The sequence below is a fragment of the Cyanistes caeruleus genome, chromosome 12 (assembly GCF_971803275.1).
Source record: "Cyanistes caeruleus chromosome 12, bCyaCae1.hap1.1, whole genome shotgun sequence".
Classification (NCBI taxonomy): domain Eukaryota; kingdom Metazoa; phylum Chordata; class Aves; order Passeriformes; family Paridae; genus Cyanistes; species Cyanistes caeruleus.
Genome location: NC_141712.1, coordinates 7,020,982 through 7,093,070, shown reverse-complemented (window position 1 = coordinate 7,093,070; position 72,089 = coordinate 7,020,982). Strand labels below are relative to the sequence as shown.

General features: G+C 40.7%; 2 long non-coding RNA genes across 9 annotated transcripts in view; both read left to right on the top strand.

Moving 5' to 3' along the window:
* The window catches only part of LOC111934354 (uncharacterized), a 9,054-nt gene extending 6,611 nt beyond the window's left edge, over positions 1 to 2,443 (top strand). For all 8 annotated transcript variants that reach the window (XR_015275341.1, XR_015275340.1, XR_015275342.1 and 5 more), the window contains 3 exons: positions 339 to 516; positions 1,262 to 1,395; positions 1,525 to 2,443. This is a non-coding gene — a long non-coding RNA (uncharacterized LOC111934354). The remainder of the gene's footprint in view (positions 1 to 338; positions 517 to 1,261; positions 1,396 to 1,524) is intronic.
* Positions 2,444 to 40,646: 38,203 nt separating this feature from the next.
* Positions 40,647 to 50,821, top strand: LOC111934355 (uncharacterized). Its single transcript, XR_015275345.1, has 6 exons — positions 40,647 to 40,943; positions 41,383 to 41,470; positions 41,815 to 41,906; positions 42,286 to 42,362; positions 49,356 to 49,448; positions 50,013 to 50,821. It is a non-coding gene; the product is annotated as an uncharacterized LOC111934355 (long non-coding RNA).
* Positions 50,822 to 72,089: the final 21,268 nt, after the last annotated feature.

The window sequence follows — 72,089 nt, the reverse complement described above, 5'->3', positions numbered from 1 at the left end:
AAAAAATAAGCTTTCAGCTGGCACCAAGTAGATTAATTTGACCTTTTTAAAGCTAATTTCCAAGAATTACCTCCTCTTTTAAGCTAAATTATTTTGTAAATAAAAAGGTGTGACACAAGAGCATAGGAAGCAATTGAGCTTTATTCATCAATGCCTGTCTCTTGAAATCAGTCAGCACGGCAGAGTTGATACTTGTGTTAGAGGACAGGTAGTGACATATTGCTGGCCACTTTTTCCTTTCTTGCTTCTTAGTTTTAGGGGTCTTTTTAAGTGCTTTTCTGCAGGTAGCTTTTAATTTAATGGGTAAGAAATAACACTTGTTCTTTCTCCATTCACAGTGAACACGAGCTGGTATGAAGGACTTGTTTTGGTATCCACTGCAGGATACTGGGAAAGTGGGATTTTCAGAGGTGCTGAATGACACATGAAAAGAGGGGGTTCAGGTTGCATCCAGCTGAAATTCAAGTCTTCAAACTGATGCAGCTGCAAACATCCCTTTAAACCTTCACCCGAGTTGTGAGTAATTGAACACTAATTGTTACCTGAGATGCACACAGAGTGGCACTGAGAATGTGAGTCGTTCCCCCTCTGATGGTTGGGTTTGAGCTGAGTTTTCGTGGGCTCTGCCCCCCTGGCTGCCAGCACTGGGGGCACCCAGGGCTTGAGCAGCAGCTATTTCTGAAACAGGGCCATGGTGGAGAACAAAGCCTGGATGTTGCAGAGGGGGAAAGTGCACGTCTCTTTTTCAATGTAATTTATTTTTATTTCCGTCTGTGATCACAGTTTTTTGCCCTCGGTGAAATCTTGGGACCGGGAACCTTATCCCTGGTGTAGGTGAAAGATGATGCAATGCTGACACACTTTGTGCCTCCTCGTGTTCCTGTGTCCCACCTTCAACTCTGGCAGAGGGGTTATTGTGCCAGCCATGTGCAGGAATATTCACTTCATTTAACCACTTAAGGGAGCAGTGATTTTGCAGCTGATATTTCAAATCTCATCTATTTGTCCACTCTCACTGAGGAGGGTTAAAAGAACTACTTACTTGTCACAGAATCCATGACAAATTCATTGATATTGAATATATTTCAATTAGCAAAATTAACTGGAAACATTTAACATTAATTGGTCGGTGTTTTTTTTTTGTTTTGTTTTTTGTTTTTTTTTTTTAAATGCCTATCTCTCCCTTCTGGAAAAGGATGTTTGCTTGCTTGCTTTCCCAACTAAAATCCCATGGAAAATGTTTGGAAATATCTTCTTTTAGGGCTAAAATCCTTGGAAGAAACCAGCTAGAATTACACCTTCTCTGCGAAATAGCAGCAATTAGGGCAGATGCCCTCCTCTAACTCTGAGCCAGGCAGCCTGGGTGACAAATATGTCAAATTAATACATCACCAGGTATGAAAGCGCAGTTAGAATTTGACTGAGGTACTTCCAGCCTGAAAAAGAGAACGATTTATCAATGCAAACTTAATAACATCTATTTGAATCTAACTAAAAATCAATATTTCATTACCAAATTGTTAGTGAGAATGAAGAAAAATTGCGGAAGTCGGGCAGTTTGGTGGAAGAGAAGCATCAGGAGTTCAATGTGAAGACGGGATGATTCATGAGGCCAAGCTGGTGGAAGGGTGAAGGAGGACGAATGCAGAAAACTTGGAGGGCCCTCTCTCTGGTGACCTTGGCAGCAAAAGGGAAAAAAAATACCAGAAAATGAAAGTGACTGTCAACTCCCAACAGGGATGGATCACACCATAAATCAAGCATAGCCCTGAGAGAGAGGAGAGGGGCTTCGGGTGGGGGGCAAGCGTGGCAGAGGAAACCGTTGGGTAATTTAACTCTTTGAACCTTGGATGCCTTTTATTCGTAGTTTAGCAGAGTTGGTAAAACACGTGTGAATCCCTTCCCTTTGCAGTGGTTTACATAAAAGTGTGTCAGGGGCAGATAGATGGCGAAACATTGCTTTCCATTGGCTGGGATTTAGAGTACAGTACCAATAAGTATTTCCTTCAGCCCAGGAAAGGAGAAAAATGAGAGATGGAGGCTCCTGTGACACATAACTAAATCAGTTGGTTGGGAGGCCTAATCCAGGAGAGACTTTTTGGTGATTTGCAGGGGGAAAAATATAGATTTAAGGACATTAGTATTTCTATTACTGAAATAATCTATTGATCCAAACAGCAAGCAAAAAAATCACTCCTTTAAGCCTGAAATACAAAGGAAACAGAAGGTCTCTTGGCTTTTTTTAACTTTTAATATTTGTTTAGTTCTTGAAATCTGTTGTCTGACAGAAGTGAAGGAGGTGACTACCACAGAGGGGGAGGTGATTGCCACAGAGGGGCTTGTAACTGTCATCTGGCAGGAGTGGAAGGGGATTTGCAGGAAATGTGAATATTACCTCTCTCAACTGGAATTAAAACAGTGTCTGAGCACTTTATTTGCTAAACAGGGGCACAGAGTATTCGTTCCTGCTTTTCACAGAGACTGTGGTTTTTACCCTTTGTCCTGATACATTTTCTTACATTTTAAGGCTTTTTTCCCCTTTTTTAATCCATCATAATAAGAGACCTGTGTTTTCTCTGAGACCCAAATGGACATGTATTCATACCATCCATGAACAGTGAGCACCTTTCATTTCCAGTTGTAAGAAATGACTGACAGCAGGGCATCTGTAATCCTGCTGTGCTGGGAGGCAAGCCCTGTGTTCATGCACAGGTTTCCATGAAGGCACAGTGCAGCATGTTCTGACCCATACTGCCAGGAAAGGTCACTATGGTTGTTGCATTTGACTTCTGAATATTGAGGGGTGGCAGAAATAACAGTGCTAAAGGCATTAAAAATACACTTTGGGAATTCCATGCTGGAATGCTCCAGTGCTGGGGCTCCTGCTGTGCTCCAGACTCCAGCCACATCTTTGGAAGCAGCATCAGGGAGTAGTGTTTCCACACCTCTTAGAGTGGCCTTCACCAGGGGTATGGCACAGTTTTCCATCCCCTGGGGAGAAGGCCAAGGAGGGAGCTGGCTCCCAAGCTCTTAAGGCTTGAAGGTAGTGGGAAGATGCAATGAAATGTGAGTGGTGGGTTGAGGGAGAGGCACTTGTGTGCTGTGCTGAATAGCTCCCATTTCCAAAGAGGAGGAGAGTCCAGGAACTGTGGCACTACAATACATTAGGCCAGTGAAAGTCAGATTTTCTCGTACCTGGGGCATCCTTTGGCTCACCTTTGTGTGGAGTGAGCCTGAAAATTAACATGTTTGTTCTTTCTTAGTTTTGAATCAACTTGCTGCTCTGTCTTGAGGCATTTGCCTGCCTGGTGCTGGCCAGAAGGGAGAGGATGGTGTCTGGCACTGTGCAGTTACGGGGCACAAGGCATGGGCTGTCACCTCCACCAGCGCTCCCAAGGTGACCTCTGCACAGGAGGACATCACCAACTGGGTTTTGGGAGTAGCCTGATGCATTAGCTCTGAATTAGTAGGTGAGAAACTGGTTGGTACAATTTCCCAGCGCAGAGGTCGTGCTGACAAGGTGTGTGGGTGGCACTCTGGGAGATGCTCCCAAGAACTTGGGTGCCAGAAACTGTCCAAAGAGCTCAGAGGGCTCCTGGGATTTTGTTAGCAGGTTGCTCCTGAGAGGTAAGTTGGCTACCAGGAGGAGAGCAGGTAAGGGGCAATGGTGGGGCTCACAAAACATGGCACAGTATGTAGAAATCCTTACATGCCTGGCAGTTCACTTCTGGTACTGTTTTTTTATCTAAATATAGGACTCATCTCAAAGCCTCACATGAGAAGTTGCAGATCTAATCAAGGTCAGAAGAACATTAAAAAAAATTGGAACAGGAAAAGGCCATCAGGACCAATGTTTCTGTTCCTTTTTTCCTCCTGTCTTAGCTCTGGATCTTGGCTCTAATTGCCATTTATTTTTTATTGCTCTCACTATACTTCTCATATAATGTTTATATTAATGGGCAGGGGGAGGGGGGAAGTGAAGAAACACCAGGAAATGGAGTGCAATTGGAGTATGTGAGATGTGGCTTTTGTCTTCTTTATCACTGTTTTCTTGTAGTACTTCCAGCTCAGATATTAATTTATCATTGAGAGTGCTGCAGAAGTGTGGTCCCTTGTATTTTATTGAAGGCTTGATCTAAATTCCAGATGGTCACCATGTGATCAAACCAGCCCTGGGCAAATAGGATATTTCTTTGTGTCTATATTTGATTTCTTTGCCAAATTCATACCTATCTAATCTTCTGCCCATGAGCCTGCATTCATTCATTCTTTAAAGAAGTGTGCAACAGCTCCACCTCCTCATGGGTTAGAGACAATGAGGGTGATTGCAAATATTCCCCCTCTAAATGTGGTAAAAATGTGATGCCGTTGCAGGCAAATAATAGCTTTTCACGTCACAAAAATGTCTAGCTGAAGTTTACAACAGACAAATAATTCCTCTCCTCAAAGAATGAAGGGTTCTCAGAAAATATGCAGTGGGGGACGTGGGTGTATTGACACGACTCTGCTGCAAGAAAGTGCTTTGATTTTGGGGATGTGAAATGCTCTGAAATATTACTCAGGAAAATCCACAGAGCCCTTCTGCTTGTGGAGTCCCTGCTTTACTGTAGGAGTTTAATAGATGTGAATGAGAGACTGTCTGTACCAAGCAGGTTCTTTCTTTAAAAAAAAGGCAAATTTCAGATTATAACAAAATATACTTCAGAACACAGAAGTAACAATATAAAAACCTTCTTAATCATGATATGATTAAAGGATTTTTAAAATCTGCCTTGTAGTCACATTTCCATTTCCTGATAAATTCCATACTTTCTTTCAAATCTCTTCTCATCATAATAATGCGAACTGTAAAAAATCCTTCCATTTCTGCAGCGTGCTAGGAAAAAAATGGGGGTGGAAAGGAGAGAATTAAGAAGGCTCCAAGTTTTATCATTCTGTTCATAAAGCAGCACAGCAACCATAACTGCAACACAGAAAAGAAACAGATACTGTAATGTCTGAGGTATTCTGTGCCATAAACTCCCATAATAGAAACAGATGGCAAAAACGCGTTGGAAGTAAGGGAAGTACTGTACATGCAGCTCTACCCTAACATATGAAGAGATTCAGGCCTGACACGTAAAGGAATACGTCTGGAGCTCTGCCAGCGCTACTGTGTGGTGCAGCAGTTGGTGCTGGAGATGAGAGAACCCGCGATTTTGGGGTTGGGGCTCCGTGGCAGCTCAGCAGCGGGACTTTTTCCCGAGCTTCAGCGGGTGTGGTGTTCTGGCTGGGACAGCAGAGAAGGATGGGAACCCCTGTGGGCTGTCACTGGGAGCTCCCCCAAAGGCCCCTGGCGCTGTGGCAGCTTGGGCATGCTTCAGAGAGCTGCGTGCCAGGTAGTGCTCTGACGCCTTTCTCTCTCTGCCTCATCTTTTCTCTCCCTGCCTCTGCCAAGCAGAGATCTTAATATCTAATGTGAGCCAAGCAAAGTTGTGTGGTGAGTATCATACATGCAGTGAAAATGGCAAAACTATTTTATTCATTCCTGGCATCTCGCTAAGGAAACATCACTTGTTTTACCTGGCGCTGTTTCACTGGTCCTGCTATGAGTGAAGGGAAATAAAATGTGTGCATTGCACTAGAGGGGGAGCTGAAGGTCAGGAGTGAAATATGGCTTTCTGCTGCACTTGGTCTCAGTCTGAATGTTACCTACATTATCATCAGAGCTCACTGTCATAATGGGGAGACCTTGTCGCAGGAGAGAGGTCACCTAGAAACGGGAAGAAAAATTGGGGGGAAAATACTAAATAAGATAAACTAAAAAGAAGACCAGTAGGCTACCCAAACTTCCTTTGTGTGTTTTTGAGAGCATTAAATTATCTGCAAAAGACATGCTTGTCCTCCAGCACCTGAAATCCCACTGTTGTCCTGGGCTTGAAGTGCCATTCTCCAGACTTCCTGGAGTTTTGTTATCAGCATCTTTCCACCAAGGGGTCCTGCTTTGGCCTCTGTGCTTTTGAGATGGGTTGGATTTAAAAACTCCAGTTACTTTTCAGGGCAGTCACCTTTAAAACACTCATGCAAGAGGGGCATAAATCAGGTTATTTCCACTAGAAAACAGATCATGATGAAGAAACTTCACTGTTTTGTGTGCCTGAAGACTGCACAACAGACCCCTGGGATGAGCTGAGAGCGTGGCTGGGTGTGAGCTCAGAGCTTCACCACTATGGGGGAATTTTGCTGCAAAGTTCTTGGAGCTGAGACCTGTCCTCCCACCGTGTGGCTGAAATGTGTGCCTAATTGCAGGGCAGGAGAGATTTTAAACATCAGTGCAAAGAGCTAAGTGTTGGTGGTCGGCCCTGTTTGCGTGCCCTCCGGCCACCCAATTAACAACCTAATCTATGTGCGTATCCGCTTTCATCTAAAGATGTCAAGGAGCTTTGCAAACATTAATTTATATTAACAGGTTGCTACAAACAAACGTTTCCTTGGTGCTTCCAGGTCTCTCTTCCCCCCAGAGTTGATTCCAGGAATCTCCAAGGTGGTGCTGGTCCCCTGTTTGACGAGGGGACCACCCAGTGCTGAGCTTTGTTGGCAGCAAAGGTTGGGTCTCCCAAGACCAGGACCAGCCACCTTGAGCTGCAGTTCAGCGAGGCACAGAGGTCACTTTGTGTGCCACGTGGAAGGCTGATGTGGTTTCTCCCTGGTGCTGCTGAAATAAGCTGGCCCAGCAGCTGCTGTTGCAGATTTTGCTGTGGCAAAGAGAGAAAGCTCCGGGGCTGTGGCAGCCGTGGAGGGTGTGAGCACAGCCAGCCCTTGGGGCTGCCACCTTTGGGGCTCAGCCTTGGCTCAGGGGGATGCTGGGCTCTGGCCACATCTGCCCCATGCTGCCTCAGCTGGAGAGGCAGCTGTCTGTCTGTCTGTCTGGAAGTGAGATTAGGTAGCACTGAAAAGCTATTGCAGTAAATATCCAAATTTAAATCACTAATCACGTGCTGACTCTGCTCTGGTTTGCAATCTATCCTTTGGGGACTCACTAGAATTTAAGGTTTAATAGCTAATGTTTAGATGAAAAGATTTTACTTTTCAGTCTACTGGAAGGAAGTCCAGGGAAATAAGCCTAATTTTATCTTTGCCTGAAAAAAAAAACAAACCCAGCCAGCAAACCCTCAACCAGGACAAACTGAGTCTTAATATTTAGAGTGATGGTTTGTACAACTCTAAACCATTCTGATGGGCTCCATTCTTATGTCAGATGTTGTGGTATCACAGATAGGTATTTGGAGATGGTGCAGCTGTGTTAGCACAGTCACTAGGAGCTGGCTGAAGGGGATCTTTGTGGATATTTCCTTTGGAAGGTATTCAGCCACTGAAATACAAAGCCAGGTACCAATATGAGCATTAGTTCACATAAAGTGCACTCTTTCATCTCAGTGTAGTTGTTGCTGTGGAAGTTTAAGCTTCTCAAATGCCTTATCTCTTTTTTAATGAAGAAATTGCACACTCATATACAGAAATCACCTATTTACAGCATAGAGCACCTACTGATACATTTTGGTGATTTTAACTGAATTTGGAAGTCTTCATGAAGTGAGAAATACAATGTTTCATTACACAATTACAGCTAATTATTTTAGAAATGCAGTTTAAATGCAAGTTATCTTAAATTTATTGCTTATCTGACTGGAAAGATCTAAGCAAAACCTGAGAATCATAAACTCTTCCAGAACATTATATTTTATGCAGTCCAAAATGTGACACATGGGGTCTTTAATAATTCACTGCTTGTTAACATTAAACAACTGTTAACATGCTCAAATAATTAGTTATGCTTGCTTGACATGTTTGCATCTTTAATAATTGATGCATTTATCTTAATTACTAACAGTATTATGGTCGTAATATGCATCTTTTTTCTATCTTAAAATTTTAACAAAAACTGACTTTTTGCCAAAAATGATTATCCTCTAAGTTTTAATTACTCATTGTAATTAAATTGCAAGCTGCAGTATTTTATTAAAAATATCTTTCACAAAAAATATTTAATGGAAAAGAGGTGATTTGTTGTTTATGCATCACACTTAGTAAATATTTCATAAGTTTCATATTACCCTTTCAGAGCAGATATAAAAAACATAACATTCTTAATATGAGAGTCAATTTAAAAGCTGCTATAGTAGTCTTAATTCCTCTTCCCAAAGGTTTGCAGAAGTCAGTGAATAAAGGAAGACAAAAAACAGACAAAAAATGTGGTGGTGATTGCAAATTGGGTGCCCACAGTGACAGGAACCAAGGTTGAAGATGTTGTGCTGGGGAGTGTATCACACGTTCTCCAGTGGAATTAGTCTGACTTGGAATAGAGCTGAGCATTAAAAGTTTTTTCATTCTTCAGTGCTCTTCTGATTCAACTTTCACTTGCAGGCTGCTAATAACAATAGTGGCAGTACTTTGACTGTAATCATTTATTTATTGCAATGCTGATAGAGATGGGGGTGAGCTTTGTGTCAGCCAATTTAAAAAGACTGTGTTTTCAAGGCCTTCCCATTGCTAAGACAGGCTGGTTTAGATTAAGATGGTTGTTTCTGGTCCCTAAATGTTGTGGAGGCAATTACCACTCCTGTGGAATGACAAAACTTGTTAATGATGTCAAAGAATTCAGTCACATCCGTGTTCTGGTGTGTGCTTGTGTTCCTTCCCAAATGACACATGAAGATGCTTGAAAAGGCGTCAGCATATTGGCAGGAAAAGGTCCATTTGTGAGACAAAAATGTTGTCCAAAGTTTTAGATTTAAACCCCAAAAAGCTGTGTGATGCTGTCTCTCAGGGCTACGTTTAGCAAGTGACTAATGAGAGCCCAGCTTGTCTCTGAGGTAGGTGGTTTCTGAGGAGCTAATACTTGAGCTGGGAGCCAAAGTCAGCCAAAACACTGCATTTTTAATGAGAGTGTGCCTGGAAATAGATCTACTGTAACATTCTTTCAAGACGAGTCAGTAGATCTAAGGGGCAGAAATGTCCCATGTGTCAAACAGTGTGGGCAGGGACATTGTGGCCACATCCAGAAGTGTCTTCTCCAAGCCATCAACTTAAAAGTGTTCTTTCAGCAGGATTTACTCCAGATATGACTCTTTGCCAGAAAAGCAGCGTGAGATCGGGAGGAGAAGAGTGCTGAACTGAGACATTGAGCTCTGTGCTCTCTCCTGTCTTTGGGGCTTTCCTGCCTGCACTGAATAAAACCCACATATGCATCCTCAGCTGCCAGCAGAGCCTCTGGTGCTTCAGCTTCTGCAACAGCCTCAGTCTGTGGTGAGATTTGAGCTGTGAGGCCTGGATATGGAGCAAGAGAAAGATGAAGTTTAGCCCCCAGGAATCACCCAAACCAAAGTGCTGGAGTGTCTCAGGCAGGGCTGTGCTCCCTCCTGCCATGGCCAGCACCAGCTGGCACATCCTCTGTGTGCAGGTGGGAATGGCAATGGCCAAGGCCACCCTCCCCACTGCTGCTTCCAGATTCACTGTGTGCTTTTAATCTATCCTGACTCTTCTGACAGATTTAGAAGATTCTCAGTATAGCAAAGTCCTCATGTCCTTGACATGGTGTTCTTCAAAAAGCAATTTCTAGTCTGATTTTAGAGTTAAATAAAAATTTACACTTCACAGATCTATTAATCATTTTTTTCCTTTCTGTGGGTGTATCTTCAGATTTCAGTGATTGATTTATGTGGCCAGATGGGTGCATTTGTTTCCTGCTGTCTTTCAGTCCAGCAGAATCCATGCATGCTGTGCAGTACAGTGGGCTTGAACTTTCACTTGAAATGCACTACTGTACATAAATCCTGAATACTGTTCCTTCTTTGGAACAAATGGGATTCAGATGTGACTCCTTTGGATGTGGCACAAGCTGAGGTTTTCCTCTCAGTTAGTAAAGAAGCCATTCCTTTCAGCTTTAAGAGGTAAACTTCAGTATTGCAGGAGGTCCTCTTCGTATCCTCCAGGTTTTTGCTCCAAAAGCCTTTCCTGTCACCCCACAATGTGTGGTGGCTCATTAGCTGCTGCCACAGGAGCTGATTGTGGGGAGAGCAATCTGTGCTGTACAAGAGCATTTCTGCTGACACCTTCTAACACTGTAAAAAGCATTTGCATACTGTCAGGTCTGCGTTCCCACACCCTGAACTGTGAGGACAGGGACCGTGGGGGCCTGAGAGGGGCTCTGTGGGAAGAGCCAGAACTGGAATGGAGTGGACACAATGGTTTGATTCTCAGCAATATTTAATGTGAGGGTACACATGGCTATATGAGGCTGTCCTGGGCTCTGGCAGCTGAATGCAAACCTTGATGCAGATGATGGCAGCGCTTGTGATGACAATTCCATTTCTGACAGGGGACGGGAGGTCTCAGGAGCGGCGAGCTCCCAAAGGCCACGTGAAAGCGGGTGGCAGGAGAGGGAAATCCAAATGAATGCTCCTGCTGAGGGACCAACTTCAGAGAATTCACATGTGAGAGAGGTCTCCCAACAGCACAGGCAGGAGCTCACACTTCATTAGGCCAGGAAGTTTCATTATGACATGCAAAGTCACAAGAAATTAGCTTCAGAAGTTTTCCCACTCGGGAAGTGAGTTATTTTGCATGTAAGGTGTGTGTATTTCTGTATGAAATGGAATTTTTTGCTTCTTTATGCAATTAAAAGATATCCTCTTCTGGTTTATAATTCATGGCCACTTTTCCAGCCCTGGTGGTGCACGAGGGAGAGGCCAACAGAGCCACACTGGTGAAAAGGCTCTGGCCAAGCAAGAGCAGCTGTTTGGCTGGGAGCGTCACTGTGGTGTGACAATGCTTTACATTGCCAATGAAAAAGGTTCAGTGCAAAATCAGTTTTTTGAGTGATTTCTGACATCCATATCTCTCAAACTTCTGTCTAATGGGATGGTTATTTCTAGTTTACTCAGTTTTTAAGTCTTGACATTGACTGAACCCCTAACCCAGATTTGCTAGAGCACAATTAAGGCTGTCCTGGGTGCTGCTGCCAAAGCGAGAGTTCCCTTTGCAGAGTCCCTCACTGCAGCACCAGCTCAGAGCAGGAGCCTTGGTCAGAAACCAAGTGTTACTGTGAGGTAACCTCTGCTGCTGGGACTGCTCAGCCCTGCTGAGCTGGCACCTTTGGCACTTCATTTCCTTTTTTTTAAAATCTGAATATTAGGAAGAGAGCTTGTCTACAGCTGAAACAAACCCAATTACATGTTTTATTCCTAACCATTGTGACTGGCTTCCCATGACCTGCAGGAGCTGGCAGGGGACACTGCATTCCCCAAAGCACGATCCCCTGGGACCAGCCACCCATGCTGCTCACTGCTGGAAAACCTTTGGCCAAAACTTGGGCTAATTCCTGTGTTCACTGGTGCTGCTGAAGGAGGGAATTGGCTCCTTAGGAGTTTTGTGTAGACATTAAAAGTGTGAGTGCAGAGAACAGAGGGTGGCCAGTGGCTGGGAAGGATGGCAAGCACTGATGTGCAGAGAGAGGAATTTCCAGGAGGGGGCTTTCAGAAAATGCTGCCCACAGAAATACAGATGCTTCCCCGTGATTTGCAAAATAGACATGAGTTTTACAGTATTTTCAATGTGAACATGTTCATGTTTATGACCCAGGATATTTCAGGTATGAGCTAAATTCTTTCTGGCTCACTCAGGGTTTTGACATTTGTAAGTCTTTGCTCACTCCAGGAGTATTTTTAACGGCTTGTATTAATTCAAGGTGTCCCTTTATGAACTTAAAATTAAAAAAAAATACCCACCACCTTTTAATGACATTTCCATTTATTCAGAATTATTACTTAAAATCCAAAATTAACATTCTGCTCTTCGATTCTGACAGAGCCATTATATTTTATACTACAAGAGTTTAGTTAATTTTAAATTATTAAACCCCATTGGCTGCATGAAGTGAGCATCTTTAAGCAAGTTTCTGTGGTTTGGGTGCATTCCAATCAACTATGACTGCAAACTTAATTCAGATTTTTTTTGCCTATGATTCTTTTAATCCTTATATGTGGCAGTTATTATTCTGAGCTTCATTTTCTGTCTTGAGAAGTTAAACAGCAGCTAAATACAGTAACAGCGTTATGGGCAACCTGTACTGGGCAACACAGCTCTTCAAAATGAAGGAAGAGAAAAATCACATAAATAACAGTAAGTCTTTTTTTCTGAAAGTGAAATTTAAAAGTTTATGATATAAACTTTTCCTGCATAGGAAACTAATTCCTTCCAGTAACAATATGTATTTACTTTGCATGTAAATTCATGTTATTTTGATTTTCAAAGATATTTGTTCCTTTCAGTTGTCACCTGGCATGACTTAGGTAACATTCTGATTTCTTCATGAATTAAGGATGATCATTTCTTCAGACATTTAAGTAGGGAAACAGTTTCAAAGCCACCTATCTTACAGGGTGACATCTAGTAGGTGGGAAGGGCTTTGTATAGGTGGGGTCTAACAGTCCTAATTGACTGCAGAGCAGCACGGTGGGGATTAAAATCATGTATGCAAAATGGGTCAGAACATAATGGGAAGTATGGACACTTTTAAAACTGAAATACACTTCAAGGGCAGTATGGATATCTAGCAATAAGCATCATTTTAAAGCCCTTCAGCTGCTGTGACTTCAGGTGAAATTTGCTGCAAGCTATATAGATCTGCTTTAATTATTTTTTGAATCTGCAAACTCTGATCATTTGCATGCATTGCTAATACACTTGTCTCCTGAAACCTGAGCTGCGCAGTTTGGGCTTTACAGATTTATCAAGTGAAACAATTCAGCTAATATCACATTAATTTAATTAACTTTAATTTTAAATGACTTGCTGGAGCACCTAACAAATGTAACATCTCCCAGACATTTCAGCAGATAGCTGTGGCTTTGTTGTACGCTCTTGTCTTCATAGTGAGAAAACATCTTGTTAGCATGAAAGGCCCCTCACTACTTTAGAAGAGAATATTTTGTTTAAACTCTAACGTTTGCCTTGATTGCCTGGCTGTCATTTCAGAGGTGAAAGAAAACAGCAGAAGTGCAGATTGGTGGAGGGGCTCATATAATTTAACATCTGCACTGTTCTGCAGCTATCTCTTTCAATTTCAAGTGGTATTGATAATTTATCATTTATTTGGGATATCCACAGGTCTGCAGCCTGGGAATGTGAGAGATCCTGGACCTGCATTCCTGCTGAAAAAAGCACCAGGCTGTATGCAAGGCTGGTTCCAGAAAAGAGGGCCAATGTGGTACTTATTCTTCCATCACTTTTATTTTTTTTTAAAGATAAAAATAGTCAAAGGAAAATTCAGACTATCTCAAATCAGTCATCAGGTCTTCAGCTGTCCCATTGTTGATTCAAAGTTTAATGTCAACTACTAAATATAGAGCAAAATATTTTTATATTTCTGTGAACATATATATCTAAAATAGATCACATTGCTAAGGAAGCATATTGTCCTGTCTGACAGCAAGGTAGGTATGCTAAATATTTTCAGAAATATAAATATAGTCCATTCCAAACATTCAGTTTACAGTTGCAAACTGGAAAAAAATACCAGAGATAAGGCCATAATCCATGTGTGGACACAGTCAGGAAGATAAAGGCAGGAAGCTTGTATAGGAACAGCAGTTTATTCACATTCACTTCTCATCATACATATACATTAAATATTAATAACTCTGTATGAATATTCATCTCTGTTTAATATTCATTTATACACAGAAGTTTACAGCCGATCCCTTTAACTTTTGGTGCCAAAAGCAGCGTTCAAAGGGCTGTGCTGCCATTGTTTCTGCAAAACGTTTACATTTATCTGCTGTAAAAGAGGCTGAATGGCACCGAGGAGTGTCGTGTTTAGTTTTAAAATGCCACAAATAACAGATTTATAGATTTTTCTAAATACATTATTTTTACCTTGACAGCATTAATCATTCATGCTTCCTTCTTTCATTTTTCTACCTGCAATGGATTATTGAAACAGAAAATAACAACGGGAAAGGCTACAAGCAGTATCAAAATGTCAAGTTTGTACTTACAGTTGTATGTGCGTAGACAGGGTCAAGAGCCTCAATTATTTGTATATGTACACAGTGGTACTACATGAAAGGTTATGTCACCTGCAGCTATTTTCTTGCAGATTTAAATAGGACTGATATTCAACTCCACAGTCAGCCACTGACATGGAACATAGAATTGTAAAATACTATGAACTCTTATGTCAGGACCTAAAATATGAACTGGGTGATTGCAAGGTGTAGCTGTGGGCAATCCTATGTATTGCAGTGTAAGTCCTTTAAATTACTTTGTGTTATCCCTGACCTGTTCTTTTCATTTAAGCATAAGCCAGACCAACATGGAAGTACTTTCCAGAGAGAAGAAAAACCCTTGATAGTGCCCATTTTTTCAGTAGAATTTGCTTGGGTTTTGAGGGGTTTTGTGTTTTTCTCTTTTTTTGTTTTCCTTTTTTTCTTTTTCTTTCTCGTTTTTTCTGTTCTTGGCTTGTTTTGGTTTTGTCCATTTTGATTCTTTTATGCTTTATATTTTCATTAATTCACATATGAGAATTTATGTTAAAAAGGTTATTTTGCACGTTATTTTAAAAGTTATTTTCTATAACCCAGGTATGGTAATTTTAAGAAATCCAAGATCATGGCTTGCATGTTAATGAAATGCAAGTCTTATATCAAAACTGGCAGCAGCATTATTTGGAGTGGGATGTGTGGTGGAGCTAATCAGTATATTTTCACGGTGGAGGGAGGAGGAGAGAAGCTAATCAGTAGATTTTTTTTTGCTGGTGATTTGCTTATTTAAGATATAGTTAAATAAAAAAAAAAAAAAAAAAAAAAAGAAAAGAAGAAAACAATAGTGTGGAGTTTTCTTGACCAAGCTCCCTGTGGGTAATACTCACTCTTTTGAAAGGTCAGCATGAGACCTCCAGCTCAGAAAGTCTTATTTTTTTGAAGAAGATTGATATAAAAGTACTTTATATCTTTAAAGCAATCTACTAAACCAGCAGTAATAATCATATAAATCAATAGACTTGTACATCACTGATGTATGACAGCATGAGGGACACAGTTAAAATTGTATATTCAGGTTTGGCATTGACATTTGTGAATTCTTGAGAGGAACTTACTACTTCCATATCTTTAGCCTTAGAAAAAATAAAACTTCACTGAAGGCCTAGCTGTACAACATTTATGTACTGTTAAGCTCGCTTTGATTGAAATTATTTATAGATATTGATATAATTAGCACTGGGAAGTAACTATCTTAACAGACAAAAACATTTCAAAGAATAAATAAATAAATTATTAGATATTAACATCAACCTCTCTATCTTTAGTCAGGTAACACAAACCAGATACATATGCTGAATTAATAGAATTGTTAGTGCAGATTTATTTTGAGATATACCATACACTCAGTAATTGTGCTAATTCATCTTGCCAGTTTTTACACTTCTGACACTAGAAAATTCTGTTCATTTTTCGTTTTTATCAGATCTTAGAATACAGAGTTCACTGTCTCAAAGTACATTAGAAGTAAATTAAGGCCTTAACTATTGCAGAATGAATATGAGTTTTAGAACTTGCTGCTAAATTCTGTTACACATCCAAAAGTTTGATCCCTTCTTTCTGGGAGGATGAAACTGATCATTAATTGCTCTGGAGCAAGGCATTGCCATTAAATAATACATTCTCCTGTGAGAAGTTTTTGTTTTCACCATTTCAGGCTTTTTTCTCCCCACTTATTTAATCTCTAAAGTTATCTCATTCAATTATAAGAGATAATTGATTTTAATAAGTGCTAATTGTTCTGCGAAAATTCTTCGTGTGCACACACGTCCTTATAGCCACACACGGAAACATTCATGCTACAGAATTTAATATCAGTTCCAGGGAAATGACTTTGAGCTGCTTAACTGAAATAGCAATGATATGAAAATCCTGAGGGTTCCTGCTTACAATATATAGCATGGGAATATATGTGTATATCTATGTGTATACATATATGTGTGTAATATATAATATATATATATATGCATAGCAGGGAAAATAACACGTATAAGTCGGGATCACTAATATACAGGAGGTACTTTTAAGTTTTAGGACCATAATTGGATATATCTGATGGGTGAAATGCTAAGGAAGGACAATAGATGCTCAGAGGGAGGACTGAAAGAGGGAGCAGTGGGTGCTTGGAGCTTGTCTTCCCAAGGGAGATGCCTTCAAAATGGGAGGTGCCTCTGGCAGAACTGACTTCCAGGGAAGGGTTTGTGCTTGGTGCCCCAGAGCAAGCCCTGGGACATGTTTTTCTTTTTCCCCATGCTTTCTTTCCTTTTCTTCCCTGTTTTCTGCAAGAGCAGGTTTCATGAGCCACGTTAAAAATATTTTAATACCAGGGCACTATTGATTGACCATGAAGAAACCTCCTCATGATAGTCAGTATACTCTAAGTAATAATGTAAGTGAATAATGTTTTACAGTCACTTTGCATCAGTCTCTTCTTCCAGGTCCAATCCATCTGTATCCAGTTAGAAAAGACTCCTCCAAGGCAAGTTATTCATGGGTTCTTCCCAATTCCCCTCTTTAGATCCTGTAAACAAATCCAATCACTGGCTGTTTAACATTTTTATTACATAAATTCTAACATGCAGCAGAACATTACTGTGTACTGCTAATAATGGTGTGCATTTTAGATGTATTCTCTTTTTGTCACAAAACCCCTTAAACCATATTCTAATAACTGTGTATAAGCCATAATTGGAAAGAAGCATCACATTCAACGACCGAAAGAAATATCTCTGTAGTGGTTTTTGTTGTTTCTGTTTTCATCTAAAGTAACCACCAGACATTTCAGTTCCTTCAAGGAAAAACAACCCATGTCTCCTGTGATAACCCAAATGTGCAGACATGCTGATAAATAAGATACATTTACAGTTCTTTTATTACTGTATTCTATGACAAGATCAAATAAACAGTATTTTGTGTAATATTACAACTTACAACAAAGCTAAACTACTGTCCAAAGATGCTGAAAAATTCCAGTATAAATACACTTGATTTTCAGCTGGCTCATGGGTGATTAGGGCATCCCAACACTTTGACAATTTTCATATAATACTATGAAGAATTTCGTGATTTTCCTGCATCTTACTGCTCCTGCCAGCTCAATACATCTTTTTCTAGCAAAAATTATACAAATCTGTGCTTTTTACTTTTCTCATATGCCATAAATCCTCGAGATAGTTTCATACATGTTGACTACAATCTTTCTTCCCCCACCTCCCCTCCCTGGGGTTCAACCAGCAAAACCTCAGATATATTGCACAGAAGAGGAGCAGAACATAAGGAAACATCACTTTGGTGAGATTTGAGGAATTTCTATTTATAAATACCTACCTGTATTTCTTTCACATAAACAATAGTGAAAGACCAGGAAAAGGTTGGGTCATCAACTGGCATCTGTTTCTCTGCATGAGATGTCCCAAGAGAATAATATTTACTGAGCAAACATGAGTTACATGATGGACCATAATGTGGAGTTTTCAAATTGTCTTGGCAGCTGTTCACCTGTTGAATAGCTCTGTGACTTTTTGAGGAATTATTTGCTTGATCCTGTCAAGGCAAAAGAAAGAATTTTGATATATACAAAAAGCCGTCTATGCTTTTCTCTTCAATAATTTCCCTTCACAATATACTCATTTATGAAGCCTGACTTTACTGATGAGAAGGGACAGGCAGATCTTTGGCCTTAAGTTTGTCTCTGCCTTTGTTTTAGAGGACTTTCTTTGGGTTAGATCTCTGATTTTTCCTGCTTTGCTTATCCTCAAGATATTCCCATTGCTCCCTGGGCCTCCTGGCAGCCCGGCTGCTGTGAGCTTGTTGATTCCTCTGTTGGAAGGAAGGTGTTTCTCACAGCACCCAGCCCCGTGTGCTCTCTCCATCCCTTCCCAGGGACCCCATGACCAGCTCTCCACCACCCATCAGGGGGCTCTGTCCAAGGGGGCCAAGCTTCCATCCAAATTGGTGCTGGTGGTGGGAGGGTATGCTGGGGTCCCTGCCTGGCCCCTTCAGATATTGGGAAAGAAAATCAAAATATGATTTAAATGCTTTAAAACTGGAAATCCCACCAAAACTCATTCCCTCATTTCTCTTCTGCTCTGCTCTTTTTTAATTTTACCACCTGTAGTGTAAATTTTTGTGAGAGGCAGCTAGCAAAAGGAGATAATACATTTTTTTAGTGTGCCGCTGCCTGCCATTTCCCCTGTTTTCCTAATATACATAGGGGTATATTCTTGAATTCTAAACATTCTATTTACCATCCACTTATGCTTCCTTTCTCTTTGAATTTAATTTTTAAGTGCTTTGATTATTTGAAAAATAATATCCTTTGTGTGGGTCAAGGAATATTTTTGGCATAAAGTTCCTTGTAGCCTGTCCCACAAAGAAGTTTTTGCATGCAAGGAGTAGTTACTATGTTTTGAAAACCAAACAAATACATGAAAAATACCCCCCAGTTAGGAGTGCAGTCTCTCAGTGAGATTGTTCTGGGGTTGAGGGCCAGCTGTATTATCAACCTGGCTACCACAGCTTCAAAAGGCATTCAGAATGCAGAATATATTTTACGCAAAAAAAAATTCTTTCAGATTAAATCTAGATTAAATGCCAAAGATAGAAGCAAATCTCTCACTGGAGAGAGATTTTCACTTTCAATACACAGCTTGAAGCTGGCCTATGTGAAGTCCTCAGAGATGATGGTGAGAGTCCCAAAAGCTTAAAGATGCCATTGTGCAGGACCATGACCCTGAGACTGAGATTCTGCAAAAAGAACTTTTTGAAATGAACCAAAAAGCTTTCCTTCTGTCCCTGAATTGTGTTGTGGGTCCAAACTGGCTCCCAAATTAGGTAGGCACATCTGTTGGCTTAAAACATGCAATCTGCACATGGAAGAGACTTAAAAAATTGTATTTCTAATTTTGACAAATACTTATGTTTTGTTCTCTCTGCCATGAGTTAGGGCACACTATCGTTCTTTGTTTCCAGCAAGTAACTGAAATATTATTAAGATTTTCTTTCCATTTCTTAGAACTCCCCAGGGTCTATAGTTTTCTTTGCAGAAACAGTTGCCATTAAATATGCTGTATGTCAATGCAGCAGTGAGGTGGTTAATTTTGACTGAATATTATGCTATATAACCACTTGGCATTTAACTTGAAAAATGACTTTCTGCTTCACCTGTCAGCAGCCCAGTTCTCATCAAATAAGTGAGTGAGAAAAATTTTTAAATTTCAATTTCCTGATGCTATTAGACACTACTTCTTCCATACTTAAACAGTTTAGCAGTGCATGTACATGTTTTGGTATTCATGCCATGCATCACACTACATGCTATTACAATAGCTTTTTTGTTTAAAGGGTAAAGAGATGCATGGATCTTTATCTTGGGGTTAGGAAAATGTATTGCAGGAACATGGCCAATCAGGTTTCTGAATAACTTTGTAACATAGTACCATAACCCTGGTGCAGTGCAAGGAATTTAAAATACGAGGTGCCTACGAGTCCACAGAAAGAAAGTGTTCTAGATGGAGACACCAGCACAGCAATCCTGTGCTGCACTTCCTCAGAAAACCAGTGCCTCGTGGAGTATTCATCTATTTCATTCTTTCAGCTGCCAGACACATAATTCTGATAAATCATGCAAAATCTTTTTTTTTTTTTTTTTTGCAATTTCAGTATATTTGAGAGATTTAAGCCATTGTAATTTAACATTACTGGTAGGTTACCTTTGTTTCTATTTCAAATACAAGATCAGTTTTCACTGATGGCTAATACATCCCCAAACAAAATACACTGCACTGAGAGAGGGGAGGCATTGAGAGGAGGAACAAAATTATATTTCCCCATTTCATTTTCATTTCTCATGCTTCTTCACACAGTTTTCACTTTACCACCACTAAGGCTGGAGATGTTTTACTCAGGTGGAAAAATGCATCATCTCTGCTGTATTTCCCTTTAATTTTTGCATTAGTTTTTATAAAATGCATAAATTTATAAAGTATCAAACATCAATCATCATTTGAAACAATAAATATGAACAGGTATCACTAAAACCATTATTTGTGTATTCATTTAGTTAATCTTGACAATTTAGTCTAATGGGTTGCAGAACAGGGTGGACAGTTTGGTTCAGCAGCATTTACTGTCTTAAAAATAGAAATATAACAGACAGGTGGTACTTAGGGATCCAGGGGTGAAAAATACATATTGGTATTTTAAGGCATTCTTACCATAAAAAACAAAAAGAAAAACAATAACAAAACAAAAAACCCAAACACCAAACAATAAAACAAAAATAAAGAGCGTCAGGGTTAATTTTAATACCTTTGAAGTAGTACCAAATTATGGATTGGAATGATCTGTCCAGTATTTTCATTTTATTGTGGTGTAACTTTGCTAAAATAAAGGAAGGTTCATCAGCATGAACATAAAGCCCAGCTATGAGTGAGACCCAACATTAAAAGAACTGCAGAACTGCCAGGTATTTTTTAAGTGCCTCTATTCCTGGTAACACTCTTCAGGGGCTGTAGTCTTTCCAAAAATGTGTGTTTTCCCAGCTTGCAGATGATCTCCTGAAGCTGTGGAGGAGAGCAGCCCCAGCACAGGACTCTGCTTGGAGCACTGCAGGGATCTTCTGCCTTGGTGCATGTTTGTAGGCACAAAACCACACCTATGAGGAGGGAGCACAGTCTCCTGAACTTTTGATATGGATTTGTGAAAAGATAATGTTGTGCGAGAATAATAAACATACCTTGTACCATGTGGAAATAAAGTATGGTGATTTAGTGACAGTGACAACAGGAATACCATGCCCTTAGGGTTGATTACTGTTATGCTTTCAAATTTACAGGAATTATTATTTAATGAAACAACAGCAGATACTTCTAACCTGTGGGTAAATTAGTATACTGCTTGCAACTGGATGTTGGCTTTATTCCTTGCCCTGGATTTACCCTGTGGTCACTGGGCAGGCTTTGCCCCTTTCTCCATCCCTGGCAGCAGAGGTGGAGTACAAGACGTCCCCTGGTCCAGGGGGCTGATTTTTCCCCACAGCAATGTCTCCTCTCCTTTCCTAGGCTGAGAAATGTGGAAACTCATCAGTAGGTGCAGCATTCTGTGTAAAGAAGAAATGAGTTTGGTGGTTTTTTTACATATAGATATACACACATTTAGGATTATGTTTTATAGGGTCTGCACATGGCCATAGTAGGGTTCTTGCAGGACTCCACATCCTATGGACAGTTATTTCTGCTGCTGTGATCAAGTATCATATCCTTGTGGTGGTTTGTGCTCCTAAATCCTCAAGGGAAGAATAAAAGCTCTACAAACAGCCCCTTCAGAAGATTATCTGCATTAAATCAGTGAGTGGGTTGAAAATTGCATCTGCCAGTGTGAGCTGGATGCTCCAAGGCTGCCAGAAGTACTGGGATTGTGAGGCCATGGATGGTGAGGTCCCTGTTCAGCCCCTGCACAGGTGATGGTCTGTGACAGCTGGACATTGCTCCTTTCCCAAGAGCTCATAGGAGTCCATTTGGAAATGACCTCACAGGGGAGATCAAAAGTAACAAGGACAGATGTGTTGGTTGTCTCCAGCTCAGTCCCAGGGACTGGTATAGCCAGAACAGCAAAATCTTAAGGCAGCAAGGTGCAAAAATCATTGATCTCTCCCAGGTGGAATCTCTGGCCACAGAAAATGTCAGTGTGGTGTTGCACCCATGCCAAGCAGCTCTTCTGGGAGGTGCCTTCATTAGCACTGGCTTTGCACTGCTCAGGGCACACACACGGACACTTCCCTTCCTTCCCAGGGACTGTGGAGCTCACCAAAATGAGGTTCCATGTGCCAACATGTCCTGCAGAGGCCTGTGGAGGGATGATAATGGCTGTAAGACTTGTCAAAGTCTAATTAGTTGCTCACAGAAGAGACATTTCAATTTTTTTGGCCGAATCTTTTTTGTTTGGAAAGATCCCAAACCCCTGTTTCCTGGGAGCTTGCCTTCGCTGTTAAATCCGCAAAGGGCTGCTCCATGGGATGACAGATTTCATTTTAAAATTTTTTTTCAATAATATTCTGCTTTACAATGGGATTTTTGTTTCAAGGTTAAATAAATGATAATTAGAGTTGAGTGTGTTCTAACCCAATGGGTTGTATGGGATGTTTCCTCACTGGCCTCCTTTCTGGCAGCACCAAGGGGAGTGAGTTCATGTATCACTGCAGAAAGCTTATGAGAACCCTCAAAGCATTATGAAAATTGCTGTGCACAGCTATTTCGTTTCTGAAAGACAAATTCTGTGCAAAAGGTAAGAGACAACAGGTGAACAGTGGTGCTGCTGTGGCAGGTCTGTGCACCAGCTCCTGTGCACTTGGTGGGAGCATCAGGCCAGTGTCAGCCCACCCTGTCTCCTCCTGCCCTCCAGCCATAGATAAAGAAATTCAGACAGAGAAATTCACAATTACCCCTAAGCAAAATCCCAAGCAGTTGAGGCTTGTACTCAGTCATTAGTCCCACCTGCTCAGATTCCTTACAACCACAAGAGCAATACCTTCCACCCCAACTCCTGTGGATGGCTGAAGCCCCAGAGGCTCACTGGGTGAATGAGACCCCCACACCTGCTGTGTGCTCCTCTGAGAACCTGGGGCAAGCCTGCCCTGAGGGTTCAGGGTCAAAATCTAGCTGGTCTGGCTTCTGAAGCTTTGAGCTGGAAGGAAAAATGGTTACAAGTGCTCTGATTCCCTCTCAGTGCAGTAACATAGGGAGAAAGACCATATCTTCTAATTCTGTTGTCATCCATTAACATCTCATCCTCCACAAACTTCTTTAATCATTGGAGGGCATTTGCAAATATTTAAAAATGCTTTCTCTTCCTTCAGGAATTTTTATTGGGTTTTATAGAAGGTTTATAATAGAGCAAATAACAGTTTGGATGAAATTCTGGGAATTCTTCTGTAGTGTGCTTCTGCATGATAATCATTATGAGATTGCTTCCCCACTGCTTGCTTAATGCAGCTGTCCAAGTTTTGTATTTACTGGGAATCCAATTTGTTTTAAGAAATTAACAAAACAAATACTTAAGTACTGTGCTGAACCTATCGTAAAGATTTTATTCATTTTGGTGAGAAGGAAAAAAAGCATTATAGTGCTTATGGAACAGCATTTGAGGCCACATTTATGAAATTGAATCCCTACCAAAATAATTTGCTCATGCTAATACAGATGTCATATGGCATTGAAACAATTATTCCGTTGGTTTTGTCTCCAAATTGTGTCAAACTTCGCTGTGGCAGTGGGCAAATATCTGCTCAGAGAGGCAGGCTGGCTGCTTAGCTAAAGCAGCAATGCCCTGATCTGCAGAGATGCTGGTGGGACTGTGTGGTCCTCAGATCCAGTGGCAATATTTATGGTCCTCAGAGGAAGGAGTGCCCTGGCACTCGCAGACAGGGCTGCCAAGTCCTCCTGTCCCTCCTGTAGCCCAGCACATGAGATAATTGCTGTGCTTTTCAGGGCAGGCACTGTTGCTCCCTGTGAGCTTGGACACTGTGGCATCACTTCTCTGAATGTCCTTTGCTTCAAAGCACTGAGGAAAAAATGGGTCTTTCTGGTGACAGGAACCCTGTGCATCTCACACTGGGCTTTCCAGCTCATTTCTCTCCCAGTGTGGCCTCTGGAAAACTTCCTCCAGCCCAGTGGTGACTATAACTCTGCAGCAGGTCCTGGTGACTTGCTGTGCTGGGAGTCATTTCAGTCCTCCCTGTCAGCCCCAGGACCTCCCTCCTCTCACAATTGTTCAGATTTGGGTCTCTTTGCTCATGTGCATTTGTAGAATCAGTTTCTCCCCAGAATAGTCTGTCTTTTGCTACCATCTTCTGAGCTATCTCAGCAGGATAACCAGAATGGTGAGCCACCCCTCTTTTTCCCAGATACCTGCTGGCATTTTTAAAAACAGCTTGTGTACTTGTGCTCCTAACGGTGTGGGTAAGGATTATCTGAGAAGATTATTGGTTATTATTGTTTCCTTTTCTAAGGAGAAAAAACTTGCTAATTGCAAAAAATGAGAGTTGAAAGGTAAAACCTTATAGCAACTCCTTTTAGAGTAGAAAGAAGGTCCTAGATCTTGCAGACCACCGAGATGAGCTTGGTGCCAGCTCATATCCAGTAGATTATTTGTCTGCACTTGGCAGCTCATGTTTTTTATTTCACTTTTAATTTTATTTTATTTTTTCTGAAAGAACCAACACCCTACCTTCTGGATCTCACCTAGTACACATTCTTAAAGCCTGTATATTTGCTCCCTATGGATATCTCTGTGCTTGATCCGGCAACCAGAGCAGCACACATACACTGGGCTTTGTTTTTAGGAGGGTAAAGAATGAGCTGTGATGCAGCAATGAGCTACAGGCCCTCCAGAAGAAGCCTTTAATTCTACCCAAATTGCCCTCAGCCAGTCTGTGGCTTCAGACTGTGACCCCTGTGCCAGGGAAATTATCAGGGCATGCCCTTATCACAGCCCACAGTCAGTGCAGGCACAGGGAGAGGCTGTGGAGGAAGAGAGTGCTGGGAACAGGTTGTTGGCATCTGTGCTGGCAACAGGTGACATTTTTTTATGGGAAAGAATAGGGCCAAAGCAAGGACGTGCAACTGTTTATTTGGCTTTGCCTTCTGGGGAGGAGGGGAGTTTGGAGGTTTTTCCTTACTAGGCAGGGCAGGGGGGCATGTCCTGGGCTGAGCCACTCCCTGAGCCTCTCCTGAAATGTAGCAGGGTTGCACTTCTGGCAGGAGGGGTTTTGTTTGGAAGTTTGTTTATTTTTCTTTCCTTTTCCCCCCTCAGTGATGCAAATGGCATTAGGCTTTCCAGCTGCTCTTCTTTCACATCTAGAAAAACTTCACTGGGCAGTGAAGGGGAGAAAAAAGATGTTTTGGCAATGAGATGTCTCACTGGTGTCTGAAACCAGGACCTTAAAACCTTTCTTAATCTGGTGGCTGAGTGCCTGCATCAGAACAGGCAAATTTCAGATAATTTTCCTGCCTGTCCATTAGTGACTCAAACTGAAACAGAAAACACACTTTTTAAAACTAATCCACAGTGCAACTAGCTCTGAACTGATTTGGGTCATGTGTGTGTCACATTGCTAGGTCTACAAATACCTGTGACTTCAGGATCTAATCTGTTTGTAGGTTAATTTACCCCAGATTGCTTACCCAGCTACGTCAGAGCTGACAGTTTGCTCTCTCTCCTTGGAAGAACGTGCAGTACAAAAGTTTCCTCCCTGTGATGCTGACAGGGATGTGATCCCACCCTCCGCAGGGCTGCTTAATAAATCTCTTGCCACGTTGTGTGTTGGATACTAACAGCAGGAAGCATTATTTTAGAGGATTTAAATTAGCAAATTTTATTTACCACACCAGTATTCTCACGAGGCATCTCACTTCTATCTAAAAGGGTTTTAAATTATCAGCTTTTATTTATCACAATGGTATGTTCCTGATTTATCACACTTTCCTGTGTCTTATTTACTCAGACCAATATGGCATAAAAATAGCTGTGTAATATAGAGAATTCAGAAACACCATGTGAGTTTTCTGAAAGCAGGGAGGAATTGCAAACAGTTGAAAATATCACAGAAACATTAAGTGATACAACTTTTGAGTCTGCATTTGACTGTATATGCTATTGAAAGCAATGAGGGCAAGAGGACTTAATTTAAAAGCTTTGCCAGTGCTTACAAAAGCAGGTTTAGAATGAAAGTCTAAAATTCAAGGCTACTGCAACTGTGTTTAAAACTCTAAGTTAAAGCTATACCAGTTGCAAGACAAACTGATAGGAGCTTTTGGGTTTTGTGTCATTCAGGAGACTGATGTCTAGTTTCAGATGTCATTTCAGTTAGATCCCTGCATTAAAAAAAAAACATTTAAGAGCATCTCATTTTACTTTTTTCATCTCTGGAGCTGCTTCTCTTTTTTTCTACTTACAGAAACATCAAAAGGAATTCAGGCTCACTTGGTCATAGTCTGGACATCAGGTTTTTGTAGGAACAAAGAAAGATGTGGTATGCCCTTCACACATGCTCATATTAAAAATTTATTGGGGAAGTTTCAACATCTTTCAATTATTAGGCAGATTTTAAGGCTCTTGTAAGTGGTACAATAGTAGCAAATGCCAGCTGATATTTTACAGAAATATTCCAAATAAAAATACCATTTGATTGCAAGGGGGAACAGAACCTCCAGGAACATATCTTCATTTTGGTAGTTTAGTCCACAGTAACAAAAACCACATTGTACCAATCAGATATTTAATGAGCCTCTAACTCCATTTCTACCTTATCCCAAAGGTATAGCAAATAGTGCTGCTTTTTTAAAATATCAAGAAAACATCATTTGCTCTAAAATGTCCCTAAAAGCAGGTCTAAATTGCCAATAAAGGCTAGGTAATTGTATCAGCATGGATCAGAAAGCATTTCTCAGAACTGATGAAATAGTTTGCGGTATTGCAGAACCTGAATGATGCTCTCTGTACATTACACTGGAAATATCAAAGACTGGTCTCAGTTTAATTTGCTCACTGCTGTGTATTTTGGATTTTCAGGAAATATTTCTTGCTAATGTCATTCTGTTTTGCTTCAAATGTAATTTGTTTGGGGAAAGTCAGGCGATTTCTGCAATCAAAGGTTCACTTGGAAGAACTTTCTGTTTAGTTGTCGATTATAGAATATTCTTTTTTCAAGAAAATTGCACATTTTAAAATTCTCAAATCTTGTATTCTTTATTTTATTCAAGATTTTAGACATTTCAAATTTGAAAAATAATAATTTGAAGGATTGTTGCCCATCTTATCAGCTCTTTCTCAGTAGTTATACAATCATTTGACAACCAAACACACATACAGTATAAATATTTAAGAAAAAGTAAATTCCATTAAGCTGCAGTGTGATAGATGCAGTAGTAGGTACTTATCTTTGAAATATTAAACTCTAGACATTTATATCTGTACAAAAAAGAGTTTCCTGCCATTTCATGAGAATTATGTGCCTGGCACTAATAAAATATTAAACTCCAATTTAAAAGATAAGTATCTTACCCACTTTTTTCATAATAAAACATTTTACAGTGCATATGAGAGCTAATATGCATCAGAATTTCCATACAATACTGTATTTACAAACTTTTATGAAAGTTTTGTGTCTGCATTTATTAGTTGCTGTCTCTATTTAAGCACTTATTATTTCATATAATGACATTGTGTGCTTCAATAATGCATGATAGAAGGTATACAAACAGGTTTTATTTTTTGCAGTGGGGTTTTCTTTTGTTACAGGCAACTGCTGCTAGTTAATTAAATGTAGATAGCCCCTGAAAATTGCATTATCCTTTTCTGTCCCTATTATATAAATTAATGTCAGATTGATGCAATGTTTCATGTTTAAAATAATAGATACATGTGTTAAAAATTATAGCCTTCAGTTTTCTTGTTTGACAATGCATTATTTTCAGCTGGAATTATTAGTTTCTAACCTTCTGTCCAGAATGTTTTGCAAAGGGCAGTAAGCATTAAGTGTTAGTTACCAAATACAGTGTCTTTTGAAACTTCAACAATATTATTTGTAGAGGAAAAGATATAGTATAGGGACTTTCTGTTTTGAAAATAATCTAATAAAATTAAATATTCAACAGATGGTTATCAATAAAAGGAGAAGTTCCTTTGAATGAAGAAAAGTCACCTTTTCTGGCAGAGGGATTTCAGTGTCACCTGCCTCATTTTCAGCAAGTGGCTCATTTGCCTTTTCTTTCCCAACTCTTTATATAAAAAGGTGAGAATTAAATTCTAATTTTTTTTTTTAAATCTCAGGTGTCATCCCATGAAGTCACCTGAAAGCTGAAAAAGCATAAATATCTTTGTCATTTTCCTGTCAAACATCACAATCTCCCAGCTTTGCTTCACTGCCTTACCTGAGCGATGTCATATCTATGTCATTAAAAGAAGCTGCACACTTAGGGTGCTTTTTCCTGTTCTCATAATTATCCTTTTTTACAATTTACAAAAATATTTCATTAGACTCTTTGTACTACAGCTTTTTGTATTGTGATCAATGTCAGTCGACAGCTCTGCCTTTTTTTAATTACTGAACTGGGTGATTAGAGTTAATAAGCTATGAGATGTAAATACTGCCATTTCAAATAAACAAGAAAGCACTTAGAAACCAAAACAAAGCCTTTCATTGAACTCAGGCACAGCATCCTCTGAGAGATATGTGGCACAAGTGATTCAGTATATTACTTGCTGTAAAGAAATATGCACCTTGTTTCTTTAAACAGCAAAATCCAGCAGCAGGTTTTCTGGGTCTGAGATATTCTTTTAAAAGGTGCAGCTTAAAAACTCCCGCATTTTCAGATCAAAAAGGTCTTTTATTTACATTTTCTACTTCCAAAATGAAGAGAAAGTCGTTCTCTCATAAAAATATTTTATAAAAACACCTTTGGTTTTCACTTTTCTTCTGTAAAGGACACGCTCCCCACTCTCAGAGGCAGCAGGTTTCCACAGAGCCATCCACTGCTGCTTTTCCAAAGCAGAAACCCTTTCTATGTGTATGTAGTCTGTAACATTTAAGAGATGGTGTATATAAACCTGGGGTTTGGGTTGAAAGCTAATACTGGGTTTTAGAACAGCAGGTACGTGTTGGTATAAAAGGAAATTTCCTTCCACATTATGGATCCTTGTAATTCTTCCTGCACATTCTGCAAATATTGATGGTAAAGTCCATACATGTATGTCCTTGGCATCACTAATAATTTTACTGGCTTGTTTTTAAATCACTTATATATATTAAGAGTTAGTTACTTGTAAGATGGACGCATTTTTGTAGTTTCTGATTTCCATTAATGTCCTTAATGCCTATTTTTACTCTTTTCAGCAGGTATCTATTAACACTGCAGTGTTTTGTAAACTCCTTAATAATAAAAAAACCTGCTATGAACATAAAGCGGGGGAAATGCTGCCTAATTGTGGCCAGGATATACTGCACTTAATATCTGTTGTCAACAAAGCAATTTGCCAGATGATATCTTTAAATCCTTTCCTTAAATTGTTTCTAGCACAAATTATTGTAGATGGTTGCATTCAAGAGCCAGTTACAAAGAGTTGCTTTTATCAAAAATAATAATAATAAAAAAAAAGCAAAAAAAAAAGCCCCCCAACAATTATCTCAGTCTGTGTTGGCAGGATGAGGATTTATTTATGTTTTTTCACAGGGATGTCTGTGCTGACTTTGAGGAGTCTGTAGCAGCACAATATCCAGCAGTATCCAGCGTGCGCTGCTGCCGCATGATTCCATTAGCGCGGCTGCCCAGCGCTCTACAAGGTTACGTGGCTGCTGCCCCGGGCATTCCTGGCACACTGGGACAGGGACCTGCTCCTTCTCCATGGCCTCTGGATGGGCTGCAGGGCCCAGGAGCTGGGATCACCCCCAGTGCTCCCCACTGGGCACCCTGGCTTTCCTCGGCGCCTCTGCAGGCTCGGCTCCCCATCTCAGGGGCTGCGGCTTCGCTCTTGAACTTGGGAGTTTTTCATCTCTACCCTTAAATCTTTTTGCAGTGAGACTTCAAGTCAAATGTGTTTCAGCACACTTTTCCTGAGCAGGCAGATTTACATATGCATTAGGTTCATTTTATCAGAGTACACACACAGCAATGACACATCTCATTGACAATGTGCTGTCTGATGGATAACTCCATACAAAACACATATTTGAAAGGAAAATTGGAGGAGGAATAGGATTAAGAGTCTGTACATAAGTGACATCATGTTTTGTGAAGATGAACTGCAGGAATGTCTTGCCCTTCTTCACAGTTTTGGATTATTCAGAGATCCAACAAGTGTTTTGCAAGTGTAAAAAATCTTGCTGCACACCATCATCAGGCAGAAACTGCTGGGACAAATTCTGTCCATACCTGAAATCACTACATCCTCCATTTAATAATGAAGACACTAAAAAAGCTCCTAGAAACTTTGATTTTCAGTGCCTCATTGCCACATGGGACTAATTCCTTATCCAGGCAATGCAGCATTGTGGCTTTTTCTCTCAAGGGTGAGCAGCAGTGCTTAAATATTGTGTTTTTATCGTGTCCTGAGTCATGGGTAACAACAGCCCTGCATTTCCAGCTGTGTGGCTGCTGTGGTCCTCTCCTGCCAGGATGGTGTTGAGCACTTTACTTGGCAGGAGGAAAGTGGGATGGGAGCTTTGGTGGCAGCTGCCACTTGTCAGCTTTATAGGGTGTCAGTGACATGGAGCTGTGGAAGATTTTAGACACCCAAGTGTGTGTTCTAACATTTCTTTAAGCAGAATGCCCATATACTGCCAGCCATCCTTCTTGCTGCACTGCACAGGCTTCTTCCTACTTTCCTTCTTTTCTTCCTTTCTGTTTCTTGTTTGTAAAGATTTTTAATAATTTAAAATATATGCAGCTCTGACTCAAGGTAGACAGTTTCTTCTCTATGTCCAGGGAACGAATAGAATATTTAATTACAAAGGAAAAATATAAATAAAATGCAGTGGTGTTTCTAGGGGAAGATGCACTGCTTCCTGGATTTATCACCATCACCAAGGATGAATGGGACAGCAACATCTCCAAAGCCCAGAGCTGTAACTCTGAAAATTCATGGCATTGAGCTCAGCAACCTTTGCAGGCTTTTCTTGGGCTGGTCACCCAGGATGTTCTCATGTTTATTTTTCTGCTGAAGGAAGATCTTACCCATCATGTGCCAAACCTAGAAAATAAAAATATCTGGATAATTTCATGCAGACCCTGATCTCTGCTTTGTGGTGGTGTTTCCTCTGGAGATGGCGTTGGTCACACTCAGGTCTGTGGCTGCACATGACCTGAGCTCCACCTCTGCTGCTGGTCCCTGCTGGTCATAAGTGAGAGCTTGCACAGAAGTGCACTCCAGTACAATTTTACCTTGGGAGTGAAAAATGCTTCGATTCCATCTTGCCTTGTTCATTTAATGTCTCAGTGAGCTAGTACATACCTTTGAATTCCTACCTCAGGTTTACCCTCTATAAAATGGCACAATAATACTGTCTCGGTGCCTTTCAAGGGGAGACTTCTAAGGATCTGTTAATAAATGTCAGTGATGCACTTTAGAGATCCTCTAAGGAGTATCCTGTGGAAATATCTATGAATTATTGACTCTCTTTCTGACCCACTCACTAGCACAGTCCTGAAATCCCTTAGAAATAAGGTGCTGGCACCATAGCTTTAAATTACACTGGTTTATGCAAAAGTAAGCATTTAGGCACCCAACTACCTATATATATATATATATATATATATATATATATATATATATCCTAACCCTAACCTTGTCTTTGATGGGAAAGTTGGCTAGTTGTGTACCAGGTAGGCAGACTTTTTTTCAATTATAAACCAAACTTTTACAGAAAAAGAAACCTCCACCCATCTCAAAAGAAAGAAAAAAAAATAAAAAATCAGTGTCTAAAATGAGGTTGATGAATTGGTTGTGTTTTAAAATCTGTCTAATTCTTGGATGCTGTACAGAACCCCATCAACCCACCAGGGATCTGGGGGACTTCCAGGACTAGGAAGGACCATAGGAGAAAATTGCTCCGAGTTCTTCATCCCCTGGGGAGGTGGGGGAGAGGAAACAGAGAAGGCAGGTATTGTTCATGTGATCCTGCTCATCCTAGTGAGCATTACAGTCCATTGGCAGGAGCACCTAAAAAACTACATGGCTCAGGGTTTCCAGCTTGGGGGGCTGTGCAATAGCATTGCAGATACCTCAGTCTGGCTTCAGGATGGGGCTCAGCATTATCCACAACCCATCTCCAAAGATGAGCTCTAATTTCAGATTTGTAATTAATGATTGGTTGAGGGTGTTTAGCACCTCTCCAGATCAGCTAAGTATTGGTTTATATGAATAACAGAGCAAAAAATTTTCATTTGAATTCTTTCTATATGCTTGTGTGTGAAAAAAAAAAGGCAATCAGCAGTACAAAAATATTGTTAAAGCCTTCTTGGCTGTGCTAGATTGTTCACATAAAGAAAGGTTACAAAAACATCCAGAAAATTTCTTACTGTTTCACCCCTGTGTTTTCCAGCTATGTCATTTCACTGTCTTCATTTAGTGTTTCATCCAGACATTTTCAAAACAGATAATGTTGTTTTATTTCACTCGACTTTGTTCTGACTTTTCCTTCTATTTTCTTTTAATTTATTTTTTTTAATTTGCTTTTAATCTAAATGAAAAAATGGTTTGAAATAAATACAGCACCTTTATCCTCTAAGGATTACTTTTCTTCTCTTCCAGTTTACAGCAAGTTGAGGGAAAAAAAAAATTATCCTTATTCAACTGAAGTTTATTTTACTATTCTAGGCCTGTTGTGGAGTAAGAAACCTCATCTACAAGCACAGTTGTGTCCCAGTGACCTTGCCTGGGTCAAACCTCCCGTGGAAGGGAGGGGATAGGGAAGAGATGAAGAAGGGATTGAGTGGTAGGAGAGATCCCTGAAGAGGTCAGCCAGCAGCGAGGACTGTCCCCCAGCTGGGGCAGGGGATGGGAAGGGAAAGGCTGAGATGGTGAGACCACAAAACCTGAGCTGCTGTAAGCAGCACTAGCATTCACTGACATCTGTACTTTGTGCTAAATTTTGGAGGAGGAGACAAGGAAATGACCTCTGTGCCTCTCAGCCTTGATTTAAAGACGGTGTTGTTATCTTCATTCGGTGTACATTTTTAAGAGCCTGCACAGGGCTCCACCCAGGTCTCTGTGCAGCTTGGGGCACTGCTCCAGGGAGAGCTCCCTCCTCTGTTGTGAGAGCTGATTCTGGAAAACAGAGATGGTTCCTAGGAGGAATCACAATCTCATCAGCTGAAGGGTGGATATTGTGTTTTTGCTTGTTTGAGATATTTGCACGTGACAGGTTGGCCTTGCTGGCCTGGCTCGTGTGGGAAATCAGTTCGGCATTTATGGGTGCTCCTGCCTTGGAGAAGATGATTGTAGACCATTAAAGACAGTCTAATATACCTTGAGGTTAACTCACACACTGGTGATGAGTATCAGGATTTCCATAATTTTTTGGCAAGCATCCTTTCTATTTATGTAGCCAACTATTGATATTCATAGCTTAAAAACTGGTTATTCAGCTAAAACCCCTGTGCAATCAATCAGTGATACAGTCTATCAAGTGTCTCAGTCAGCCTGTAGTCATTACTATGTTGGGATTATTTTTTTTTCATTTGGAGACATTTGGGATGACTCAATTTCTCTGATCTTGTAGCATTCCCTGTGTCTTTAGAGGGGAATTTGTAATTGTTGAATTATTCTTGGCCATCCTTCATTCGGAATTTATGTTGTAATTTCAGCAAAAGCCAGACCTTGTACGGCAGTTTTCATCTTTTTCAAGGCTGCTTCTATTTCTTGAAATGCTGGAGGGTTTCCAATTATTCCTTCTGGTCGCTTTGGATGTGAATTGTAACAGATCATCCTAGAGTCGTGGTTCAACATTGTTAAGCTTATCAATATAAATATAATGTTAAACCCTTTTTAGATAATTGGGGGCTAGGTGTGAAAATGTGACCAATTTATGCATAAATTGGTCCTACACTTCTCTTTTTTCCCTTATCAGAAAGAATCTCATCATGAACAGGTTTCAGACTGTTCCTTGTCAGGGCTTCTCCTATACCTGTTAACGGTTGATTAGGTTGTTATATCACATTTCAATACCTGCTTAACCTGATGCCAGTCAACTATGCAAACAAAATTCATTAAGGCAAACAGAAGCCTCTGAGCTGGAATTGTAAGAAAAAAAAAAATAAAAAAAAAGGGGTTGATATATCAGCTTTACTGTATGAAACAATGAAGCATTGTAAATCCATACATTGGAGCAGCACTGGATCATAAGTAAAACTGAAAATGAGGAATGAGATAACACAGAAGTCTTTATATCCCCCCTATGATGCCTTCTGGTGTGAGTCACACCAGTCTGGCACATGGACATGCTGGAGGCCACTTTTAGGGGGCAGGTGAATACATATTCAGCCTTACTGGTTTAGGTCCTGGTTCCAGTTGGTGTTTGCCACAGTGCATCTTTCAGTAGTTTGTCTTTTTCACCATGCTTATTATGCTCACAGGAGGCCCGTTTGTAGCCTATCACCATGATGAAGTGAAGTTTAAAATGACATTGGGAGCCTGCTTAAGAGCCATCACTTCAATGCAAGGAGAGGCTTTACCCAGCCTGCTCACACCCACAGGAGCACAGGAGCTCCAGGATTCGTGCTGACCAAAGCAGCTCCTCAGGACAACTGGCAGGGGCAGCACAGCTTGGTCAGGGACACAGAATGCACCAGAGGGATGTTCAGAGAGGGATTTACCTGGTAAATTATTCTTTCAGGAGTGTTATGGATAAGAGAGTTAAAGCCAGAGAAGTCTGGCATTCAAATGTGTTGTTTCTGAATTTCTTTAGTGAGTGTACACTTAGAACAAGCCAAGTGCATTGGTAAACTTTCCATGCTCATCCAGTGCGTGCTTGAGATGTGTGAATGCCTGTAAAAGAAAAAAGTGTGGTTTATTTTGGTAATGTCTAGTCATTTGATTTAATATATAAAAAGAATGCCATGTTAGTATTAACTATAACAAATAGAAAATGAATTGTGAAAGAGAGGATGTCCCTACTTACTAAATATGCATGAAAAGACTAGAATTGCTACCTCTTACAACAGAATCATGACAGTAATTTGTCCCTTGTTGGAATACATCAATTTTACCTCCTCCCTTTCTACCTTTGGAGAAGAGAGAACTGGGATTAAATGTGTCTTGATTCTAAAACATCTATTGAAAAATATAAAATAAGCCATATTCTCAAACAGTTCCTGTTCTTTCAAAATTTTTCTTTTAAGAGCTTAGTATGTTTTAATGAATTGTGCTGAAGGGCATCATTACCCGCTCCCTAATACTAGTCCTTTTGGGTCAAGAAACAGGACTGTTTGGAAATATGATTTCTACCAAGTATGCTTTGGTGGTTACAGTAAAATTCAAGAGCACTAAGTTTGTTTGCATAGCTTTATTTGTATAAATGATCCCGTGGCTAAGCAATTTCAGCATCACCATTGTGCATGTTGCATCCATGCCTGAGCCCAGGGGCACAGTTTCAAAGTCAGGATTTCATACTGGGCTGGATATTTGGCCCACAGAGTTTAAGAAAACAGAAAATCTGGTGATATGCATTTAATAGCAATATAAAAATAAAACCCAATAAAAATAATGAGAATTATATTTCTATTGGGAGAACATTAAAGTCATAATGGTACAAATGGGCTTTTGATAATTGATAATACTGATGCAGAAAATTATTTTCAGTTCCCCCTCCTTTGCAGTAAAATACAGCTGCATTTAAAGAGAAGAAAAAATAAGTTTCTTTTCTTTTCTATTGGCAAACAATAGCAGTGCTTTGACCAGCATTGCTCAGTAAACCTCAGAGCCACATTGAAAATGAACGTGTGAGTTTGCTGCGCTGGCATCCAGAGCAGCAGCAAGTCCCACCTTGGGAGCCATGGGGTGGTGGAAGGATGTGGCCCCTTGGCTACAACCTTGCTGATCACTGCAAACCCCAGTAAAGGTTAATCACTCTTAATCTGTGGCTTTACTCAACCAGTGTCTTCCTGCTGCTGCTGCTGCTGCACTCCAGCTGTGGGCAGGGAGGCGGCTCCCTCGGCTGATTTGCATCCAGCCTTACTGCAGTTTTCCTTTGGAAATATAGCCTGGACCCTGGCAAAAGAGGGAGAGGAAGAGGAGGTTGTCTCATTTCTCTGCAAGAGAAGGTAATGGAGCTTTGCCTGGCTGGAGCTGGGCAGCAACCTGTAGGTGCTCTGCAGGAGAATGAAGGATGTTCTTGTCCTCTGTGCTGTCTGAAGCCACTGATGTTGCTCCATCGCTTGCTGAGCTTATCAGCCTCTCCACATTCAGTCACTGCCCCAAATTCAAGAGGATCTGCCATTCATCCCATCCTGAAGCATCTTTAGTGACAAGGCATAAAACTTTTACTTGGGCTCATAGATGGTGGGGTAGATGTCCCTGATTCTGTCCCAGTTAGGCCCATGTGAGACCCTTCCCCTTACACAGCTTCCCCATGGTCAGTCTGGCTTCATATTCAGAAAAATGTAAATTAGAAAATTTGACTGAAATTGGGAAAGAAGGTTTTGAAGTCTCTTTTATGAAAAGGGAATATTTTTGTGCTTTGTCAGGGTAAGTGTAGACTGAAGTGGGCAAGCGCTTACACAGCCATGGAGTAATGGAAAACAAGAGCAGGTGGCAGAAGTGCCAAAGTAAAATATATTCTATAAACAAAATGATCAAGAAAGAGATTTCATCCAGGCCAGCTGGACCGGCCAGCCAGTCAGTCTGTAAGGGACAATGCTCTTCTGTTCAAGAGCCTGCCAGACCATATTTAATGCAGTGGATTTTCACAAGAAGGCTTTAAATATTCTGTTTTCTCCAGCAAAACAAAGAGAAGAAATAAGTCAGAATAGCTGAAAGTTAAAACAGACTTGGACAAAAAAAATAATAAAAATCTGTGTTTGTTTGTAGTACTGGGACAGAAATCTTGTAGTTTCTTTGAACACTTGTTAAGTATTTCTGTGCTTCAAAATACTCAGCTTATAAAAGAGTTGCCTGGATTGTTGCATGAATGATGGCTGCACTGAAACTTAGATAATGTAATATTTATAAAGTATTTTCAGATCATTGAGTAGTAGACAATTTGGAAACCTTTTCTATTGTACTGAATCTTAACTAAAACTCCAGTTTTTGTTAAAAAAATGTCTCCTCTTATTTTAAACAAGGAAGCATTTGTGGGTTTGTTTTTATAAATCAGTCTATATGAGGTTGATTTTATAATTCAACAAGTTAAAGAAAAGACTGGAAATGTTACTGATCCACAGTCACTAAGTTTTAAAATAGGATAACCAGTGGTGTCCCTGGAAATGTCACTGTCATAGAGGCCAGAGACATTTTGCTGGCGTTTAGTTGTTGCTGCTGACAATGCAGATTGGTGTAGGTTAAATGGTATTTATTTATTAAAAATTATTTATTTATTTATTTATTTATTTTAGCTATAATATCTTGTGTTAATCATTTTAGCCATTCTCTTTATTTTTCTTTAATTTCTCTTTAATTTCTCTTTAATTTTTTTTTAACTGCCAATTGACATGGCGAATTACTTGAAAGCTTCTCAGTGCTAGGGCCCATTCCCAACTAAATTAAGGGTTTAGCTGGTATTTGTAAAGGAGTACCAGTAGACAGGGTTAAGTGCCTGTGGTTTTTGGATGCACATCCTTTTAGAGAAAGCTTCCCACTGGTCAAACTGCAGGAAGGTGGGGGCTTCTTTGCAATGTCCTGCTGTCACCTCTGTTACTGCTGCCAATATGTCACCCTGAGAATCAGGCCTTTCAATATTGTTTTCATGATTTCTAGCCACTTTCCCAGAAAAGTAACTAAACATAGGTGTTTATCCATTCCATTAAAGATATGCCTTTTGATGGATGTCTCTCACAGCCAGTGTGGTTGGGAAGGTGGTAACCTGACTATCCAATCCCTGGTTGTTGTCGAAAACCTATAAATACTGAAAGAACAAATAAACTTCTCTTCTTTCATCACATTTCAAGCTGCATCTGTGTGAATCATTTCATGTCCGACAGTGACACCAATATTCTTTGTGTGGCTGGAAGTGAAGATCATGCAGTCTGAAACTCGCTGTACATACTTGGTGGCTCTTCATCCCACACTGCATGTAGGGTGATGGTTCAAGCCAAGTAACAAGGATAAAACTCAGAGAGAAAAAAGAGAGACCAGGTAGCTTGTGCAAACATCCTGCTGTTGGCTGGCCATGGAAGGTCTGGTTTCCCCTTACAGCTCCTGGTGAAGCTGAGGTCAGGCAGCGCTGCTGGAACTGCCGTGAGTGCCTTGCCAGGAGCTGTGGCCCGAGCTGTACGGGGCACTGGGGCTCTGCAAGGTGACTCCTGTCACCCCCAGCAGGTCTCTGCTGCTGCAGGCTCTGGGGCCAAGTTAGGGACTCACAACTGATGGCAAGGGTGGGCTGACAGATAAAGCGTGGAATTTAGCACAAGGAGAAATCTATGCTTGAATCTTATTGCAGTGTGTTATCTGACTCCTCTGACTGCAGCATGTGACTGAATTAAAGTGAATGATGAAATTATGTACAGTCATTTTCATAAGCAGAAGTCAGTTACAAAGTGCTTCCAGATGTATGTTTAATGCATTTCTGTTTTATTATGGTGTCTATTTGATGTACGTGGTACTGACTAAATGGTTAAAAACACTGCAATGTGTACAGAAGTATATTGTACTCAATTTTTTCCCAAAGTGTCAGTGTTGATAACTAAAAACTGAAATACTGCAATCTAATCAACAGCGCTTTTATGGGCCTATGAGCATAGGCTTTTAACATTTGGGTAACTCTACTGTTGGTAGACATAAAAATAAATGGCCCTAAAATTATTTTAGGATTGTAGGTTTAATATAGGGAACTAGATAAAGCTACAAAAAATAAATCAGAGTAGAATTATTTCTGGCATCACATCTGCCAGGCCCATCAAGGAACAGATATTTTACATGCCTGTTTCCTGGGGTTCAGGAAAGCAGCACACTGCTTAGCTGGATTGATCAGGTAGACTCGCAGAATTTATCTCCTTGGCTCTCTATTTTCTGGTAACTTATTTTATGTCCTACAGCCATACTGTTCTGGTTTCAGATCCTATCAGGTGTCACACACCACCCCATATCCAGAGTGGTCAACATTACACCAATCAAGTCCAAGTGCAGCAAATATTGTTAGTGAATGAGTTGGTATCACTTCTCCTAGGGTTTGTAATGGGCAGAAGCTCCATCACCCTGGTATCAGACACTGTATGTTGAAGGCTAATACGTAAAACTGGCATTTGGACTCCTAAAGATACATGGCCAGTTTTATAAAGGAAGATAGTTAATCTAAAACCTTAGCTTCATCTGAATGTCAGGTTTGAGTTTGGTTTTGTTTTTGTTTTTTTCCCCCCTACCTAATGTTTCTCATGTAGCAGTTACTGTGCTAAAGTTAGCTGTATAGTCATAGGGTGAATATTCCCTGTTCAGTGCTGTGATCATGCTGGAAGTTCCTTGGCTGGATGTCAAAGCCCTCTGGAGGTGACAGCAGAGGATTCTGTGATTGTCAGAGCAGCCACACTGCTCATGTGCAGAGTCAGAGCCACTGGCTGCCCACAGCCCAGGCAATGCACTCTCCCCACAGCACAACTGCCCAGGCAGACAGGACTAAACTGGGCATCAGCATGACTTGTTATGTGCTCATATGGGGCATGTGATCATCACATTTCTTATCATTCTGTGGGACATAGCGCATATCGTTCAACTTTTGTTTTCTTCTCTAGCCATCTCTTGTTTTCTGGTTCCTTTTTTATCTTTTTCCCTTCTACATTTCCCTTGGGGAGCAAATTTTGATTTCTCTCAGGAGAACCAACTTTTCACTTCTCCTTCTTATCTGCTAAGATGATTAGCAATTAAGTAGGTAGTGTTAACACGTACAGAGTGATAATTGACCCAAATTAGATGAAAGAGGCTACAGCAAGGGTTACAAGTTCAGTTTCTCACAGGTGGTGTTCTAAATATTTGGTTTTGCAGGCAAAAAAGCCCTGTAAATAACCATTTATAGCAAAACACTATATAGATGTTTCTGTGCCACATGGGTGAGGACCTAGACCTCTTAAAATAAAAATTCAATTTCTATAGAGTGTGAAATGTATAGATATTGGATGGGCTTCATTTGGCCCAATGGCAATATGCTTTAGATAATTGCCATGTATACATATTATTGCATATTTAAAATGCATCTGGTTTAAATTGCACATGTAAATAATAATTTCTGAGTTCAGGTGTGGTCTCCATGAAAAGGACAGTTGGGATATTTACTTTGATGTAACAACACCTGGAGTGATTGGGGCTTAATTAGTCAATTTGTTAAAAGACCCCAATGCTGCAATGCTGTGTGAAGCCATAGGCAGCAGAATGTTTGAGGAGCACACACAGTGGTGGGCACAATAATCCTGTTTCTCACAGGAATAAGAAGTCACCTGATTCTCGTAATTAATTTTATTTTTTTTTTTTTTTTCCCAGAGGAGATCACAAGTTCCCTGTCTGTTAATTTGCTTGGGAAATTTAATTCATTGTTGCCAGGACATTATCCTTGGTACATTTGCTTCTCCTCTGCTGTACAAATTACCAGATATATTCCACGGTGTTTTTCTGTCCCTGACTTTTGAGGAAGGGAAGGAGGAAAGCTAGAGGTGGTAATTCCCTTTGATAACTCACAGCTGGAGGTGGGACACCAGAGCCATGGACCAAACCTCTGAGCTGAGAAGGAGAACCTGCTTTCTGTGAGCCCTTCTCGGTCCCTAAAACCTCCAAAGCTGATGGCTTGAGAGGGAGGTGGGAAACTCCCTCTGTCCCAGGGGAGACCAGCTGGCTCTGGTTTGTTGTCCCTCTGTGGTGTGGAAAGGCTGCAGGAGTTTCTGGGTGAGTTGATCAGAACAACTGATGATCTCAGCCTGGGAGATTTGTGCTCCTAAACCTATCTGCCTTGGTAGAGGCTTTTCTTCCTTGCCTGAGAGGGTCAAAACCTTCCTGCCCTGAATGCAGTGGACTACCAGGATGAGCAAAGGGAATCAATACACAGTGCAGTATGAATTTAATGTATGTAAGCCACACTGCATTTTTAATCAGCTATATATTTATTGTAGAGAAGAGTAACAAATTACAGTACCACTAGCACACAAAAGCTTATGGCATTCCATTATTCTTAATTAATAGGTAAGTGCAAGCCTTTTTTATTTATACTGGAGGAGATCTTGTTGCTAATTTGGTTGCAAATGTATCTGTAAAAAGGAAAAAATGTATATCTATTTATTTTGCTATTTTAATAATAGAGCACTCATTCTTTCCTTTTAGTTTTTTTGATTGTTCCTTGGTTTGCAATCAAATATTAGCATGTTGATTTTGCATATATTTCAAAGACGTCCACTCTTGTTTTTATAAGGAAAACAAACTTGTTTGTAACAAACTAATAAAATGCTTCTGGAATCTAAAATGAACACTGGAAATGACACAGGTTCTCTGGGTTCTTTTACTTGGAATTTGGTCAAGCAAACTGGCACTGAATTATCAATCAGCAGATCTTTATCAGAAAAGTCTAAGAGCAGGTAACATATTTTGCTGATCCATTCATTGGTCTCCTTTTCTTCCCACATAGGTAAGAATACAGAGATCTCAACAAAACCTAAGAGCCTTCATGTGGAGCTTCATTGTTAATTCTAGGGAGGTGAAACCAACTGTGTCAAGTAATTTTTATCCTTTAACAGAATTTAACTATTCCATAATTAGTAATTAGAGTCTTTGCATAGTTTCCATATTAAGATCAAAAAGCTCTTGGGAAAATTTAAAGTGAGTCTTAAAAAATAGAAATTTATATTTAAATCTTCAAGCTTTCTAAACAGAAAGAGCCATTCCTATGTGGTATCAGTTGGATCTGGGAAGCTGAATTCTGAATATTAGATGTGATATCATTTGGAAGATTATCTTTAAGATGCTATTAGAAAAAGGAATAAATATGAGGTGTTTAAGATATTAAATAAGAAATAAATAGAAATCTCTTAATATTGAATTTTAGTTTGATTTGCCACAGGTAGTGTGACAGATTTTGATGGATACCAGGAGAACCTGCTGTTAGTCATGCTGGAGATCTGATCAGAAGGGCAGGAGGTACATGACCTGAAGGTAAGCAGTGGAATCATTTCAGTTCTCAGAGCAACAAAGTAAGAAGTTTTCTTCAGAGGAAGTTTTGTGTACAGTTTTTTTGAATCTCTTTTAAAATGGGTGCACAAGTGGAAGGTGAGTGACTAAGGTTTATTCAGGGGCCAGAATTTCTGCTCATTATATGTCTTGGAAATCGTTTTTCAATACAAATGACCACAATTTAGATTTAGATCTTGAAATTCTTGGAGTCCCCGACTTTGAAACATTTGAATTTTTATGCACTGATCTATAATGATTTTCTGTAGGATGCTGTTGCTGGAGTCCTGTGTTGTGATAGATACCTGAAACTGCCCATTTTCTTCTGATCATTCTCAAAATCTGATGTGTTGGTTTTTTTCAGGCTTTCTAGGCTGCGGTTTTTGTACAGAAGTTCATTTTTTGAGAGGAAGAATGTCATGTCAGAGATGCTCAGAAAAGGTAATTTTTTTAATGGATAAATGGGGGACACTCACTAATTTCAGAAGTAACCTTACATATGCTAATTCCTCCTCTGTGAGGAATAGATGGATTGCAGTCCCATCAGGTAGAGCATCACTGTTTGGTTAAGGGAGGCCTGTCAAGCCATTTTCAACTGCGTGGTGATGGTGAAACTTTCCTTAAAGCAACATCACAAACAGCAAAAAATATAAGCAGCCCTCTCCTGCTGAGCTTTCCAGGACTTTCTGCTTGCAGCAAATGTTCAAAAATGCTGCAGAACTTGATCGAAAACTGATAATTGAAAAGATGACACGACCTAAATTGAGAAGGGTTACATCTTCACGTGCCCCACACTTGTGTAGTTCAAAATAGTACACATCTTGTCCCTTTAACTTCAGGTGTATGTGTCTTGTCTGGTTCTTGGAAGTGACTGTGTACAGGCAGAGCATAATTGGCAGCCTGTGACATCCCTGTCTGCAAGTGTCTCTCTAAATGCAGCGTATTTCAGCCTTTATCTAGTGATGGCTGTTACCTGAGAGGAGCCCAGGGCCATCTCAAAGGGCTTGTAGCGGCTAATTGTGCCTGTTAGGACTAGCAATTAGCTGGGGATCTCTCCACCAGGCAGCTCGACACCCACTGGCTTTCAGCTCCTCTCACGTCCTTTCAGTTAACTAGCTGTGCCAGGCTCAGGAGACAGGGACAGGGAGGCAGGCACGCCGTGGTGCTGGGAGAGGGACAGCGGGGATGCGCGCGGGACCGCCGGGAGGAAACGGGCGCGGGTTATAGCGATACACTGAAACGGTTATGGCAGAAACGCCACGGCCCTCGCTTGCAGGGCTGGGAGCCAGGCCACTTGCACAGGCAGCACTTCAGCTTTAAGAAAATAATATCATCTAATTACGTATAGGTCATAAAAGGGATCACGTACACATGGTGGTTACTGGTTACCATGGTGCAAACAATGGTTTCAATGGAAACATGGAGTAGAACGTCGGAGAATTAAGATAATAAATCAGTTTCATTGAATAATAAAGCTTTGCAGTTACCCATTAATTAAGGATAATCGTATGCCATAAGCTTTTGTGTGCTAGAAGTAATGTGTTACTCTTTACCATAAATATATAGATGATTAAAAATTCAATACACCTTACAGGTAGCAAATTCATACCATGCTCCGTATATATTATGAATGAAAGATGAAAGCGTTCTCTTTACGCTTATTATTTTTTGGATTGGGATAGAGTGTTTCAATTACCCAGCAGAATTTGAGGTTTTGATAGTGATTGGAAGACTTGAGAAAACCTACTTCTTGAAATCTTTGTGGAAATCTTTAAACACTGATGACATAATTCAAAGTTATCTACAAATGTTCAAAAAATAGGCTGGGCTTGTCTGCCACATCTGGTTTCCAACAGCGAATTGAGACGTACCACATAATGCAACACGCTGTAACACAATACAGCCTGATCTTGTATTGACCCTTCCACTTGATACATCTTTAGGTGCTTTATAATCCCTAACAAATGTACCCTAAAATCCTATTGAACTGTGTAGGCAATTGAGAACAAATGTCTTCAGACCAGAAATAGCATCTGATTCTCAGACCAAATGAGAGAGACCATGCCAGACCCACAGGGTGTGCAGACTAAAGGACATGAAGGCTTCTGCCTACTCCTGTGAATCAAGGGCAGAGAAAATCTTGGGAGCCAGCACAGACCACCAAACAACTGAGGTTTATTCCCTTCCTCAAATGAGCGGAAATCAAACATACAAAACACTTTCAAATTACATCATTAAATCCTTACCCATCTCAGGTTATTTTTTTCCCTTTAACTCTAATGTGGCATTTGCCAGAAAAATTTTCAGACAGAAAAGATAGTCTCAGGCTGAAGGTGTGGTAGACACAGGCGGTGTGAACCCCAAATCCTGTTCTCTGGCTCTTGCCCAGTGCTCTGCAGAGTAGCCCAGTTCCTTGGCACAGAAATAAACATCCAGTAATGTGCATGGACTATTTTTCTTAATTTTAGAAATGAAACTATGGAGATCTTGGCCTTTATTTTTTCTTTCTGTCAATGTAGAAAGTTAGGTATTAGCCTTTGATTCCCTGCCTGTCTCTCTAAAATTATACCTCAAAATCTCTCAGGGAGTCTGTTAGGTCAGTAAATATACACTTTTAAAAATTATATTTTAGGGAAATACTGAATAAACAGAGGCCTACAATACATCAATAATCAAACCAGCTCGGCCTCCCTCCTGTAAAATGCAGAAAGCCAGTTTTCTCACTGGCATTTCAGCTCTGAGATCCCAGTTTGTGTTCAACTTGAACGAATAAGAAAAAGTAATTAGGTGATCTGCGTTCACCTCGTCTTGCAGAAAGCCATCGTCCATAACTGAGCAGAATTTTGGCTGTTCATTGTAAGAACCTCTGCTTAGAAATGTGTCTTTGTTTACATACAGCTTGAATTCTTTGCAGACCTGGCAGAGGGAATTCCTCTATAGTGCAGACTGATCACAGAGTGAGGGCTGTGTGAGAGGAGCTTGTGCTGCTAACAACACGCTGAACCCTGGCAGAAGGCAGGGAAAGAGCAATCCTTTAATGCTCGTCAATACGTGAGTGGATATTTCGCAGAGTATTAACCCGAATTGCAGAGATGTATGCTGGAGTCTGTAAAACAGGCAATGCAAAGACGGGGTGAAAGCCTTTTGTCTACTCACAAAAGAAAACTGGGGGGAAAAAAATTATGAGAAACAAATCCAAATCCTTCCAAACTGAACTTAAGTGTTAAAACGTGACCTTTGGATTTAAGAACCACAAATTTTCGCAGGAAGTTGAAAACAGGCTGGATGGGGGAACTAAAGAACAGCAGGAACAGATGCCATTATTTGGCACACAGTGGGGAGAACAGCACAGAAAAGGCAGTCTCTGCAGAAGACATTTGCCTTTAACTCTCTTTGTTTTCTCTTGGGGAGATAAGGGTAGGCACTGTGTGAGATTTTCTCCTTACATCAAAAAGCTTGGGGCAGGGGGGGAGGACAAGTTTAAAAATATTTTAAGAACCTGGCCATAAAAAATTTCTGTTATCTGTTTTACAGCACAAGAGGGTTTGTGAGCAAAGAGAACCTAGGAGGGATCTCCTTAGATTAACTGCAACAGCCATTTGCTAGCAGGGAAGAAAAGACCCGAGAAAGGGAACAAATAGTGTGCAGTCTTTGTTATATAGAGTTATATCCATAACTCTATGTATGTGCATATGAAATCCACTGCATTGCCAGCTTGTGGGCAGAGCCTGGCTCCTGCAGGGTGAGCTCACCTTGTCCGTGCTGCTGGGGCTGGGGGGAGCCTCTGCAGTGGGGACACAGAGGCAAATGACTTTTTCTCACCCACCCAGGGGAAAGTCTGAAACATGCACAGAAGAATCACCCACTGCAGTTTTGCTTGGTTTTTGCATTGTTAGGAGCATGAGACAAAGCCAAAAACCACCTCTCACACTTTCCTGTGGCTGTTGCATCCTTTAAATCCATCTGGGACCAAGGGAGGGGAGCCAGCACATTGCACCACCAGTGAAGAAACCTAAAGAAGGTTTATGGGTTGATGTTTGTTTCTGACCCAGAGCTAGGAGAGAATTGTGGAACTGACACCAAATGCAATAAATGGTAGAGGCTGGGTACCCAAGATGGGTACAGCAACTATTCAAATAAATTATTCAGAGAAATGACACGATATTTTATGAAACCTGGTCCACTTACATGTAAGAGGTTGAATACTTGTGCCAGGGGCCTGATGACCTTTCCTGTAGCAGTCTCTGCTCAGAGACAGTGGGATCAAAGAATTCCTAATTAGTGGTATCTCTTTGGGAGGGAGAGAAGGATTATTACTCTGCTTTCACTTCTGAAGATAACACTTATGTAGTGGTAGCCTATCTTTGGCAACAGTTTCAATATTCAAATTATAGTTTTAATGACGCTATAAGCATTCCTAGTTCAAAACAAAGAACTAAGGAGCAAAGACAAGTTGCAAGGGATGGGTACAAGAAAAATATTTTTAAAATAGGATTATTGTGAAAATCAACAAAGTCTCAATCAGGGTGTGTCACTATTAAAACTCCTTACTTTGTAAATTCCTGCAGTTTCAGAGATGAGGCCAGTTTACTGACAAGGGCTCAAATGTCTAATATTGGAATTCCTGAGAGGCTTCTGTGCCCAAATGTTACCTATTGACACAAGATGTTCTGAACATCATGGTGAAATTAAGTAATAGGACAAATCTTTACCATAGTGAAGTATCAAATAAACCCTTCATTTGACAGGAACAAGCAAAGAGACACATCAGTTTTGGAATGCATTTCCTTTAACTTCATCATATTTAATTGAGGTCATAATCTTTACAAAAAAATAAAAATTTTAATTTGCTAAATGTTGCTCTGAATGAAGCTGTCTTCCAAGGGTGTAGGAGTAAATGTGTAAATCTCAGATGGGCCCACCTAAGGCATGAGCACAAAACAACTCTAAGCACTTAAATTAGGCAAATACCTTTCCCTCTCCCTCTGTGGAGCTGATTGGCAAATGCAATGTATGGTTTGTGCTTTGAAGCTGTGCAACCTTTAAGTGCTTGTATTTCAGCATGCAGAGCCCTGTTGAAATTTATGGTGTTACTTACTTGCTTTGAGTTTTTAAATGTCACTGAAGGGACTGGGATAATCTGGAATGCCAAGAAACTGTCTGTAGTCTTTGGGTGGCATGCCCCACAGTGGTTATTTCCCTCCTCATAAAGTGTTAAATCCTGTAAATATTTATTCGTACATACCTATTTTTAACCTGGTGTTTAAAATGCACCTCTGATTTTGGTGGGGCTTGAGGATGTTAATTTAGGAATGGGTCAGAATTAGGCAGCAGCCGAAGTGGTTTGCATGTCTAGGGAGCAATGCATAATACAGACATAAGAGATTGGGTAAAATAGGTATAAACCATGTTAAAAGCTTTTAATTTTTACATGTCCTTTTACTGTAAGTATCTGTGTAGTCCATTGGGTGTGATTTGCATGACAATCTTTTCACGTCTTTGGCAGTGAAAGTGAAGAAGTGCTAATATGTGCTTCAGTGTCACAGACCAAGCAGCTTAAAGTCGCTTTCAGTGTAAATAAGAATTATTCCTATAGATTCATTGGTATAGTGATACATTGATACAGTGATGCATAACCTCGAGATATGCAAAAATGTAGTGATATGCCTAACAATTTGCAGAAGTGGACCTAAAGTGAGTAGATTTCTCTTTTACAGGCAAAACTTAATTCCACAAGTGAAAATGTAAGTGAAAGGAGTTAAGCCATTCTTCTTATATAAAAATATTGTTTTGTCAATTCTAATTTTAATTTCCTAAGTTTTTTCCAAGTCAGAAGTGTTTAAGGATCAGAAACATTGGAGACCTCTTGTGTTTAATAAGGGCTGGTGTCTTTGTCATTTGAGGAAAAAAAAAAAAAGAAAAGAAATGGCAATGAAAGCTATTTTGCTAATGTTTTTATCTATTCTGTGACTGACATCAATAATACATAACAGTTCCATTGACATTGCATCCTGTCCAATGGACCCACTGACCTGATTCAATGTCAGCTGAAATGCCTCGTACATCATAAACATACATGAATTCTCATAGATCCATTATCCTCCAGTCCAGGAGTGCCAGGGATCCAATGCTAAGCCTACAGGAGTTTGAATTCTTTTTCTTTCAGTTTATATTTATGAATGATAATGATGTCAATAGTCGTTCAGATACTTGGCTGATAAGCCTGTGGTGTACAAACCCAGATAAATACCTCATACCTTGTCAGGAGAGCCTGCAAACCTGATATGTCATTCTGCTTTATTGTGCAAGAATATATGAATCATAATATTCCTATTAACATTGTACAAAGTCTGCAGTAGTTGGAGACTTCACCCAATGACAGTACAACTTTCACAAAAATATGGATGGTTAGCATGTGCCCCTGCTGTGATTTCATTGCCACTAAAAGCAAAGGGAACACAAATGAAAAATATTCCAAAGTTTTCTATTGGTCCCCCTGAACAGTGCACTGCAGCAGTATATATTTGTTTTACCATTGAGCCTGTTTAGCAGTCAAACTGTAGGAAATTGAATACACACTTACTGTATAAAAATGATATGCTTGGTTAGTGATACTTTAGAAGAAATAAGTGCATCAATCATAGAATAGCAGGTTGTCAAGGCTTTATATGTAGGAAAAACACAGAACAAAGAATGTAATGCATGTTGGGCACCTTTTTACAAAAGTTTCATGCCAAAGTTGATTTACAATGAATGTTTCCCTCCCTTTCTCCTCCCAAATTCTCCTAAAGAAACGTTCAAAGAAATCTGAGCAAACTATCATACTCTGTTCTGACGTGTGTGTAATTACAAGATCATCCTCATTGTGAATTTTCTGTTTGGTTGATTTAAGAAAAAAAAAAAAAAAAAGAAAGGTGCATACTCTTAATGCTGTTCTGTCATTCAAACTCAGAAGGGTAATTTTCCTCACAAGTTAATGGGAAGGAGATGACTTAATAATTAGCCTGGTTTAGACAGGGCCGCATCCTTGACAAGGAGCAGTGCCTGCACCCAGGACTTGCCTCGGAGGCTGAGCAGTTCTCAGGGCAAACCCCTCTGCAGAGTTTCATTATAAGCACTCTGCCCCAGAAAGAGGGTTCTGAGGTGTGCACTGAGGCTGTCCTGAGCACCATTTTTGTCCAGTGGTTCTCCTGGGCGTGTTGGTCATGCTCAATTTCCCATCAGAGCCCTCTGAGATGTGCAGACCTGACTCAGAATCTGTGCAAGGCACAAGCTCTCCTGACAGCATGTGAAAGCCTACAGATTAAAACTGCCACAGAGTAAGCAGTCTATTGCCATGGACTGGTGCATCACTCTGCAGGATCCAGACCCCAAAGCATGACACCAAGCTTGATTCTGCCTAAATGCAAACTCAAATGCTGTGTTATCAAACAGTGCAAGACTGCAGCTGGTAAAGAGGTTCCTGGATTTCCAGCTCAGCAGCTATTCTCACTCTCTGTTCTTTGGGGCATCCATCCACCCTCCCAGGTACGTGGCTCCCTCCATTACATGGATTTATGCTGCAGACATATGGCTCTAGTTAATCTGACAATAGCTCTTGCTCCCTTCTAAGAGATCTGTTCTGGACAGGTAATCATACATTGTAATGAAATATAACACAAAGACAGGAAGGACCTTTTTATTTCAGCAATTGACAAAGACATCTTTTGAAGTTCATCTTAAATATTGTTGGTACTAATATGACCACCCCAAATATCAAAATAATTGCAGTTCATTTCTGTTGTTGGCCAATATAAAGTCACAAATTCTTTGCCTAAATCCATTATTTGATTGTTTCAATGGTCTGCCCATGCAACCTCTGCTCTCTGCTAGGAAGAATCAAAGCAAATAAGCATTGATTAGGCTATAGCAAAACTACTGCAATGCACAAGTGACCACTTGTGCCTCATCACCCCTCTGGTTGCCATGGGTAAAACTCACCAATTGCCATTTGTCAGTAGTTGTATAAGGGCTCCAGAAGTTCAATGCTTCTTTCCCTTTCCAAAAGGGGAATGAGGAACGGGGTAGGTTCAACCAATTTTTCTCTACTAGGAAAAGAACAAAGGTTTTTTGGTTCGGAGGGCAGCCTGGACCTCTGCAAACCCCTGAGGCCCAGAAGCAAGGACCATACATGGAGGAGCATCCCAGTGCCACTTCAGCTTTTGGTAGTTCTCACTCATGGCTTTCTTCTACCAGAACTGTTCCTGGGAAAGTGCCAAGACAGTGCATCCAGGAGAGCTGTCTCCTCCAAACTCTAAATTTCTGGGGAGACTCAGGTACAAGTCACAGCAATTACATCCTCAGAGCATGTTTTTATTCCTTCACCTTAATCCATCTGGCTATGGAATGGAGTGAAGGCCCAGTAAAAGCACCTTATCGATTTGACTTCTTAGCATTAAACAGTTTAGTAGCATGAAGGTTTACAAAGTCTGTTATTTAATATATCATTGTCTGGAAAAAATAATATTCTTAACTGAAACATACAGACATCTTTATGTGTCTTTTGGCAGAGTAATTTCTAACTGGTCTCCACCTTAATCTCATTTTTGTTGATTTCATTGTTTTTAGAGCCCTTTAATTTCCCTTTAAATTAAACAAATGCAACCCAAAACTTATTTTTCCTGAATCAAACAGGTACATATAAATAGATAAGCTCATGCTGCACAAGAATGTAATGAAGATACTAGTAAAAGCAGAAAGCATCAGCTCTGTATGCAACTGTGAACTGACCTCTGTATCTCAAAGTATTCCTGCATCTCCAAGTTAAGGATGGAAGTAAATGCAATTGAGATGTCTTCTATAGCACAGTTTTTTAAGTGGAGTTTTCATGTAGTATCAAAATAAATGGATTCAGTGAATTACCCAATGGTTCTCCTCTCTTCCTTACCTCCTAGAAGGTATATGGTTTTCTGGCTTTTCTATTTCATTATTATCAGTTGTTTGGCCCTCATGGATTTCCTTCAGGGTCATTGCATAACAAATGGTTCAGAGCACTCATGCAAAGTGATGCAGAAGAGGATTGTGTGTGTGTGTACATATATGTATGTATTTATAGCTTTAGCACCACCTTGGACTCTAATCCAGCTGAGGACTTCTGTGACCCAAACCCAACATTTCTATCCACTGTGAAAGGGCTGTACATCTTTATAACTGCTAAAAGCATGTCTAGATGAAGATCTTCACATTTTTATGGCAAGGTTAATGCTGCTACTAAATTGTCTAACACCACACAGATTCCTAGAGCCTGGTGAGTTTTCCCAGTGAGGGTTTTGTTATGCTGTAAACTGATTTTGCAAAGCTGCAAAACCTTGTGCACTCAACAAATTCTGGACACCAGCCAGATTCCTTTTAATAGTCCTAAGCAAGGCACCCTGAGCTGAAGGCCTTGGGGCTTGTTAGCCTTTTCTGAAGATCTTGATAGCCAGAGGAATAAGTCTACATACAGCTGATGAGTTGTCTCTGATGCTGTAAATCCTTTGAACACACACCACAGAGGTATCAGCCATCCAGCCTTGTTGGATGGCTGCACTGGAGGGCAGCCCTGGACAAAGAAAAACAAAGCCAAGTTGCCATACAAAGAACACAGTGAACATTTTTGAGTCCCACCAGGGCAGTCAGACTCTGGAAGGTGTGAGCTCTGTGCATTTCCTTCACAGAGAACACTGTTGTGTCCATAATATAGCATGATTTTAGGAATAATTGCCTAAGGGGCATTACATACCTCCATGAAAATCAGACTTCTTATATCTAAGTGTGCTACAAAGCATGTGCTGGACTTTTTACAGAAATCTCCTTCTATAAGATTTGAATCTATTCATCTTGACTGTTTTTCACAGATAGTGTGCCTAGCTCAGAAAAAAACTTTTCCCAGTTTTTTTTTCTGGGAAAAGAAGTGCTGCAATACCTTAGAGCCTCAAACCCCAGCTGTGGGGTTTCAGAAAACCTCATCAGGAAGTACCAGCTGTAGAAAGGAGCTCAGAGAGCGAGGCTGCACTCATCAGATGCCCCAGTGGGACTATACTGTGGCCTAATTATATGAGGGGAATCTTAGAGGTACATTTATCAAGGGGATGGATCCCACCACTGCATCCTGATGGATGATGAGAAGAGGGAGCCCAGCCAAGCTGTGAGACTGGCTCTCAGCTCTCCTGCTACTCCATGAGCAATCCCCAGGATGAACAATGCTGGTACCAATGAAACCAGAGAAAAGCAGAGGTGTCAGAGGGGAAGTTAAATGGATATTACTCAAAAAGTTGCTAAAATTAGGAAGTACTCACATCCAGCCATGTAATACATTTTTTTATTTTATCTTTTTCTGGGGTTTTTATTCTGGGACAATAGGAGATGATTTAGAAGTGGTATTGAATGAAGCCCCTCTGCAGCAGGGCAGGCAAGCAGCATTTTTCTTGCTAGTGGGAGAAGCATGTTGTGTTCAAACGCTTCAGATTCAATCGTGTCCTTATAAAAGGGGTTTCTAATGAATAAAAACAGAAAAATATGGCTTCAGTCACTGAGAAATCCAAAGATACCGAAATAGGACAACTCAGTTTATCTGCCTAAAAAGTTTGAAATGTACAGGTAACTTTGCCTAGATCCAGATATATTTTTTCCCAGATCTTTAATTAGCTATTTCTGATATGACAGGCTATGTTGTTTTTTTTTCTCTTGCTTGTCTTTCTGTCAAGATAAGTTGCTATTCAGATACTTTTTTTTTTTTTTCTTTTTGTTATTAAGGCTGATATGAAAAAAAAAATAAGTGAGAAACAAGGAGATACATCAGGAATATCTAGAAAGTATTTCCACACTACAGAAGGTTGGCGTAGAGGAATAAAAGACATAACAAGTACTGGATTTCTTCTGAGGACTAATATAGGATATTATCCATCAAATACCTCACACTAACTTATCCTTCATGAGTTTATTTGCTGTGGTGCTACTTCTGAGTCAGACCAGGTACCCAGCTAGGCTGCAGAGTTAGTCAAGCAATACAATAATAGTGTAAAAGTTGAAAGAGGTGGATGCAATATCTGGAAATGCTATTGATGGCATTACTTATTTATTTAGTAGACAGAATTTAGAATGGGAATAAGGATTTGTCTGTCACCATCACATCAGCCATCAGTTCAGCGCTGCCCTAGGCAATGAGTATGCTGTTACTAATTTTAGTTTGTTTTGTTGTCATTCAGTCCAGATAATTTTTGAGGTTCATTTAGTTGTAGTTAATAAAAAAGAAAGACAGAAATAGTGCGTACTGGCAAAGCAGAGTACTCAGAAATCCACTCCTCAAATCACAGTCCCTTCAGATTTCGCTAGGGACATGACAGCGAGTTAGTTATTTCCTTCAGAGGCAGGAGCACTGACTTGGCTTCTCTACATGACTTGGTGCTTTCTCTTGGGGGACCAATGTCACAGCCATGTCCTGCAGGCAGCAGTGCATCTGTGCTGCCTTTGGAATGATCACTTCCAGTGCTGAGCACTCGAGGGTTCATCCTGCAGAGGAAGAGACTGAGTACTAGAAAAACTCGAAATAGGAATTGAAGATGAATGAGCTGCTCTTCTGCATGGAGCCTCTAAATGCCTTCATTAGAACCAACAGTGGGCAGGTAAAAAGGAGTGTTGCCTTTGCTCAACTTGTGATTAAACTCTGAAATTCATTTCCATGGGAAAATGAGGCAGAATTTTCTGAAATTTAAAAATACCTGTCATTTCCTTATTTATTTGCATGACATTTAGAGCCCAGTGGACAGAAGTAGCTTAACAAGAGGTCCCTTCCTGCTCACAATGGCTTTGGGGCGCAAATTATTCATCTGCCAAAGTAATACTTTGCTATTTCCTAACAACATCCCTGTATTGTCACCACTTTACTGTTACTAAGTGTCTCTAAATCCCTCTGCTGCCCCTCATGTTGCCTTTGATATGGGTGATAACAGATATATCCATTTTATGTGTGTGCTGGGTTGACCCTGGTGGGGACAGACCAGGTGCCCATCAAGGCCAGGCTGTCACTCCTCTCCTCAGCTGAACAGGGAAGGCAAAATATAAAGAAAGGTTCATGGGTCAAGATAAGGACAGGGACTGATCACTTTCCCATTACTGTCACAGGCAAAACAGAGTCAGAAAAAAAATATTTTTTTACCAATCAATTCAGAGTAGGATAATGAGAAATAAAGCCAAGTTTAAAAGCATGTTCCCCCACCCCTGCCTTCTTCCCAGGCTTAACTTTAGTCTAGATCTGCTCTACCTCCCCCTCTACAGCAGCCCAGAGGGGCAGGGAGAGGGGCTGTGCTCAGACCATCACACATTGTCTCTGCCACTCCTTCCTCCTCAGCAGGAGGAGCCTTCACACCCTTCCCCTGCTCCAGGACGGAGTCCTCCCACGGGAGGCACCAAGGAGTGTCTCCAGGAACTCCTCCAACGTGAGTCCTTCCCACGGGCTGCACTTTTACATGAAGTGCTCCAGTGTGGGGCTCTCCACAGGCTTCAGGGGGATCTCTGCTCCCCTGTGGATCTCCATGGGCTGCAGGGGCACAGCTGCCTCACCATGGGCTGCGCTTTGAGCAGAGGGGAATCTCTGCTCTGGCACCTGGAGCAGCTCCTGCCCCTCCTTCCTGGCTGACCTGGTGCCTGCAGCGTTTCTCTCACGTATCCTCACTCCTCTCTGCAGCTGCTGCACTGCCACCATCGGAGATGGGCCCAGCCGTGGGGCCCTCTCAGAGCTGCTGCCATCAGCCCCATCAGACACAGAAACCAGCCTGGAACCCCTCCTTGCCACACAAACCAGACACAAAATGATAACAGCAGCAAAGGGACAACAGGAATGGTGATGCTGCTGTCCTCTTTCCATCACTGGTGTTACTGCATAATTGAGCTTTATTGTTGTAAAATGTCCAAAGCTGAGTTGTTGCAAAACGTGGTGATTTTATTTGTGCAGAACACACCTCTGCAAGCCCTGGGAGCATTTTGTGAGGATTCCAGGACAGCTCCCAGCAAGCAGGCTTTGCAAGTGAAGCATCACAGTATCTGCAGCGTCAGTGCAGCATCCAGGAATCTCGCCAGGGTGGATTGCCCTGCTGAGATTGCTGCCATGCTTCCAGGGCTTCAGGGATGCGGTGCCAGGATTTCATGGCACTGCATCACGCTCCGTGTGTGCACCCAAATCCCCACTGGGCCGCAGCCAGGAGCTCCCAGAAGTGGCAGAACAACATGTTCACAGAAAGGGCAACACTTCTTTTGTGCTAGCACAGCTAGAGTTTTGATTGAGGTGAGAAGCCTTGTCTCCGTTCCATGCCTGGGGTTCATTTCCATCCCTGGAGCTTTTGGAGGAGACAGGCCCAGAGTTTCTCTGCTCCTCTGCATGAGGACTGAGCTAGGAGTCTCTCCCCATCAGGTCCCAATTCAGGACTATCACTGAAAAACTGCACGTGGGGGCATCCGGAGAGTGTCCAGCCAGGCTGGACATTGAGACAATCTCATGCCAGCAATGTTTTTGCACCCACAGGCTGCCATGCACTAATTTGAAAGCCACTGAAGGGTGGCCTCTGAAGGGCCCAGGTCCCAGCAGCGGCCTGGGCTCATTTCCTTTTGCTCTAAGAAGGGTGGTGAGGACCACCAGAGGTGCTGCCTTGTGTAGCAATAAGACATTTGTCACGGTCTGAGATGGAAATCCTATCTGGTATAATTATTTTATATTAAAATAGATGAAATTTTGATATGGAAATATAGAATGATGTATATTACATTAGCCTAAGAACAGGATATTCATCTTTACTTTAATTTGTAGACTTCATAACTTTGTTTGCATTCACTACAAGATAACTACTGTACATTCCTGAAAAATGACATCTGGCATGAAAAGACTTAACAAAAGCCACAGTGCTGATAATTTTCCTGTGGATCAGGGGAGGACAGATCTCAATGTGGCTTCACAGACCTGGACCAAGGCTTGCCTTTATAATTTTAAACTAAATTGTAATGCTGTCATGGTCACACATTAAAGGAAGTTTCTCTTGATTAACTATTTTACTCAGTCATGTGAAACTAGATTTATTCTCCTGGAACAAGCATAAAAAGGGCAAAAGTTTCATTTGGGGAGCTTGTTTGGTTGGCAAAATGCAGACTTAGTGAATGTTTTAGAAATAAGCATATGAATTTATTAATTTTTTATCTGCTGTTGCTCAACACATCTCAAATTTTTAGAAGCCATTTGAGGGATTAAACTTTCAGACCTGAGAAACTGAAGGTAGAGCACTGAAGAAGGGACTAATACACTGTCATGGATTATTATGAAGAGTGAGAAGTACTTCTTGGGGGTGAATGATGCATGTGCAGCTGGCTGCTTCTGGTGGGTGCTAAAGCATTGATTTTAAATAATAACAACTTAATCAGATTATATCTGTATTTTGGATAGCCTCTCTGGTACTGTGCTAGCTGAAGTTTCCTGGGACAACCACATTCTGTAAGCAGCTACACACAGAACATCATCCTGTAGTAAAGACACCTTTAGTCCATCATGCAAAAATATAACAGATCCCTGCAGCTGAAAGCTGAATCTTCACATATTTAGAGAAGTGATAAAAAAGATTTTTAAGACCAAGAGTCTTTCCAAACTCATGACTTACTCTTGTAATTGTTCCCAGTCTGGTTCTGCTCCGTGGTTGAGGCATTTTTAGCTATGCTATACCCAAAAATAAACGCAATTTCCTGTTCAGTTTACATGCTTGCACTTAGAGACACTTGCAATCAGGATATCAAGAGAAATGAACTTTTCAGTTAAAAAATGTAAAAATACCTAATTTTAATTATTTGTAGCCAAAGAAATCCCTTGAATATGCCACTTGCACCTTACATGTGCCATCAGCATTGATTTAGGAGTCTCTGTTCCACAAACTTAATATATTTCAATGGATTAAAAAAAAAAAAAGAAGAAACAAACAAACAAAGCAACAAACAAAGCTCAACAACCTTTAACTCATGTTATAATAGTTTAAAAGAGTATTAACTGAAGCTCCAGGGAAAATAAAAACCTATAATCAGACACAGTCATTACTCTAGATTATGTTCTAAAAGATTTTAATCCCTGTATTATTAAAAAGAAAAAAAAAAAAAGTAGATATTTATATTTTTGTTGTTGTTTTTCTTCCTTACCCTGGACATATGGCACTTAAAATTGTGCACAGACCCTTTGTAAAAACAGTGTGAGTTAGACACAGAGTATTGCCCAGACATGAAGCTTTAACTGTGAATTTCTTTGCTTTGGCACCAGAGGGTCAAAGTCAAATTTTAGGTGTTAACCAAACATAGGGTGCGTTCGGTTGTTTTGCCATCAATTTTTAACATGCGAAAAACTTGATGTCTCTTAAATAATTAACTGTTTTTGAGAAGTGTCAGAGCTGTCTCCCGGTTTCCATTTGTCCTTGTGGCTCAGGCAGGAGCTGTCTCCTGCAGCTGGCTCGGAGGTAGGCGCTCCCCCCACCAAAACTTTCCGGTGACGACAAATCATAACCCGTTTGGAAATGAATAGATTCGCAGGGCCCCTTGCCAGAGGTCAAATTTGCAATTGCATGGAAATGTTAAGGTGCAATTGCTTCAGGCTTTAATGAACTCCAAAAAGAAATATGCAGGCCTGTAAAGCTCATCCATTAGATCCTGACCTACAAATGGCAAGGAATAACAGCAAGGCAACCACGAGGCGTGCTGACTAAGGGAATTACCTGGGCACAATTAGTTTTACATGTTTTGGCATTTAATCGTGGTGTCCAGGCACAAGAGAGAGCACACAGAAGTTACAAATTATGGAAGAAGGGTGTTTCCAATGAAACATGTGTGGGTTTTCTCCTGTTCTCCCTGGCCTGGGCAGCAGCAGGGACTGCTCTCCTCCAGCTTTGGGAAGGAAAGGGTGACAGTCCCTGGCTGGTGCAGGGGGCTGCACGCTCCAAAAGGCAACTCACCCTGGCCCCAGCAGATGGGAACTCTCCTGGTCAAGGAAATGGGGACAGGACAGTGCTTTTTCTCAGAACTCCTGCCTTCCCAAGAAGAGGGAAGACCAAAAAGAGGAGTAATTTGTAGAGCTGTTATTAGATTTCACTAGCCAACCTGAGAACAAAGGAAAAAAGCAATCACACTCCAAATGAATTAGTGGGTCTTTCTAAGGGGATGACGGGAGGAAAGTTTATTTTGTTTATGGCATTGGTGCTGTATTGTAGAAATTATATTCGTCCTTTGTTTCACAGTAAAAATTCTCTGCTTGCTTAAGACCCTGAGATTTTAATTTAAAAAGTTGTTAGCAGACATGGACCAGAGATAAACACCCCTGTCTGAGCACACGTTAATTGCTGGCGGCTGGAGGCGAGCGCCTGCTCCAAGTATCTCAGCTAAGCTCTCTCCTCTAATGAGACAAACTTCCCACTGTCCAGGAGAGCCAAAAAATCCAGCCCTGAACGTGCAGCTCCACCTGACCTGGAGTTTTCAGGCTGGAAATTGTCCACATCCATTTCCATGCTGTTTTGTGAGCCTTGTGCCCTGATGTTGGGATTAAAGTACACTGTGAAGGGATCTGTCATGTTTCAGTGCCAGGTACAAAACAAACACACAAACAAGCAAATAAATAAACAAACAAACACAGCTCTCATTTGGTACAAACCTCCTAGCAACATAAATAATCAAAACCTGATTAACAAACTGGTCAGTTTGAAATGAAAGTAATGATCATCCTTTGCCTTCCTGCTCCCATCAGGGTGATCTCAAAAGGTTATCTGTTTGAATAAATTAATTAGAGTTGTCAAGCTGGCTTATTTGCCAATGGGAGGGTTTTGTTTTTGTGACCCATGGGCAGATTCCCAGGATGTCTCCCCTCAAAGGTGCCACCCAGTCAGTGGCCTGGCCAAGGCACTTTCAGATGGTGAGTGCAGGTCTCAGGACGAGCTCTCAGCCAGAGCAGACAAGCCCTGGCCAGGCTGGCTGAGCCACAGCAGCAGCTGGGTGCTCAGGGAACGGGACAGGATGGGTGCCACCCCATCAGCCCCTGCCTCTCCCATGGCCAGAAGTCATTCCTCTGTAGGAGGTGGGAAAAGAGAAAGAAGAGTTTCTCTCATTTATGGAAAATCCTGCTTTGAGCCTGAAAAGAAAAGCAGCTGTGTATGGAACTTGGTATCCTACACTGCATTTCTTTCTCTTTTCTGCCTTGCTTCCTTGCTATTTTTTTTTTTTTTTTTTTCAAGGGCCAGGTCATTGCTTCTGAACCTCTCTCTCAAGAACTGACACTTAAAGTGCAAATGAAGCTAATGACAAGAGACAATATTTTAATGTTAATTAGATATTTCATGTGTCTTAGTTCATCAGAGCAATATTGCTCTTTTATGTATTACATGAAAGCAGAGCTTTAGCTTGGAGGAAAACAGGGAACACAGTTGGCCATAGAAGTAGTATTCTCGGGTTTGTAATTATTAAAATTATTGTTACATTTAGGAAATCCAGGAAACTTTGAAAGGAAGATACTTAATAATAATAATGGAGCTACTGCACTATAGGAAGCCCTGGCAAAGGCTTTACATCTTTCTTTTTACTCCTATATGAGCTGGCATTGTAAAAGCTTTAGTCTCCCAAGCTCTTGCTAGGAGAGCAGACTTGGCTTTTCTGGAGGATTATAATCATATATAATGCAAAAATAATATCTCTCTTTACCTGGATTCCCCCCTGCTTCCCTTCCTGTGACATATTCCCTTTTTAATTGTTTTGTTAAAATACCAACACGAGCTGCTAATGCTGTGCATCCCAGTGAAATGGCCTAATGATGATGTTCAGCAGAACTAGGTACATGATGTACAATATTTTCTGTGAATGTTTGCATTCCTTGTGGCCTGCTTTCTGCTCCTTTTGCGTTCTTTCACTGGCTATTTGAGAAGTTGCATTTCACTGCCAAGAAGTATTTATACAAAGCAAATTTCAAACTTGTGCACATATTTGAAGAAAATGAAATTTAAGGCCCTGTCACAGCAATGAGCTCCTTGCAGAGAAACCTCATGCGTGGACCCTGAATGCAGAAAATGCCTGGAGAGGGTCACTGCTTCAGTGAGAGCTGCAGTCCCCCACTTCCATGATGTCCTAGCTGTGGACACTCACCAGTCTAGTCATTTTAAGGTGGGTTTTAAAGAGGTAAAAAAACTCCCAATAAAACCACAAAAATCATGTAGTGATTTCCTGACCATTTGTGCTTCAGCTGGACTTGCTTTTGAGATTACTCTGGGCAGAATAAATACATTAAAACCAAATTTTGTAAGGAACAACAGGGAATTTCAAAGTGAATTTATATATTCTGGAACAAGAAACATTTTTTATTTAGCAGTTTGTGTGGGTGTCCACACCTAACAAGAACAGCAGAGTAAAAATGTAGTTAAGCAGTCTATTTTTGTCTACAGCTAGTATTTTAAAAAAAAAAGTGTTAGGTCTGTGGTTTCTTTATGTGTTGTAAGAGCAAAGACACAACAGAGAGTGAATTCATTGAATAAAGTAGTATTGTAGATGATTTGCTTGGCTTGGAACATCCTGGATTTACTCTACTTTCATTTTCAGTGTTTAATTACACTTTTTTTTTCAACATCATGTATCCTGGAGGAGAATCAAATTTATGGATAAGATTTTCATGGAAAACACTGATATTTAGGTGATGAGTTTTCTTAGGGATGCTTACTGAAGAAAAGCTACATCAGCAGTGAGTGTTTCACTCAGTGAGCACAGCGGGGTGGCGTGGGGAGCTCGGGGCTGTTTGCAGAACATTCCACGGGAATTTGGATTCCCAATAGATTGGGGAGCTCCCAGGAGCCAGGCTGGAGCTGTGATGAGGGGCTGGGCGGTGAGAAAGATTGTGAAAGCAGAGAACCAGCCCATCCTGTCGGGGAACAGTGGTGACACCAGCTCCAGAACACCCCAGGGCTCATCCCTTCCCATCTCCCAGCCTCTGCTGGCACTGGGGATGCCATCCTGAAAGGATCCCAGAACGGGGGTGGGAATAATTCCATAACCCAATATTAAACACATACCCACACATAAGACAGACATATGTGCTCACACACCCCAGCAACATCAACCTTGGTACTGCAACTGTTTGCAGGAAGGAATAAAACTTGTGTGTTTGGGGTTCATTAATATACATTAACAATTGTAAACGTTCTGCCTGAATAAAAGCTGTTTGCTTTGCTGCTTCAGGGTTTCTGCCCTTTTGGGACATTCAATGGGCAAATGGAATACACTGATAGAGGGCTATAAGTGTTGTAAGTTATATTTAACTAAAATAAACAGGCAGATACAGACACTTCTGCTCTGCTATAAAAAGACTGCATATGCTCAATGCAGGTTTTCTTAAGGTAAGGGACAGAGCTTAGGAAGCTCTAAGGCAGCTAGATTTGCCCATATGGGAAGGCGGTCTTTCACTGATGATTTTGCAGACAGAAATTGCCCATCTGCACTGTTTGCAGGTGTTTTGAATGATTATATTATTAGCTCTGTCTGTTCAACTTTGCTTTTTTATGGTGGCTTTAGTATTGCAGTAAATAAAAAAAAAAAAAAAATATATAAGCAGCCATCTGGTTCCCAATTTTTGACTAGCGCTCTTTGTCAAGAAAGAAAAAAGAATTCTCAGATATTATTTCCTAGTTCTGAAACACTGGCAAATGAGGAGAACAAATCCCCAAATTCTGACCTGAATATAAAACGGGGACAGAATTTTCTGCTTTTTATTTAACTTGCTCTGATTAATCCATTTAAAAGCAATTGTCTCTGTTCTGTTCTCATTTACGCCTCTGTGAAGTCAGCAGAGTAGTTCTGGGCTTACACCACCCTTTTAGAAGCAGAATCTCCTCCTGATGAAATTGAGGAGGGGGGGAGGGAATTAAAGTGAAAGCAATCACTGTAAAACCATTTTCTATTTTTCTAAATGGGCAACAAAGACAGCTGGGAAGTGATCCTTTGCTGCTGGATTTTTCAAGGAGGATTCACATTTCCCCCAGATATTTTTGCAAAGCAATGACAAAACTTTGCAAGACCTTTGGAAATAAAGAACAAACTATTTGCTATCTCAGCAATAAGCTCCAAATTCTTAGACTGCATTTAAGATTCTCTGAGCATAATATTTGATTATTGGCAATATGTTTCCAGTTAAATATTTAATATAGTGCATAAAGGCCTCTTCTGCTCTCAAGCATTCTGTAGATATTAATGAAAGCAGTGGATTTGTAGATTTATCTGGTGCCTGAACACCTTTTGCTGCAAATTGTTTCAGACCTGAATCAGAGCTTTACACAGTCATTTAATGCTGCCTCTCTGTTCATGAAACCGGAATTATGTATCTAAATGTAGGTAGTCTTTGGAGAGATGGTGCCAAGCCTCACAGATATGACCCAAATCCAAGTATTCTCCAAGTTCCCCAAAGCCCACGTGGATTTCCTTGTGCTCTCCACGAGCAGCAGTGCCACAGGGAGGGAGGGGAAGGTGTGTGCTGGCTCAGGGGACAGAGGGACCAGTGCCAGCACACTGAAAACAAGTGTATGGCCATAATGTGCCATTTGCAGTCCCCAAGGTGTGAGGAAATCTCAGGAAAGAGCTTAACCTACAACTGTGCTTGCCCACCTGTTCTTGGGCTGCTTCTGCCTGAAGCTGAAGGCCTTTGGAAGGACAGCAGGATTACAGGTGTAATTCCAGGAACACCCCAAATCCACACAGAGTGAGGAGCAAAAGGTCAGTGAGCCTGGTGCTCAGTCCCTGGTGTGGTGAGATGGCACCACAGAGCTGCTGCTCATCGAAGGAGACAATCATAACAGGAACTTGGCAGGAGCATGCTGACTTTAAGGTTGCTCACCACCATAAAATTGGCTTCAACATGCCCTTCCCCACCACTTGTTTAGAAATGAACCCATTTCTTCAGGCCTTTTTGCCCTGTTCAAACAATTAATTGTAATCTATCTAGTCTTTATTCTTGAGTCTGGGCAAAATATATACATCCTGGTTTTGGGCTATGGATGTAGCATGTGGCAGGTAATTGCTTGGGGCTTGGTTCCTGGAGGTTTTATAAATGCACACTGCATTTCTTCTTGCTTTCCTTCAGTCCAGCTACTGAACTAAAATACACTCATATAGTTCATTAATCTTCTATGCATCTATGCCATTAATATTCTAGTAATTTGATCATGGTGTCCTTAAATTAATAGAAGTCAGCATTCCTAAAAAGATTATGCATTTTTGCATCAGCCATGTGACTAATAGTAACATAGACAGTGACTCCTCCTCATGCTGCGTGCTCAGGTGATGTAAATATGGCTGGGATCTCACTTTAATCCTTAGGAATGCTCTCAATTCCCTAGGCACCATGGCTAAGGCTGAGACATCATGTTTTCCAGCAGGCATTGTAATCCCTGCACCATTAGGAGACCGCAGCAGCTGAATGGTGATGTCAGAAATGGGGGAGCTAAACAACTCTGAGCCAACTGTGCACTGCTGTGGGAACTTCTCCATGAGCTAAGAGAGGAAAATGCTTAAAGATAACATGCAGCTCTTCATGTCCCTGTGATAACCATGTGGAAGACAACCCTAAGCAAAAAAAAAAAAAAAAAACCCAAACCAAAATCTAACAAACCACCAACAACCCCCCAGACAACTCCATTGGCTTGTTTTCAGTATTTAGAAGCCTGTAGCTGTGTCTCAAAGGCCATCTGGATACCTTTATTAAGGCAAAGTCTTGTTTTTTGTAGTAAGGTCAGCTCTCCTGGAATGGAACTCACTGAGCAAAGGCATCAGAGGTCCAGCAGCTTTTGTTTGCTCTTCCAGTTTAATAATGTGAGACATATTGCAGGCTGCCCAGGGAGGTGGTGGCTGCTCCACACCTCAAGGCTGGAAGATGCAGCCTGGTGGGAGATGTCCTTGCCCACAGCAGGGCAGGGTCAGGACTCAGTGATGCTGGAGGCTCCTTCCATCCCTCAGTGTTCTGTGGGTCTCTGACATCATCCACACAGGTTCCTGTCACACCTGTACCTGCTCCTCTACCGTGCAGTGTGCAGAGGAGATCCTGGTCCCAAAACCAGAAAAAACATCAGGGTGAGGATCTTACTGGTGTAGCTTTCTCATTTCAGTGCTGTCTGCCAGCTTCTCCTGTGTGGGATTTGCTTCTGGAATATCAGAGCAGAAGGGACAGGTACTTGCCAGTGGTGAGGAGCAGGTTTGGACATCAAATCACCTCTTTTGCCACCTCCTTCTGCCAGCTATGACTTGGATATTTTTATTTGTTTTCTTAGCTATAAATTATTCTAAGACTGGTGAAAAAGACTAGAAAAGCATAGAAAAACACTATTTTGTTATCATTCATTGACAGATTTGGGAAATGGCTTGAATTGCTCCAGAGTTGCCCAGAGAAAATGTGTATTGTGGCTGCAGATACACAAGAGAGTCATGAGATATGAATTCCTGTCCCCCAGATCCTGGGATTGGGTGTGCTTTTGTTGCAGATTTTCACTCACTGTTTTCATCTCCTAGTTGATCAGTACAAAATTACTAAAACCTGAGAGATGGATTTATTTTTTAACTAATGCAAATAATCATATTGCTTATAATTGTTATTAGGGCTCCTTTGGGAATCTGTTGTTACAAGCATTCAACCCTTTTGTCTCTTCTTTGGGTCTCCAGGCTATGTTGCAATTTATAAAGATACCAGACCTTAGGCTAAATCAATGTCCTTAGGGTTATGAGATGTTGCTAAATATCAAAACAAAATCCCAGTGTTCCAGTTCTTTAACTTCACTATGTTTAATTAGCCATTCCAATTAACCTTCCCTTTGTGTTCCCTCATGTTTAAAGGGTTATATTAAAAGTACTGTAGAATTAAAGCCATTTAGAATATGCTGAGTATATTTCAAGGCATTCAGAAAGCCTCTCACATGATGCTGTCCTCATTTCAGTTTCACTAATGACTGGTCACTGGGGGCATATTTCCAAACCTCTGCACCTAGGTTGCAGAAATTGTAACAATATCCCTACCTGTGCATCCAGGTCACAGCGTGCTCAGATGGGAAATCACTTCTGCAGGTCTCTCACCACATTGCTCTGTGAGCCTGTGGGCACAAAGGACGTGTAAGGTAAGAGTTACACATTCTTGCTCCGAGAATTTAGACATGGACAAGCATTCAGTCAACTTTCTTTTGCTCAGGGGCCTGACAGAAAGACAAACACTGAATCAGGATTGCTGAATTCTGGTTTTCAAGGCCTACGAGATAATTATAAAAAACAGTGCTGTGATAAACAAGGGAAAAGCATGGGGAAACACAGAAAGCTTCTCCCAACTAGTTCCTAAGACAGGATTCCTGCAATATTATGCACAGATGAGAAATCCCAGGTGAAAACCTGCTTGAACAGTAAGAACAATAAACTATCCGTGTTTTCCATGGCCCCCAGCCATGCACCTTGTGCCAGGGACTGGCCATGTCTGGGTCTGCTCAGGGCAATGGCATAGGAGAGTCTCCAAAACTATTCCTGTAGTCTTTAGGAATCTATGCATTTGGAAATGTATGCTGAGAGCACTCAGTGAGGTAGGAGAATACTATTATGCCCATTTTATTATGCCCAAGGGTGAGTACATTTTTTAGATTTATGTTATATTAGAAAGCTTTTCACTTATTATTCTCTGTGCCTAACTCTCTGGATGCATTTTATAAGTCATCAGGATTTAACTCATGGCTATGGATTTTGTTATGGGAGAGCAGGTACCTAAAAAATCCCTGACTTGTCCAGTGTCATTCTGTAATTCTGGTGGCAGAACTAGGAACAAAAACCAGTCCATATATCTAATCTCTGACTCTTCCCTGGGTAACTTTCTCCAGCAGTTGTATTGAAAGATCATTTTAATTCATAGTTTTGTTTGTTGGAGGATATTAATTTCTCAGGGCTGAAATATGATGACAGAACAGCATTTATTTTTCTATTTTCTATATTTGGAAGGAGCAGAGATAATTCTAAGACCAGATTATGGTGTTATTTTAGTTAAATTTGTTCACTCAAGGAATTTGTCATTGAATCTTCCTTTGGTTTTTGTAAAGAATAGGGAGGAAAAACAAAAGAGATGTTTATTTTATTGACACTGTGATATCAGGGGCTTTCACTTAAAAAATCTGTTGGAGTCTGTCTTTGTTTTCTAAGACAAAGTCAGTTAAAAATATACCAGGTTTTGTGTTAAATGGTTTGATGGCATAAATTCAATAAAGACATTGTCTGGTATCCTCAGTCTATGACTCATATGAGATACAAAGGAAACTAAGAAAAGCAAAGATTCATTTCCCTTTCCTTCTCCTTCTCTGCTTTTCATTGGCAACAGTAAAGTTCAACTGCAAGACATGTGATTGTAATATAATCAAATAACCTGCTGGTGTCTCATAAAGAAGTACTGGTTGTTTAAATGACTATTCATAACAGACTTAGATGTTTCATAGCTGGTGATGGTTTAAGATTCAGATAACATCAAATCAGTTGGAGTATGAGATTCAGCTCCTTTGAAAAAGTACAAAGAACAAAGCCAACAGCACTACCGATGACTGACTAGTTGGGGGAGAAGGAAACAACGAATATATTTAGGATTTTTATCAAGCCTGTCGAAGAATCTCAATGTGAGCTGCTCTATAGGCATGTGATAAACATCATGGAAACTGGAGATAGTGAAAGCTGAAGGGTGTGGGACACTTAGCATGTCGAGCTCCACAGTAAAACAGTTTATACGGAGAAAAGAGACGGCTCAATATAAATCATTCCCTAGCAGTTGTTCAGGGCACATTGCTGGGAAATACCTGCTAACAAAGCCATCAGATTATTTTGTATATTGACTTTGAAGCCAGTGCAGGGAAAGGCAGAGCTGTGACTCTGCCCATGTGCTGAAACCCTCCCAGTCCCCCCTGGCAGGGAAGACCCAACCTTGTGCCTTTTGCACAACCAACCCTTCCTTGAGGGTGATTCCACAGGCGATGCAGCGGCTCCAGCTCGCTCCAGGAGTAACTCTTTCCTAGCGAGGCATTCCTGCAGAAGCACAGCTCTGCAGGGAAGCTCATGATAGGGAACAAAAGCACTCTAGGAGAACTTAGATGTAGAGAAGTATTTTCTGAGATTCATTTATTAGCCACTGTATTGCTAATTGCTGATCTCCTGTTGAGCTAACCCCAAGTTCGACGGGGACGATGTTTACGAACCCGGTACTTAAAAGAGGAAATCTGGGGCAAACAAAAAACATATGTAACACTGATCTTTGAAGATGCATCGTTTTGCCTTATCAGCAAAGGTGCATTCAAAAATCAGGCAGTCACCACTAAGAGTGAGAAATAAAACAACAAAAAAATCCCTCCCTTTGCTTCAGGCTTTTGGATGCACTGGATTAAGTTCACTGCTAATTAGACACAATTGTGAAGCACAATTATTTATGAACCTTCAATGGGCCGAATTCATGAAAGGAATAACGAGTATGTATTTCCCTTTTGTAGAATTTTAATGAAGAAATGGCATTACTATTCATTATTTATCCACTTTCAAATTGTAATGAATAGTTCTACTAGCAAACACCAAATTTCTGTATTTACAGAAAGGCGGAACATGTGTAGATAATAACACAGTTCAGTATGTATGAAATTCTGTAATTCTATAAATATAGAAATATAGAAATTATCAGCAGGACTATTCATTAAATTTTGAAAGTAGTAAATAATAAATAGGAATAACATTTATTCATTAAAATCCTCCAAACAGAAAATATTGGGTCTTTCTTTCTTAAATAAATCCAGTGCAATATTTGTGAGAGAAAGCTGGAGTTTATGATGATTTTTATTTTTTGTTCCTTTTGACATTGTTTCATATGCAGCCTTTATCCTAAATGCATTTTAAATAACATTAACCCATGTGTTTTCATTAAAAGTTGAAATACTACATTATGCTGTGAAACAAAGACAATTTAGAGAGCCTTTCTTGCCCAGCTGAACAAACACTTTTGAGCACCATTCTGACCGTGGATATCTGCCTCCTACAGAAAACATGTTTGTGCCCAGCTCCCAGAGTCACACGTGTCCCAGGCCCCAGTGTGTGAAGACAAAGGTGCAAATGGGGCATTTTGACTCTTGGCTTTTTGAAATTTTGACTGCTTAGACCCCCAGACAGCCCAATTTGAATTGCAGAACCTGCAGCACCCAACTCCTGTGTGGATTTTACAGAGAGCACTCAGGGAGTGGAGCCCGAAGCTCCTCACCACCAGCAGTGGCATAACCTGGCCCTGGAAGTGCTGAAGGGCTCAGGAGCACAGATAAAACTGCACAGGGTGCCTCTGATGGTTTTTCAGCCTTAAAAATGCCAATAGATGAACTAAAATCCGAAGAAAAGTTTGCCCATAATTTAGTTTCATATGACTGGGAGCTGAGCCCGGTGTCTCTCCCCTGTGCAGTGTCACTGCTGTCCTCCAGCCACTGCTTTCCCAGTTTCTACAACAGAACTTTGCTGTCCTCTGTTCATGGGGCCACAAGGTCAATGATGAAGGTTGAATTCATGTAACCTAAGCATGTCTTCCCTTAAAAAACACCTAAAGTTTAATTATGTATTGTATTAATTAATCTTCAGAAAGTTAAAACTTCAATACCATTTTAATTCCTTATACAGTAATTAAGCTCTTTGAACCTAATAAAAACACAGAGCTTGACTTTTTAAACTCCAATGAAGTACAGGATATTAGAAAAAAGCCCTTGCAGATGAGTCAATTATGGACTTTGATAGACATTATTTAATATTTTGGTTCAGTGTAGGCCAACCTTAGGGCCTGAGCAGGTGGCCCAAATTCCTTGCGGTTGGGGGCACCTCCTCACACTGCTGAACAGCAACAGATCTATTATTAAAAGTTTATTCCCAGTTAGGGAATACTTTTTCCCTTTATAGCTAAGAATCTGAGGTCCTGATAAATCTCAGTGAGTTTAACTCCAGGATCACAGAGGGTTGGAAAGGATTTTAAAGATCCCATGGTTCCAACACCACCTTCCTCTAGACCAAGTTGCTCAAAGCCCCATTTACAGAGAGACCTGTTTAGGTGGTGAGATGTTCCTTTGATTGAATGATGTTATAATTAACATTAAGGGTTCAATATGTCCATAACTTATACATGAGTGTTACCCACCCCAGCCTCTTCCAAGGATTAATTATAGCAGGAAAAACAGACCAGAAGAATACAGAACTGGTCACAGGCTGGTTGTTTTTTTAATGCTGTAGCTCAAAAGCCTGGTTACTTTTGAATGAAGAAATTTAGTAAGTAAACTAGTAAGTGCACTATTTTTACACAATTTTCCCTAAGAATAAGCACAGTGCTTGACATGGAGAAATGACCATTTTTTTAAAGGAAATCCTTTCCCTTTCTAAGGTCATGACCTGATGTATATCGGGTGCAGTGTGGGTTGTGAAGCTCTTCTGGAAGTCTGCAGGGAGCTGATATTTACCTGGAAAAGCTGTGGATTTTCCCATGGTCAGGGACATGGCAGAACTGGGGGAACACCATGGAGCCTTCCCAGCAGCAGAGCAAGAGCCAGAGCAGCAGAGAACACCAGTGCTCCTCCTCTGTGGCTGCCCCCAGGTGGTTCCAGGTCTATGTCTTGCTCCTGTGCAAGGTGGGGAGGAAAAGCCAAGGGCTGGAGGGATGGGCAGGAGGCTCAGGGGGATTCAGCCACCTCCTCCTGTTCAGCAGATTGAGATCCTGAGCAGCTCAAAGCAGGGCTTCTTAGATGGAAACTGAATCTGCATTTCTCACACAGCATTTCAAGGATTTCTACGTGGTTCTCAATAGTTGGACCAGGACTTACAACCCCAAGTAATCTTGGCCTCCCTCCATAAGGGCTCAGTTACAGATGATGGCACGTGGCCCTTGCCATCAGATTAGTTTAAAAACATCTGTTTGGCTTTGGTGGTTTGGATCCTTCTGCAGCAAGCTGCTTTTCCTTGCTTTTTCAAGTTTGATTTCTTGTATCTAACATTTACATCATGATCTAAAAACAATTTTACACATAATAAAGTTTAACTATTTGATATTTTTCATTTCGAAACTAAATAACAGACATTTAAGAGAATGTTCTTTTTTTTTTTTAATGACACACATGATAGTATTTTAAAACAGCAAAAGACATCCACTGTAAATTTTTTGATCTTTCTCTGGCAAATCCTCTATGAGTAAAGTTTGCCCATATTTATGATTATTTTTTTTCCTCAAAATGCTTTACTGCTCTTGGTAGAACTAACATCTGCTTCTCTGGGGAATCTCCTGTTTATGACAATTGGAGATGCTTTTGAAAATTCTTTGAATTAAACTTCGCCTGCTCAGAAGTGTTTCCACAGGAGCTGACTGTACATAGAGTGTTTCCACTGATGACATTTGACAGAGCTGTTAATCCCTTTTGACTCTGATGTATGAGATCACATTACAGGAGCTGGAGCAATCCCGTGATATTCGCACATGCACGGTAACATTTACCGTCAGCTACCCGTTAGTTACCGCGCGCTCAAACCAATCCCCGGGACACGCTGGTTCATCCACTGAGGAGGAAGGAGGTGTCCTTCCCCATCAATATTCCCCTTCAGACTGCTTCTGGAATTGCCATGGCACCTTCTGCTGGCACAGGGTGGTGGTGACCAGAGGGCAGCTCCCTCTGCCCTGTGCTGGTCCAGCACAACCACCCAACAGCAGCCGCTTTGCTTCTCCCGTTCAAACAGAGAAACTTTGCCAAGACTTCTGTTTCAACCTCCTTCAGAGTGAAATCCAACAGGAAAATTGTGAAAAGAAAAACATTTTTGCCAGCTGAGTCTCAGTTATCACATCAGCAGACATATTCTTGCGTGCAAAATGTCCTTTTAAAAAAAACCAAAACAACAAAAAACAACAAACCAAACAAACAAAAAAAACCCCAAAAAACCAACCAAACAAAAAAAACAAAGTGCAAGAATTCTTTTGGGATTCTTGGTGATGAAATCTTTTATTTTCTCTAAGGAGGGACTGTCCTTAGGGAATTACCATGAGCTTTAAGAAAAGCAAGGTGTTGCAATGTAATGTGACGTTATGATTTAAATGCAATACTGAATGATTATCAATTCTCTTAAGTGCTGAATTTGCAGAATCTTTTTTTGCACACTCTTAAGAAACCAAACACAAGGAAAAAACATGCCTCCAAAAAATAGAAGAGATGCTCCTGATTAAAGTGATACCTGTGCACTTCATAAACTTGATCGTAAATATCTTTCTAAACATGACACTATTTATGTTGGAAATATATATATATTTTCAGTTGTTTTCACATCTCTAGATCAAAGTGCTAAATGAAGTCTTCCCCAATTGCCCTTCTGGGCATTTTGCTCATACCTGAATATTTACATTAAGGCCAAAATATAACAGGAAAAATAAAAATTAAAAACAATATGTGTATTTTCTTCTCTTGATGATGTAAAACCATTTAAGGTTGGATGATCTGAATGAGCATGGACAATAGGAGTCTTCTTCAGCTAAAGGAAAATGAATATGCAATGCCTTTGACTGTGGAAGAACGTTTCCTTGAAGACCAAGTCCTTTTACTGATTACATTTTACCCCTTCTCATCTTCCATATGTCTAATTGTTTCTACAGTTAAAATAGATTTCATGATCTTTCATGTAAATCTTTCTCTTTAAGAAAAAGAGAACTTAAAACTTAATTTATGAACTCTGATCTTATTAACCTTTCATTTGATTTGCTTCTGGGCCTTGATCTAAACAGGCTATTATACTTTCTGCTATTTTATTTTGTATGTGCTATTTCAAGGCATTGTGAAAACTAAAGCTTACCTGCACAACTGAAACTAAACATTTTTGGTTTTTTCTGCCTCTTTGTTCAGTGTTCCAAGTCCCATAATTTGCTTCAAATCTTAGGAAAATAAATTAATCAATCTGCATTAATAAATAGGAACTTTGTTAGGTTTTGCCAGTGGTTTCCCAAGCAGTCCCTTTCTGTCCATAGCACACAGCTATTCTCATTTTTGTCTCCTCCCAAAGGAATTTGTACTCTCCATTCCTGCTGTTTCTTCAGACATGCTTTGTTTTCTTTGTTTCTGCTACTTACATTAGCCCAGA